Consider the following 72089-nt stretch of genomic DNA (forward strand, 5'->3'; position numbering starts at 1 on the left):
CAAAGAAGAAAACCTTTGGAATTTCAAAGTCGCACAGCAGGTACCATGATCTGAGCTGCTGACACCTGTTATTTTATATCAGACAAACAAGAATTTAAATCACAAGGTGGTATTTGGAGTATGTCAGGTGTCATAAATGTATAAAGTGCCTAAGAGAAAAACGAGGGGCTTTAACATGTGTTAGAATGTGCAGAGGCTCCACACCAACCGCCAGGCTATGAAATTTGGGGATGTGTGTTACATCCAGACAAACAGAAGCCGCATTCTCCCATTAGGGAGGCTCTGACGTCCGCTTCCTACGTTGAACCACGTCAGGGGGCACTGGCTGGTACAGCACAGTGGAGTTCTTCCAGAACTTCAGCAACAGGTTTTATCCACTAGTTTGGGTGTCCTTTGGGTTTCTCTAGTGTTTTGGAGATAAAGATTCTGCCTGCAATGCAGGAGACTTGGGTTCAATTCCTGGATCAGGAAGATCCCTGGAGAAGGAAATGGCAACTCACACCAGTATTCTAGCCTGCAGAATCCCATGAACAGAGGAGCTTGGCGGGCTATAGTCTATGGGGTCCCAAAGAGTCGGATACAACAGAGTGACAAACACTTTTGGGTTCCCAAATATCATATCTACATGTCCCCCAAATTCTGTTCATGTAATAGTAGCTGGTGCCTCAAAGATGAATCATGTCCAGAAGTGAAACTCACGTTGGCCTCCTGATCTGACTCAGGTTCTGTGTTGAAATCTCATTAAAAAAAATGTCAGGGCTATTAGCACTTTGGAGCTAAATATTATACAACTCATAGAATAGACCCATAAGACGTATTTCCTTATTATTCTTTAAAAAGAAAAACAAACAACTGGGTGAGATCTTGCCAAACTAGAATAATGCGTGATGCTGAGAGACACATATATTCCAAGGTAGAGCTGACGGATGGTTCTCAGGTCAGAGGCGGGGGGGCAAGGGGGACAGTTGGAGCCTGAAAATTTTAAGGGATGCACACTGTCATTTCTCCTTCACTTTTCTGGGAAATTCAAGAACATCTGGTTTCTTCTTTGCCTGAATTATCTCTGTGATGGGAGATTTGTAGAAATAACCTGTATAACCTTTTAAAGCCACTCTGTTTGAACCCAAGAAGGGAAGCAGATGTTTATCACTTTCGGTGTCATGTAGCCGCCTTTGAGATGAAGCTACTTCTAGTTGTTTCCTGTGTACTTTCTCTTTCATGCTACTTAGATAGGTTTGCTCTATGGTTAAAAAAAAATTCAGTAGTCCCTTGGAGGTAGCATCACATCCTAGAAAGAGGAAAGACTTTGAGATTTGGGTTTGTGTCTCTGTTTCATCATTTACCAGCTGAAAGACTTCAAGGAAGTAGCTTTACTTCTCCAAGCCTCCACTCCCTCATCTGTAAAATGGGGTTAGTAATGCCTCACCTGGAAAGTTTGTGGTGAGAATTAAATGAGATAATATATGAAAGTGCCTGTAACTGTGCCTAGCACAGGGAGGAGTAATTGGATAAGATGAAGCTAACTTTTTAAAAATGTTGTTTAGTACTTTATTATGAAGTTAAACCTACACCACTGTATGATCTAGTAACTCCACTCTAGGCATTTACCCAAAAGAAATAAAAATTCAAGTTCATACAGAGACTTTTATATATATGCTCATAGAAGATTTTACTAAATAGTAAATAGTAATAATAATAATACAACCCAAATGTCCATCAACAGGAGAATATTTTCACATAGGTGGATAAATCTCTAAAACATTATGCTGAATTAATGAGCCAGACACAAAAGAGTACAAACCAAAGGATTCCATTTATATAAAGCCCCAGAACAAACAAAACTAATTTGTGGTGGAAAAAAGAATCAGAAAGTAGCCACCTTTGTGACTGGGACTGAATGGGAAGGCACACAAGGAGACTTTCAGTGAAATTCCATTGATCTGATTATATTTCAGTTTTCACAAAGTTTAAATGCTGTGATATAAAACCCAAAATTAACTTGTATAACAATGAAAATACGAGGTAGCTGATTTTAAATACTCCTTCAGACCTCTGAAGTCTCAAAATCTCAAATAATACCGAATACCCTACGCAAAGTGAAGCAGACTCTAGCTGAAATATTCAAAGAGCCCTCAAGATTCTCATGAAGTGAAGTCACTCAGTCATGTCCAACTCTTTGCGACCCCATGGACTGTAGCCTACCAGGCTCCTCAGTCCATGGAATTTTCCAGGCAAGAGTACTGGAGTGGGTTGCCATTTCTTTCTCCAAGGGATCTTCCCAACCCAGGGATAGAACCCTGGTCTCCCACACTGCAGGCAGACGTTTTACCATCTGAGCCACCAGGGAAGCCTTGAGATTCTCATGGGTTCTATAAATACTGAGCCCCAAACTCATTTGTAAAGTGAAAGAAATTCTGCCACAGAAGCTATGCAGATCAGACCATTTCTATAAGGATATTCTCTAGAAATATATCTGAATATCTCAATCAAAAGTGCTAATGATGGTTATAAATACTCCAAGTATTTGTTTTTCAGTAATTCCATTAGGGCAGGCACATACCCAACCTTGGCACTGTTGACCATTTGGGCTGGGTAATTCTTTTCTGTGGGAAACTGTGTGTGTACTATATGTTGCTTAGCAGCATTCCTGGCCTCTACCCACTAGATAACAGCAACTTCCCCCCAAATTGTGACAACTCACAGTGCTTTCAGACACGGACAGACATCTCCTGGAGGCAATACCACCTCAGTTGATCAGCACGGCTCTAGGAGAACGATTGTGTGTGTGGTAGAAGTGTGTGGTCAAGAACAACCGAACTGCACAGAGGTGAGGGGCTGGCTGGCGAGGCTGTCCCACTAACTGAAAGGCAGAAAGGTGACTAACATACAATGTGGGCCTCTAGGATTCTTGACATGAGTGCCAATGGCCTCTTGTACTTTGCAGCAAGGAAAGAAAATGAGAAGCATTGCACATAAGCTAGTGAAACCCAGGGCTCACAAACCTGGTTGAATGTGGACATCCCATAGGCTTCTCAGGACCATTTAGATAGGAATGTTGTTGTTGTTTAGTTGCTAAGTTGTATCCAACTCTTTGAGATCCCATGGAATGTAGTCTGCCAGGCTCCTCTGTCCACGGGATTTTCCAGGCAAGAATACTGGAGTAGGTAGCCATTTCCTTCTCCAGAGAATCCTCCCAACCCAGGGATTGAACCTGCGTCTCCTGCATTGGCAGGCAGATTCTTTTACCTCTGAGCCACATGGGAAATCCTCAGATGAGAATAGTTCTTACCAAGTGGACAGGATTACAGGCAAAGCAATACCACTTTGATACATTAAAGAGAGAACCAGACAGACAATCACTGATCTTAGCAGCTCATTAAAGATACACATACACACACACACACACACACACACACACACACACACACTGCACACTTTAAATACTTTTCTAGCAGTTTTTAGTGTCAGTTAAAACTAACCTCTGCTAGTAATATCTAACTGTGGGGATAGCGAGACTGCATAAGAGAATTTTTCTAAACCTTTAGCTAAGACTTGAAAGCCTAATTTATCCAAAATAGTGACTGTGGCACATTCATAGCAATTAGCTTAGGCAAAACACTACCCAGTATGAGTTGCCCATTCAGAATAGCCTGTCCATTGTACAGGTGGGTAATAGCAGGTATGCTCATGCCACTTACTGCCTGTATCCATCAGTCAGGACTTTCCCATTAGCCTTTCTGTAGACAGTCATTACAATAGTACTGTTTATCACTATCTGATGACGTGGTAGTTGAATTAGACTGTTCCAAACTAGTACAACCACTGCAATACTTGATTATGGTTAATGCATAAATGGGCAGTTTTCTTTGTGTTAACAAACCTCACAGGAATGCTTTTTAAAAGCATATTTACATTCAAACATGCTTTCTAGATCAGAGATTTGGGGGAACCTAGATCACTACAAGTTAGTTGCAAACTGCAGTTTCAATAACTCGCCTATGTAAGACTCTCTGAAATGTTCATCAAAATACTTCATAGAATGTGAGTCTAAAGTCTCATGTCTGGGATTTGCATTCAGTTTCTAAACATTCCAAAGCATTTGTTTGATCATTTAAGTCCATCGTCCATTTTCTTAGAATTTCATCAAGTAAGTGCAGGTGTTGTCTGACCTTCTTTGGTGTGTCTTGATACTTCAGATGTACCATTCTGAACTGATTCTCTACAATGTTCTATCCTAGTCTCAAGCTGACAATGTGCTCAAGGATGTACCAAATTCCATGTAATGGAACTATTTAGATACTTCTGATGTGTCAATAAAAGATAAATTGCAATCCTTCAGTAGCGTTTCTCATTTTTCTTAGTGAGATCTCAATCATAAGTATTACCTTTTCTCTAAGATGGGCTTGACATGACTGCCTGGTAACACTGAACTGAGCAAACACTGTTTTATATACGCATGATTTAAAAATTTAATTTTTAAAGATTTTTTTTATGTGGACCATTTTCAAAGTCTTTATTGAATGTGTTACAATGCTGCTTCTGCTGTTTATGTTCTGGTGTTTGGCAGGCATGTGGGATCTTAGCTCCCTGACCAGGGATTGAACCAGACACCCCTGCATTGGAAGATGAAGTCCTAACCACTGAACCTCTGGGAAAGTCCCCACAAATTAATTTTTAATTACATAAGGATTCTATATTCTATTCTGGTTACAAAAAAAGGCTAAGAATGAGAAGCCATGGCCTCAAGGGGAGTGAATTCCTTTACGATGCCTCTGCTGCTTGGTTCCCCCCCTGGGATGCACCTGCCATCTGCTACTGGCAGGGACTTAAAGGTTCCTGGACAGCCCTCCTTGGGCCGGATTTCTAATCCTGATGATCATTAACAGAAGCTGATTTCTCCTAGCTCTTACTAGGGTAGTAAGGTAGGTAGGTAGTAGGTTCAGTTCAGTCTCTCAGTCGTGTCCGACTCTTTGCGACCCCATGAATCGCAGCACGCCAGGCCTCCCTGTCCATCTCCAACTCCTGGAGTTCACTCAGACCCACGTCCATTGAGTCAGTGATGCCATCCAGCCATCTCATCCTCTGTCGTCCCCTTCTCCACCTGCCCCCAATCCCTCCCAGCATCAGAGTCTTTTCCAATGAGTCAACTCTTCGAATGAGGTGGCCAAAGTACTGGAGTTTCAGCTTCAGCATCATTCCTTCCAAAGAAATCCCAGGGCTGATCTCCTTCAGAATGGACTGGTTGGATCTCCTTGCAGTCCAAGGGACTCTCAAGAGTCTTCTCCAACACCACAGTTCAAAAGCATCAATTCTTTGGTGCTCAGCCTTCTTCACAGTCCAACTCTCACATCCATACATGACCACTGGAAAAACCATAGCCTTGACTAGACGGACCTTTGTTGGCAAAGTAATGTCTCTGCTTTTGAATATACTATCTAGGTTGGTCATAACTTTTCTTCCAAGGAGTAAGCGTCTTTTAATTTCATGGCTGCAGTCACCATCTGCAGTGATTTTGGAGCCCCCAAAATAAAGTCTGACACTGTTTCCACTGTTTCCCCATCTATTTCCCATGAAGTGATGGGACCGGATGCCATGATCTTCATTTTCTGAATGTTGAGCTTTAAGCCAACTTTTTCACTCTCCTCTTTCACTTTCATCAAGAGGCTCTTTAGTTCCTCTTCACTTTCTGCCATAAGGGTGGTGTCATCTGCATATCTGAGGTTATTGATATTTCTCCCGACACTCTTGATTCCAGCTGGTGTTTCACCCAGGTAAGATGGTAGGTGTTGCAAGAGGGCATCAGAGAGCAGACACACTGAAACCATACTCACAGAAAACTAATCAATCTAATCACACTAGGACCACAGCCTTGTCTAACTCAATGAAACCAAGCCATGCCCACGGGGCAACCCAAGATGGGCGGGTCACGGTGGAAAGAGCTGACAGAATGTGGTCCACTGGAGAAGGGAATGGCAAACCACTTCAGTATTCTTGCCTTGAGAACCCCATGAACCATATGAAAAGGCAAAATGATAGGATAATGAAATAGGAATTCCCCAGGTCAGTAGGTGCCCAACACCCCACTGGAGATCAGTGGAGAAATAACTCCAGAAAGAATGAAGGGATACAGCCAAAGCAAAAATAATACCCAGCTGTGGATGTGACTGGTGATAGAAGCAAGGTCCGATGCTGTAAAGTGCAATATTACATAGGAACCTGGAATGTCAGGTCCATGAATCCAGGCAAATTGGAAGTGGTCAAACAGCAGATGGCAAGAGTGAATGTCGACATTCTAGGAATCAGTGAACTAAAATGGACTGGAATGGGTGAATTTAACTCAGATGACCATTATATCAACCACTGCAGGCAGGAATCCCTTAGAAGAAATGGAGTAGCCATCATGGTCAACAAAAGAGTCCAAAATGCAGTACTTGGATGCAATCTCAAAAACGACAGAATGATCTCTGTTTGTCTCCAAGGCAAACCATTCAATATCACAGTTATCCAAGTTCATGCCCCAACCAGTAACACTGAAGAAGCTGAAGTTGAACGGTTTTATGAAGACCTACAAGACCTTTTAGAACTAATACCCAAAAAAGATGTCCTTTTCATTATAGGGGACTGGAATACAAAAGTAGGAAGTCAAGAAACCTGGAGTAACAGGCAAATTTGGCCTTGGAATGCGGAATGAAGCAGGGCAAAGACTAATCGAGTTTTGCCAAGAAAATGCACTGGTCATAGCAAACACCCTCTTCCAACAACACAAGAGAAGACTCTACACATGGACATAACCAGATGGTCAACACCAAAATCAGATTGATTATATTCTTTGCAGCCAAAGATGGAGAAGCTCCATACAGTCAACAAAAACAAGACCAGGAGATGACTATGGCTCAGATCATGAACTCCTTATTACCAAATTCAGACTCAAATTGAAGAAAGTAGGGAAAACCGCTAGACCATTCAGGTATGACCTAAATCAAATCCCTTATGATTATACAGTGGAAGTGAGAAATAGATTTAAGGGCCTAGATCTGATAGATAGAGTGCCTGATGAACTATGGAATGAGGTTCGTGACATTGTACGGGAGACAGGGATCAAGACCATCCCCATGGCAAAGAAATGCAAAAAAGCAAAATGGCTGTCTGGAGAGGTCTTACAAATAGCTGTGAAAAGAAGAGAAGCAAAACGCAAAGGAGAAAAGGAAAGATATAAGCATCTGAATGCAGAGTTCCAGAATATAGCAAGAAGCGCTAAGAAAGCCTTCATCAGCGATCAATGCAAAGAAATAGAGGAAAAGAACAGAATGGGAAAGACTAGAGGTCTCTTCAAGAAAATTAGAGATACCAAGGGAACATTTCATGCAAAGATGGGCTCGATAAAGGACAGAAATGGTCTGGACCTAACAGAAGCAGAAAATATTAAGAAGAGGTGGCAAGAATACACAGAAGAACTATACAAAAAAGATCTTCACGACCCAGATAATCATGATGGTGTGATCACTCATCTAGAGCCAGACATCCTGGAATGTGAAGTCAAGTGGGCCTTGGAAAGCATCGCTAGGAACAAAGCTAGTGGAGGTGATGGAATTCCAGTTGAGCTGTTTCGAATCCTGAAAGATGATGCTGTGAAAGTGCTGCACTCAATGTGCCAGCAAATTTGGAAAACTCAGCAGTGGCCACAGGACTGAAAAAGGTCAGTTTTCATTCCAATCCCAAAGAAAGGTAATGCCAAAGAAGGCTCAAACTACCGCACAATTGCACTCATCTCACATGCTAGTAAAGTAATACTCAAAATTCTCCAAGCCAGCCTTCAGCAATACGTGAACCGTGAACTTCCTGATGTTCAAGCTGGTTTTAGAAAAGGCAGAGGAACCAGAGATCAAAATGCCAACATCTGCTGGATCATGGAAAAAGCGAGAGAGTTCCAGAAAAACATCTATTTCTGCTTTCTTGACTATGCCAAAGCCTTTGACTGTGTGGATCACAATAAACTGTGGAAAATTCTAAAAGAGATGGGAATACCAGACCACCTGACCTGCCTCTTGAGAAATCTGTATGCAGGTCAGGAAGCAACAGTTAGACCTGGACGTGGAACAACAGACTGGTTCCAAACAGGAAAAGGAGTACGTCAAGGCTGTATATTGCCACCCTGCTTATTTAACTTATATGCAGAGGTAGTTGTAGTTAGTATCAAATGAATCAGCTGGACAGTCTCTCTTATCTTCTATACTCCAGCATTCTGTGATTCAGATTTCATCCAGACTTCCTGATTCCCTGGAGAGTTCCAAACCTTATCCCGAGGTTCTTCCCTAGGTGGTTGAAATAAATTCTATTGTTTTATGCTCACCTCAGCTTCAACCAATGTTATGACAAGACCAGCCCTTGTGGTTCTCATTGTGGCTGCAAGAAGCCATCCACAATAATCATTAGGAAACTTTGGGGAAAAAGAAGTTTGCTGATTTTTTTTTAAAAGGTTCTGAAGATTACATGGCATACCTGGAGTCATACAGTGAGGTTGTGGGTAGTCAGAGGGCCCAGGCCTTGAGGTCTGCTTTTACTGGGGTCCAAGCTGAGGACCTAAGGTTTCGTGGGCTCGCTCTTTATTTTATTTTTTTTTTCTTGTGCTTCTCTTAGATTCCTTTTTTTTTTAATTTAAATTTTTATTTTTACTTTATTTTACCTTACAATACTGTATTGGTTTTGCCATACATTGACATGAATCCGCCACGGGTGTAGATGAGTTCCCAATCCTGAACCCCCCCTCCCACCTCCCACCCCATATCATCCCTCTGGATCATCCCCGTGCACCAGCCTCAAGCATCCTGTATCCTGCATCGAACATAGACTGGTGATTCATTTCTTACATGATAGTATACATTTTTCAATGCCATTCTCCCAAATCATCCCACATTCTCCCTCTCCCTCAGAGTCCAAAAGTCTGCTCTACACATCTGTGTCTCTTCTGCTGTCTCGCATACAGGGTCATCATCACCGTCTTTCTAAATTCCATATATATGTGTTAGTATACTGTACTGGTGTTTTTCTTTCTGGCTTACTTCACTCTGTATAATCGGCTCCAGTTTCATCCATCTCATTAGAACTGATTCAAATGTATTCTTTTTAATGGCTGAGTAATACTCCATTGTGTATATGTACCACAGCTTTCTTATCCATTCATCTGCTGATGGACATCCAGGTTGTTTCCACGTCTTGGCTATTATAAACAGTGCTGCGATGAACATTGGGTATATGTGTCTCTTTCAGTTCTGGTTTCCTCGGTGTGTATGCCCAGCAGTGGGATTGCTGGGCCATAAGGCAGTTCTATTTGCAATTTTTTAAGGAATCTCCACACTGTTCTCCATAGTGGCTGTACTAGTTTGCATTCCCACCAACAGTGTAAGAGGACTCCCTTTTCTCCACACCCTCTCCAGCATTTATTGCTTGCAGACTTTTGGATCGCAGCCATTCTGACTGGTGTGAAGTGGTACCTCATTGTGGTCTTGATTTGCATTTCTCTGATAATGAGTGATGTTGAGCATCTTTTCATGTGTTTGTTAGCCATCCATATGTCTTCTTTGGAGAAATGTGTATTTAGTTCTTTGGCCCATTTTTTGATTGGGTCATTTATTTTTCTGGAATTGAGCTGCATAAGTTGCTTGTATATTTTTGAGATTAGTTGTTTGTCAGTTGCTTCATTTGCTATTATTTTCTCCCATTCAGAAGGCTGTCTTTTCACCTGGCTTATAGTTTCTTTTGTTGTGCAGAAGCTTTTAATTTTAATTAGATCCCATTTGTTTATTTTTGCTTTTATTTCCAGTATTCTGGGAGGTGGATCATAGAGGATCCTGCTGTGATTTATGTCGGGGGCTCGCTCTCTATTAGTGAATTTGAAACGTAAAAGTGAGGGACTCCCGTGGCTGTCCAGTGGTTAAGACTCTGAGCTTCCACTGCAGGGGGCACAGGTTCAATCCCTGGTTGAGAAACTAAGATCCCACATGCTGAAAAGCACGGCCAAAAAACCTGAAAAGCAATGCCCCCCAATAATCCTTCTGCACTTACCCCGAAAAACAACAAAAGACTTGTAACAGCGGGAATTTAAAGTGTGAAAAGAGAGAAAAAAAAGGGAGGCCCAGTCAGTCAACAAAGATCTCTAAAACAAAGTTGGGGGGAGCATGACCAGGTTCTTTATTCAGTTCTGTGTGGCTGGTAATGTATCTAGGGAGAAAGCCATCTTTGAGATGGAGGCCCTCAACCATCAAAAACAAAGTCAGGCACTTGCATTCCAGAAGAAAAGCCAGCTGTCAGGCTTACACTACAGTTAACAAAAAAGGGGGGCTTCCCATGGGGGTCAAGTGGTTAAGACTCTGCCTTCTAATGCAGGGGGTGTGGGGGTGATCCTTGGTCAGGAAGGTAAGATCCCACATGCTTTGCAGCCAAAAAACCAAAACATAAAAAATACTGTAACAAATTCAATAGACTTTAAAAATGGTCCTCATGTTTAAATCTCTTGAAGAAAAGGACTCTTTTCAGCATGTCTTTGTCCCTCTTCTATCTACAGGAAAGGGAAGCCAATATTGTTCCAGCTCCTTCAAGAAGAGATTAGGAAGGATCTCCATGGTGGAGAAAAAAAAGAAGTGGTTAGGGAGGGGGGCGTGATGAGGGAAAAGGCCTGCCTTGAGGGAGGGAGTGCATTCCCAGGATTGATAGGGGGCTCAGGAGGTTGGAGTCCCTCGAGTGGAACTTGCATGAGCTTAGTTTCCAGCACATTGGCTCTCTAGTTGTGGAGTGTGGGCTTAGCTGCCCCTCAGCATGTGGGCTCTTAGTTCTCCAACCAGGGATCGAACCTGTGTCCCCTGCAGGTGGATTCTTAACCATTGGCTCACCAGGGATGTCCCTGTTTCTTCCGTTTTACAAAGTTTTATACCTTTTTGTTTTAAATTTAGGCATACGATTCAATTATTTTGGTATTTGGTATGAAATATGGATCCAAGTTCTTTAAAACAAGTATTTTTTTGCATATGAATATCCAATTTTTCCAGCATCATTTGTTGGAAAAGCTGTCAGTTCTCCACTACATTGCCTTTGTACCTTTGTAAAATATCAGCTGCCCATGTATATGGTTAAAGCTAACTTCTTCAGACATTTTTACAGAAATTAAAAAATTGATTCTAATATTCACCTGGAGGGACTTACCTAGCAATCCAGCAGTTAAGATTCTGAGCTTCCACTGTGGTGGCCCAGGTTTACTGTGGAGGCCCAGGTTTGATCCCTGCTGAGGGAACTAAGATCTCGCACGCTGCTCAGGCAAAAAAAAAAAAAAAAAAAAGGTCAGTTGATAAGTACCTATAATTCCATTGGCAACTTTAATGATTTTTTGCATTGTAACAAAATACAAAAAATAAAACTAAATTCACCTGGAAATGCAAAGGACCTCCAAGAGCCAATACAACTTTGAAAAAGAACAACAGAGTTGGAGAGAACCAATTAGAGAGATCAGAAATAAACCCATGGATATGTGGACTCGAATACTGCTCAGTAATCAAGAGGAATGAACTACTGACATACATTGCTTCCCTGGAAGCTCAGTGGTAAAGAATCCGCCTGCCAATTCAGGAGACACTGGAGAATCCCTGGGTCGGGAAGATCCCCTGGAGAAGGCAATGGCAACCCACTCCAGTATTCTTGCCTGAAAAATCCCATGAACAGAGGAGCCTGGTGGGCTATATAGGAGTTCATGGGGTCACAAGAGAGTTGACACGACTTATCAACTAAACAACTGACATACACAACAGCATGAATGCATCCTAAAATAACTGTGCTGAGTTTAAGAAGCTCTACTAAATGCAGTGCTTTTATATGATTTCAGCTGTAGAAAATTCTAGAATATGCTAATGAATGTAGAGACAGAAAGCAAATCAGTGGTTATGGGAATGAATCGGAAGGTTGGGGAGGCAGAGAGGGAGAGATCACAAAGGGAAGGAAGAAACTATGGGGGAGGTGGATTCACTGTCGTGATTATGTCGATTTCACAGGCATGTACATGTGAAAACTCATCAAAACTAAAGCAATCTGATGGAAAATGCCTCTCGTGTAGGGGAAGGTCAGCCATTTGGTCTATTCAGGCCTTTGACTGACTCAACTACGTCAACTCGCATTTTGGAGGGCAACTGGCTCTATTCAAACTGCAGCGACCTCAGCGTTAATTTCATCCAAACGCCTGTTACAGAAATACCTGGAATGAACAGAAATACCTGGAATGACGTCTGACCATATAGCTGGGCGCCTTGTGGCTCAGCCACATGGATTCATCATAAGATGATAGATGTTTTGTGGATGGTGTGAGCAGTAGGGTCCCTAAACGGAGCTGGCAGAGCCTCCCAGGCATATGAACAACACAAGTGAAGTCTGAATGGGAAATGACTGTCAGAGCATGTTGGCTCAAAATGGAGACTAGAACAGAGGTGATGCTCAGGACCCACTGGGATAATCAGGATCAAGAGAAACTGTGATATTTCTGTGAAGCCAACTGCATGTGGTTGGTGTGGGTAATATGCTGCAGTTTCTGAGCTAGAAAGTGACATCATGTGCCCCCACATCCTCCTTCAGGCTCTGTTTTCTGTCCACTCTCCCTGTGTGACTGTAAACATTCAAATTACACATTTTCAGAACTGGCAAAAGCCCTCATGGGAAAAGCAGCATTTGGGACCGCTTCCCTCTCCAATGGGTTGTTGTCCCTTGATGATTCTTTCCAATTTTATCAGTTCTTTGATGCTTTCTAGAAAACATTTAAAGTTGTTTTCTTCAGGGGGAACTTAAGTTCAAATGATCTAACCCGCCTTAACTAGAAACTGTAAGTCTTTGTTGTGTTTTTATTATTATTATTGGCTGTAATGCAACAGCTATGAATAGTATTCACCTGTATTCAGTCCTCCTCTCCTTCTGGACACATGGGGGACATATCTTCCCATTCACCTTGTCATTGGGTAGGGCCATGATATTAACTGAGGAAAATGAGCTGGGAGTGGGGTCAGTGTTTGTGTCTCTTCTGTACTGTAAACACAAAGAAATTTTCTGTACTATAAACACAAAAGCTATTTCAAAGCATTCTCCTGATTCTATGTTTCCACAGCACATAATTTCAGAGCGGTCTATTGATAATCATACAGAGACTATTTTATTCTAAGCGTTGCCTTCATGAGTACTTTGTAGAATTTCCCTTTCCCATTCCTCTTTTTTATAAAAAGATTATTTATTTTCGACTGCGCTAGTCTTTTTTGTTACTTGCTGGCTTTCTCTAGCTGTGGCAAGAGTGTGGGCTTCTCGTTGCAGCGGCTTTTATTGTTGTGCACCTAAACTAAACTGCTGTGCAACTAAACCAAACTTCATTTAATTGCAGCATGTGGGCTCAGCAGTTGCGGCTCCCTGGTTCTAGAGCACAGGCTCAGTAGTTGTGGTGAATGGGCTTAGTTACCCCTCAGCATGTGGCATCTTCACTAACCAGGGATCGAACCCGTGTCCCCTGAATTGGCAGGTGGATTCTTAACCACAGGACCCTCAGGAAAGTCCCATTCCTATTCTATCTTGACCTTTTAGTTGAATCCTATAGGGGGAGCCTGGTGGGCAGCCATCTGTGGGGTCGCACAGTCGGACATGACTGAAGCGACTTAGCAGCAGCAGCATAGCTTTCTAGCTGCCCAAAGGTAATGAAAAATCCAGTCCCATTCCACTTCAGTTTAAAAATCTCAAACTCTATAGAAACAATGAGAGGAATGGAAATTGACTCACAAAAGGGGTTAAGACTTAAGAAAGGTTAAGTGGCCAAATGCACCGCCAAAATCATGCCATGGTAAGCTTCCTCTCAGGGTGAACTTCTGCTCCTGGGCACTTGTTCTCACTCCCCAGGAGCCTCCATCCTACCACTGCCATCAATAACCTTTGACATCCTCATGCCTTTAGACACCCCCTCAAGATCGGATGCAAGACTGTCTGGTTGGCAGAGCCTGGGTCACATGCCCACATGTCTTGGGACCTACAGCAGAAAGAGGGGGAATACCTGGCCCTCTGGCTGCTATGATGGGAGGCAGGCTGGCCTCTCACGGAGGGCAGTGTGTGTCACTTTCCCTGGTCTGTCTGGGGAAAGCCTGGTATGGTCACTGCTCCATGGCAGTGCATGCGGTTTGCAAACTTTCTATTTGCCTCAGTCAGTCCATAGCAACTACATTGCTTTCTTTCCTCACCATCAATTACATGTATGAGGCATGGATAAAAACTGATTTTCTTTCAAAATCCTAAGAGCAAGTTGTGGAGTGTGCTCCTGTGGCATGGAACAAATAAAAATCCTGCTTCATACAGGGAACAGACCTGTGGACACAGCGGGGAAGGAGAAGGTGGGATGAATTGAGAGTAGCATTGAAATATATAAATCACCACATGTAAAACAGATAACTAGCGAGAAGTTGCTGCATAAAACAGGGAGCCTAACCTGATGCTCTGTGACAGTCTGGAGGGGTGGAACGGGACGGAGGGTGGGAGGAAGGTTCAAGAGGGAGGGCACATATATATACTTATGGCTGATTGACTTTAACGTACAGCAGAAAGCAACACAACATTGTAAAGCAACTATCCTCCAAATAAAAATAAAATAAAAAATCTGCTTCAGAGCACAGACGGATTCACTTTATAAAGCCTATATCTTTATAGGACACTTTTAAAACCTTTTAAATTGTGAAATAAAATACACATACAGAACACAAGTGTGCAATTCAACAAAGAGTCACAATGGTAACATTCCCGAGTTCCCCTCGGGTGCCCCTCATATTATGACTTTCATATTTCCTATTCTGATCCTTTTGTTTCCTTATCTTGCCTTATTTTACCGTCAAGAATTTCTGGAACAATATTGAATAGCAGTGGTGATAGTTTATGTTTTATTGCCAGTTTCAAAGGGAAAGATTCTTATGTCTACTTGTTAACCATGAGGTGGGCTCTCATTTTTTAATAGACATTTTATGACATTAAGGAATTATCAATTATTTTTGATCTGCTGTGCTCTCCTTAGTCACTCAGTTGTGCCTGACTCTTTGTGATCCCATGGACTATAGCCCCCCCAGGTTCCTCTGTCCATGGGGATTCTCCAAGCAAGAATACTGGAGTGGGTTGCCATGCCCTCCTCCAGGGGATCTTCCCAACCCAGGAATTGAACCCAGGTCTCCCACATTGCAGGCAGATTCTTCACCATCTGAGCCACCAGGGAAGCCCAAGAATACTGGAGTGGGTAGACTATCCCTTCTCTAGGGGAACTTCCTTCCCAACCCAGGAATCGAATCAGGGTCTCCTGCCTTGCAGGTGGATTCTTTACCAGCTGAGCTACCAGGGCTCTTTTTTTTTTTTTTTTATCATGAATGGATGCTGCACTTTATCATGCTTTTTCTGAATCTATTAAGATACTCATTTTTAACTTACTGTTTTAAGAGACCTTTAGAGAAGTCAGCTGTGAAAGTGGACATGTAATAGTTCTGGTTTTGTTTTCCAAGTTATCCTATTTTGGAAACTTCTACCACACATCATGGAACACAAACACTGAAAGAGGCTTGGAGGTCCTCAGCCATTACACTCCATCACTCAGTTCATGAATCTTCTCTACAACATCCCAGACTATTTATAGTCTCTGCTTGAATATTTTAAGCAGTGAAAAAAATCCATTATCTCTACTCATCAATTTATGGAAAGCTCTAGTTGTCAGGAAGTCATTTCTTATGTTGAGTTGAAATATACCTCAATGTCAGATTCATGGTTTGCCCAAGTTATTTATGGCAGATGCAACATGCAGGACAGATCTACCCCAAGGAATGGGTAGAGCTGTGTGTGTGTGTGTCGCGAAAAGCATGTGGCCTTTAGAATCAGGCAGGCCTAGTTTCAATTGCTGGCTTAGCCATTAACAAGTTGAGTGAATTCGAGCACTACGGTAGATTGTGTCATGACCACAGATTCCTGCCAACCTAGTATGCTCCTCCTTTGAATGTGACTCTGCAGCTCCTCCAATCCAGAGATGGAAGGAGTTGAGAAATGGAACATTTCCTGCTGTATCAGTAAACAAGGATGTCATAGTCACCAGCCAATGCAGCCACCACCAATGGTGAGCTGATCAGCCCTGAGGGGACTCAAGAAGGAGAGAATACCTGCCATATAGCAGCCATCAGACTGCAGCCATGCCCCATGATGAGCCTGAGGAAGCTCAAGATGAGAAAACACAGGACTCTGACTCTACATCTAAGGTACACACAAAGGAATGATTTCAGGGAGCCCAGATTCCTACATCTTCCCATACACAGAAACGCACTAAACTCCTTACCTTGGAATATCTCATCTTTCTTTCCTTTGATGTTCTGATTACTTGCCCTTTGTTGCAAATCTTCTATATAACCTGGCTCCCCACCTGGTCTCCTTGGAGCTGTTCTCTCAGAATTTCTTACAATGTTGCCTCCAGGCTTGAATTCCTAAAAATTCCCACCAAATAAAACACAGCTCAAATATTCTTTTGAAGTCTACAGAGTCCATTTCTTCACCTTGAATCTGCGCTGGCCCTGGGACTTGCTTTGATCAACGGAATGTGTTAAAAGTGATACTGGGCAAATTCTGAATGTAGTGGGGGTGGGTGAGGATGGCAGAGGGAGAAGGGCCAAGTTATCTCTGACTTGGCTCTCTTGGGAGGCTGCCCTGAGCCTGCCATATCATCTAGGAAATCATCAAGCCTACAGGGGGCTTCTTCCGTGCCTCAGTGGTAAAGAACCCACCTGCCAATGCAGGAGATGTGGGTTCGATCCCTGGATTGGGAAGATCCCCTGGAGGAGGAAATGGCAACCCACTCCAGTACTCTTGCTAGAGGAGCCTGGTGGGCTACAATCCATGGGATCAAAAAAGAGTTGGACGCAACTTAGTGACCAAACAAACAACACAGTATATGGGCTCTTAGTTCCCTGACCGTGGGATTGAACCCATGCCCCCTGCAGAGTGGAATCTTAACCACTGGAGCACTATTATGCAAACTTTTAAAGCTAATACTCTCTTCTTTCTTACTTTCTACTCTTCCAGGTTAAATCCTGTTTCCTTTGATTTTACCTCATTTGAGAAGCCTTCCCAGCAATTTATTATACTGCTTCCCTCCTAATTACTTCCTATAATCCCTGTTTTATTAATGTCCCTCTTAGAACAATAGCTATGATCTGATCATTGCCTGTTACAGCGCAGGCAATTCCTTTCAGTAATAGCAACTTCCACACAATAGGTGCTAAAACAATGCTGTTTTTTATTCACCCAGCCCAAGTCAGGGATTCTTTTTTAGTTCCTCTGTTTCCATTGTCTTATATTCAGCTAACAGTTGATTATCTGTCTTCACATACCCTGACTTGAGCTACTACCAAGCCAAGTTTCTTGCCCCTGAGACTATGCAGGTGTTTTCTTGGAATTAATTTAGGGTTTAACATTTAACCTGGTGAGATTTCTTTTTGTTAGTCTTGGCTGAATACTCTGAGCTGGCCGAGGTAATCTTGGTCTTATATTTGTCATATGTTTCTCCACTTGGTGCCTCTAAATTTGATGATTACTACGTCCACGTTTTCTACCAGTTACTAAAAAATCATGTTTAACAGGACAGGGTCATGGAAGGAGCCTCAAAGCACACAATATACCTTGCCAAGTCCAGGACAGAGCCAGTAAATATTAACAATTACATCATGCATGCATGCACATTATTTCAGTCAACAAACTGCTTTCGCATATTGATATGTTAGCATCCTAAAAAGTAGTCACTTAATCATGTCTGACTCTTTGCTACCTCATGCACTATAACCTGGCAGGCTCCTCTTTCCATGGGAATTTCCCAGGTAAGAATACTGGAGTGGGTAGCCATTTCCTTCTCCAGGGGATCTTCCCAAACCAGGGATCAAACCCATGTCTCCATCACTGCAGGCAGATTCTTTACTGTCTCAGCCACCAGGGAAGTCCAAATATGTCCAGTGACAGGACAGCTGGTCTTATCTACGTGGAGACCTATATGGGCAGTAAAAGTCTTTGCTAAAATCAAGATACAGGTCAACCAACAATCTTCTGAAAAAAAGAAAAACAAACACCTCTTTACTGAGGTGCGTGCTCAGTTGCTTTTAGTCTTATCCAAGTCTTTAGTCGTATGGACTGTAGCCTGCCAGGCCCTTCTGTCCATGGGATTCTCTAGGCAAGAAAGCTGGAATGGGTTGATATGACTTCCTCCGGAGAATCTTCCTGACCCAGGGATCAAACTCGAGTCTTCTGCATTACAGGTGGATTCTTTACCACGGAGCCACCTGGGAAGCCCCTTTTACTGAGTAGTGAAACTAAAATCAGTGGGTTTTCTCTTCATCTTACCTGATTATACTGAGTATACTATAAAACGCTATAGTGATGATTATACAAAATAGCTTCTCAGGTCAGCGGTAATAGATAAGGCAGTGAAAGTGAAGTCACTCAGTCGTGTCCGGCTCTTTGTGACTCCATGGACTGTAGCCCATCAGGCTTCTCCATCCATGGGGTTTTCCGGGCAAGAATACTGGAGTGGGTTGCCATTTCCTTCTCCAGGGGATCTTCCCCACCCGGGGATCAAACCTAGGTCTCCTGCATTGAAGGCAGTCACTTAACCCTCTGAGCCACCAGGGAAGTCCTCAGTAAATTAATTTAATTTCCAGCGCTTTTGAGAAGTCAAAAGGAAAGAAAACAATGATTGCTTTGTCCCAGAAGAACCTTCCACTTATCCTGACAACCAAAGCGAACCTGAAACCCCTGAGCGAGAGACTTGTATTCCCATCTTCACGAAGCTTCGTGAAGCTTTGAGTATGAGCACGCCTGTCGGTTTTTCCCGGAGTAGATGTAATTGTGGGGTTTCTACTTACTCTCACCATCCATCTCCTGACCCATGGCATACATTTTCACCTTGGGAAGAGGGTGGGAATGAAAAAGAGGGGTGTTAATTGGATTCTCAGAGTTTCCATCTCTTCTTTCATCTAGCCTTCCTAACTACTGTGTTACAGCAAGTTTGGGCACACCCATTGGTAGACCAGGGGACTTTCTCCAGAGCCAGTCAAAAACAGAGTGTACCCTGTAAAACCTCACGGGCTTCGTGCTCCTGCAGCCAGACAGTATGGACTGCGTGGACCTGGGCCGACTCCGGGAAACACTCAACCCTGCGGGACCCAGAGGGTGCAGAAACATCCCTGTTGGGGATGCAAGTACAGTGCGCTTTGGGGAGATGCGCGCTGGCGGCGAGGGCCTCGCCTCCCCTTCGCTGACACGCTCCAGCAGGAAAGCGGGGCGGGGCAGCGAAGGGGGAGTGTCCCCTTCCCCAGCCCAGCCAGCGCGCAGGCGCAGCGATGCTCCCTGGCCCGCGTCCCGGGCCCACCCCCGAGCGCGAGTCTGCGCTCTGAGCGGCGGGCCCGGAAGCGCGGCGCCGGCTCGCGCCACGTCTGAGCTGCACCTGGTCCGGGTCCCGCAGCTGCCGCCCCGCCCGTGCGGAGCGCACGCCCGAGCCGCGGCCTGCCGGACTGGACCGGGGGCATCATGGGTGGCGTGGTCCCGCGCTCCGCCTCCGCGCTGCCGCTGCTGCTACTGCTGCTACTGCTGCTGCTCCAGGCGGAGCGGCCGCGGGGCGCCGAGCTCACCTTCGAGCTGCCGGACAACGCCAAGCAGTGCTTCCACGAGGAGGTGGAGCAGGGCGTGAAGTTCTCCCTAGACTACCAGGTGAGACCGGCGCCTCCTCTCTCTCCCGCTTCCAGGGCTTCAGGGGTCACTCGTGCGCCCCCGGCTGTAGTAGCTGGAATTAGCCAAAGAGGCTGCAGAGGGAGGCGGGAATGACCAGAGACAAGGAAGTCAGAGCCCACCCGAGACGGGCCGACTAGCCAGGGAGGTAGCACCGCAGGTACATGCCCAGGAGAGGGATGCCCGGGCGGCTCCGGCTTCCCGGGGAGTTGATCTGAATGACCTGAGAGCGCGTTGACTCTACAGAACGCCATCTATGGCACCAGCCTCTCTGTCCCAACGTTTTTTGGACAACTTTGTCCCCGCCTGTACTGGAAAATGGCAGCGAGAGGAAATGGGTTCGTGGTTTTATTTTCCCCCCTTCTCTCTAGCGTTTGAAGTCATAGTTAGGGGGAGGGAGGGTGCTTTGGAAAGGAGTCCACGCAGGCTTTGAGCCTGGCAGTGTTTACAAGGAGTGGTGTTGTGGCTACTGCCATATGGCTCAGAAAAGCTCCAAGCTCCTGCACTCTTGGCTGGTGTGAGAGTTCTCATGGCTCGCTGCTGGGGTGTAGTGGGGGAGGGGGAGGCGGTAGGGAGCAGGTAGGTCTTGAGTGAGAGAGCTGCAGATCTGAGTTTAGGCAATCCTGCCCAGATATCCAGACAGGCGTCTGATCGTGGACACATACTGGCAGGCATTACAGAAGGGAAGTGGCACGGGCAGCGAAAGGGAGGGTAGGCAGTTTGATGGGCCCTCTCTGACCAAAACCACTAAAAGAGGCTGTGCATGGGGACAGCATCATGTGTCCTGGCCTCTGAGTCATTCATCTGGTTACTTTCACATTTGTGGACAGTGTGCAAACTGCAGCTGGGTAAACAGGGGTCACCCAGACATAGTCGTCAAAAAAAATGATCCTTGTGGGACTTCCCTGGCGGTCCAGTGGTTAAGAATCTGCCTTGCAGTGTAGGGGACATGGATTCAATCCCTGGTCAGGAAAGTAAGATCCTACATGCTGCAGAACAACTAATCCTATGTGCCACAACGAAAGATCCTGTGGGATGCAATGAAGACACAATGCAGTGCAATAAATAACTACATGAATAAGTATTTGAAAACAGATTGTTGTGAGGCTGGAGGGGCCTGAGAGGTCATCAGGTCCATGCTAGGTCAGAAACCGCTGTTATGGGCTCAGCATAAGTCTGTACATGTCCAGCATTAGGAATCTCACTGATCACAAAGCAATTTCTTCCATCTGTACAAAAGGAAATATTAACGCCTGGAAGCAGATGGAGGCCTTTGACTGTGTTCTTTGATGGACCTTAGTTCTAGTCAGTGGCCATCCCTGTGATTCTGCCCTTAGCAGATCTTATCTTTCCTGTGGTGCAGTTTAAACTAATGACTCCCCTGGTAGTCACTGATTCTGTGAAGGCTTCAATCTGTATTTGCCTTCCTCTTGCATTTCATCTGCAATAATATAAACGTCCAGAGCCTCAGTTTCCTCCTGTGTAAAGTGGGGAGAATTAAGCTCTTTGCACCCTTTTTTTCAAGATTTTTTTTTTTTTTTGATGTGGACCATTTTAAAAGTCTGTTGAATTTGTTACAATGTTGCTTCTGTTTTGTGTTTTGGTTGTTTGGCTGTTAGGCATGTGGTATCTTAGCTCCCTCACCATGGATGGAACCTGCACTCCCTGCATTGGAAAGCAAAGTCTTTTTAAAAAAAACTTTTAATTTTGTATTAGAGTATAGCCTGTTAACAATGTTGTGGAGGTTTCAGGTGAACAGTGAAGGGAATCCAGGAAGGCAAAATCTTAACCACTGGACCACCAGGGAAATCCCATGGCTCTTTGCACTCTTGCAGAGCAAAACCTTTGGAGTGAGTCTGACATGGTTCCAAGTCTTAGCCTTGTTACTTTCACGCTGTGTGATGTGAACAGTTCAATTCTCTCAGCCTCAGACTCCTCCTCTGTGAATTGGGGAGTGTCATGGCACCTGCTTTAGAAGGTTGTAAAGACTAAAGGAAAACACTGTTCGTGCCATCTAATCACAGTGGCCGGTTAGCTTTTGGTAAGTGGTGGTTGCCCCCTGGTGAAAAATGGCCTGTGGATCTCTTTTATGGTTGTCAGGTCATCACTGGAGGCCACTACGATGTCGACTGCTTTGTGAAAGACCCCCTGGGGAACACCATCTACAGTGAAACCAAGAAACAGTATGACAGCTTCACGCACAAGGCCGAGGTCAAGGGCGTGTATCAGTTTTGCTTCAGTAATGAGTTTTCCACCTTCTCTCATAAAACTGTCTACTTTGATTTTCAAGTGGGCGATGAGCCCCCCATTCTCCCAGACATGGGGAACAGAGTCACAGCTCTCACCCAGGTGAGTGGACGTCAGCACCAACAGTCTGAGGTGAACTCCGCTCCCCCCCCACCCCCGCCACCCCCGCTCCCAGCCTATTCCTCCTTGTCTGTCCTGGTCTTGGCTGATGAACAGTCACCAGCCACCCACCTCCCAGTCTGAAGTTGCAGTATTTGCTCTGCCTGTGTTCATATCTAGTCCTAGAAGACCTTATGTTTCTTCTTTCTGGTTCCCCTTCTGGTCTTCCTCTCCATTCTTTAACTGTGTCCCTGCAGTACTTTCTTCTGATATTCCCACGTTCCCATTTAGTCTGACACAGCACCGCTCTCAAAGCACACACAATACGTGCCTCTCTGCTCCTTCAGTGCATCTGCATCAGAAAGACAAAATCCTGCTTTTATGGTGTATCAGTTAAGGTAACACAAGCTGCTATCACAAGTCAACCTCAAATATCAATAGCTTAATACAATGGGAATTTTGATTCTCACTCAGTAATCTGGAGAGTGGGGATGGGGGTGGAGGACTCTCCTCCATGGAGTGACTTGGGAAAACAGGCTCCTTTTTGGTCATCTTTCCACTGTCCCTTAGGGCTTCAGAGTCCTCTGTTTCTTGCCACCAAAAATTGAAGAGAATGAGAAAGCCCTGCCTGCTTCTTAAAAACCCTGGCTCAGAAGTGACACCATTAGCCCTGCTCATATCTCATTGTTGAGAAATAGTTGTGTGGACAGTCTGGGTGGATGGAAGGAGGGCTGGCACATACATTCCTGTTAGGCAGTTGATCCCTAGTGACAGCTCCACATCCTGACAGAGAAATGGTGACACTTTTGGAGGACAGATAGTCATCTGTGTCACCCGGGGCTCACGGTTAACTATAATTCAACCTCAGCCTCCTCCATCAGTCTCTCCTCCTGCTGTTCAAGCTCCTCCCTCCCAGACACAGACTCAGGCTGGAACTGTTGTGTTATTTACCCATGGGCCCTCAGCGCCCTGGTGCATGGAGTGTGGCACAGAATAGGAGCTCACCAAATATTTGTCAAGCGACTGAGTGGCAGGACCCAGGAAAGCCCCCAAGATGGGAATGACCATATGTGGCCGCACCTGTCCCAGAACCAAAGTCAGAGCATCTGAGTCTCTGGTGAGACCAGGTCACCTTCTGGGCTGCCCTCCAAAGTGACCACAGGCTCCATTCCTCTGTGGCTTTGATGATGGGTTTATTCTCTGAGCAGCTGGAGGTTAGTACTGCACTGTGCAGTCAGTAAACACTACCTACTTAGGGCTACTGACATATTAATGTTAAAATTCGCTTCCTTGTTTGCTCTGTAACAACACATCTGTCTAGTGCTCAATAGTCCCAAGTGGCTGGTGCCCATGCGTGGAGAGTTCTGCTGGGCATCATTGTATTTGAACTTGGCAACATGAGTGCTGATAGACAGTCCAGCCCAGGATGTGTCTTTATGTGTAAGAGCTTTCACAACCTGTCCTCTCAAGAGTTCTGTTGGTCGTTGATGAAATAGCTTCTGTGCTGAAGATTTTGTAAGTTTCCAGGAGCTGTGGGTGTGCTCAGTTGCTCAGTCGTGTCCGACTCTTTGCCACCACATGGACTGTAGCCCACTAGGCTCTGTCCATGGGATTCTCCAGGGAAGAATACTGGAGCAGGTTGCCAATTCTTCCTCCAGGGAATCTTTCCAACCCAGGATCAAACCCACGGCTCCTCCTTTGACTGCATTGGCAGGTAGATTCTTTATCACTGTTGCCACATGAGCTGAGAGATTTGCCCCTTGACATAGTGGAAAAGAAACCAGTAGAGAAAAGGCTTTGTGGGTTAGTGCAGTTGTTGTTCAGTTGCTCAGTCGTGTCTGACTCTTTGCAACCCCATAGACTGCATATGCCAGGCTTCCCTGTCCTTCACCGTCTCCCGGAGTCTGCTCAAACTCACGTCCATTGAGTCAGTGGTGCATCCAACCATCTCATCTCATCATCTGTCGCCCCCTTCTCCTGCCCTCAGTCTTTCCCAGCATCAGGGTCTTTTTGTGAGTTGGCTCTTTGCATCAGGTGGCCAAAGGATTGGAGCTTCAGCTTTAGCGTCAGTCCTTCCAGTGAATATTCAGGGTTGATTTCCTTTAGGATTGACTGAGCACAGGCTGTCTAAGGGATTCTCAGGCGTCTTCTCCAGCATCACAGTTCGAAAGCATCAGTTCTTCAGCGCTCAGCCTTCTTTATGATCCAACTCTCACATCCATACATCACTATTGGAAGAACCATAGCTTTGACTGTATGGCCCTTTAGTCAGTAGAGAAATAGGCTTTGTGGGTTAGGGCAGTAGAGACATTCTTTCCTGGAGCCTCAGAGTTGCGTTTTGTTGCAGGAGAGATTGTACTTGCTGCTTCTGCATCTGGGGACCTCATCCTTACTTCTGCCCAGATGCAGAAGAGACATTTCCTTCTGCTTCTGAACCTCTGTCCCCCCTCCCTGATTGAGTGGGGTTCTATCTGTGTCTGCCTCTGACAAAGCTCACTTGCTAATGCTGGGCATGTGCTCCGTCTGCACTTGTGCCCGGAGGATGCTGTGATCAGAGCTGTGTCTTTTCTTTTTAATAATTCTGTTTATTTATTTATTTTTGGTTGTGCTGCGTCTTACTTGCTGCTCAGTCTTTTCTCTAGTTGCGGCAAGCAGGAGGTTACTCTCTAGGTGCGCTACACAAGCTTCTCAGTGCAATGGCTTCTCTTGTTGCAGAACATGGGCTCTAGGGCAAGTGGGCTTCAGTAGTTGCGGCTCCCGGGCTCTAGAGCACAAGCTTAATAGTTGTGGTGCACAGGCTTAGTTTGCCCCGTGGCATGTGGGATCTTCCCAGACTAGGGATTGAACCCACATCTCCTGCATTGGCAGGCGGCCTCTTTACCACTAAGCCACAAGGGAAGTCCCAGAGCTGTGATTTAAGGGTGAGGGTTCTCAGGGAAGGGACCAATTGACTCTTCCAGGAGGTTTGGGAAAGTCTTCGCAGGGAGAGTCTTAGCTGACAAGCGACGGTGTGAGTGCTTGTCCAGGAGCATGTCTGGCATGGGAGGACGGAGGGCCTCCCAGGTGGCGAGAACAGCAGATGCAGGTATTCAGGGCATCACTTTCCTCCTGGGCCCTGATCTTAACTTTGCTCTTACTTTGCTTGGCACAGATCCCATCTCTGCCTGCAGCTGTCATGTCTCTTCCCATGAGGCTTTGTCTAGGTCAGCACTGCGCCAGAGGCCATGTGCCGTGGCACTAGTATCAGCCTCGGGGAAAGAACAGGATCCAGAGTGACCGAGTCCCAGGCAGGAGGGACTGTCTTCACCCTGAGTTCCAGAACGACCGGGCTTCTAGCAGAGGACACGGGCCAGGGTTTCTGCTGAGGGAGGCCAAGCTTGAAGCACTTCCAGCATCCCGAGAGTCTGGGCAGGTCCTAGGGGAGGCTGGAGGCTTCTGACAGAGGTTCAAGGTCCGGGGCTGCCTCAGTGTTGGTCAAGGGAAGACTAAAGTTTCCCTGACTCTACTCTGAGGCCAGCTCACACGACACTGCCTCTGAGTTCTTCAAGAATTTAAAGAACCAAGTACAGTAAGTCTCCTATGTACGAACAAGTTTTCTTCCGAGAATGCATTCATAAGTCCAATTTGTTCCTAAGTCCAACAAAGTATCCAACTAACACAATCATCTATATAGGTTTATAATACTCTTCACACAAATAACACATAAAAACAAACAAAAAATAAAGGAAACATTTTTAATCTTATAGTACAGTACCTTGGAAAGTACAGGAGCACAGGACAACAGGTGGCACACGGGCTGGCATCGAGTCAACAGGCAGGAAGAGTCACTGACTGGAGGAGGGAGTGGAGGTGGGAGATGGTAGCGATGCAGGGTTGTCAGCAGTAGGAGGTGGAGGGCAAGCTGCACTGTCACGCCTGACCGTGATGGCATGCACATTTGCACCTTTGAAAGTTTGCAGCTTGAAGGATTGTACGTAGGGAACTTGCTTTTATCAGTGGAGGCCCTGAAGAGGTGAGGCTGAGTGAATTTCCAGACAGTTGCAGAGTGAAGACCTGGGCCCCAGCAGGTGGTGGAGATAAGATGGGAGTGGGCATGGGATGCAGGAGAGGGATAGTCCCAGGGGCAGAAGGATTGGTCAGTGTCTCCAGAGACCACCTGTCAGGATGGAGTAGTGCCCACCATCCCCGTGAGGCTCCAGGACACTGGGAACTAGCAGGGTTGGAGGTCTCAGCAGGGTGAAAGTCACGCTCTGGGAGAGCTGGGGACCCCTGGCCCTGGGCAAACAGAGCTGTTTGCAAAAAAAGGGCCTCTGCTGGCTTCCTGCTGGGCAGGAAGCAGGCTGGCCAGGCTGCCTAACTGAAACTTTGTGGAAACAAGCGGAATTGGTGTCTTAGGCAAACGGCAACGGCAGGTCCCTGAGAAGGGAGGAATGATGTTTCTCCGGTAAGGGCTGCTCCCAGTGTCTGTGGATCTTGGTGTCATGTTGCTCTTGGTCTCTGGGGGCCCATGCCAAGTTTCAAAGGGGTCTGCTGGTTCAGACGCCAGGAAGACTGGAGAACACCACCTCTTGCTCTCTTAACTTTGAGGACCGACCTTCCCATCACTGATCGGGTCTGAGGTTGTTCCTGTGAAGGTCTCGGGCCCTCTTCAGACACTCACGGTGCTGGTCTCTGGCCGGTGACATGCAAGCCAAGCCTCTGAAGTGATGTCTTCCTCGGCAATGTGGCATGTCCCCTGCCCGGGGTGTCTGCACCTGTGATTTCTGTGTCCTCCTCAGTCTCTCTTCCTCCCTGCCAACCCTGACCTCACTCCTTCCCCAGTGACTCTGGACTCTGGGAGGAGGGTGGAGGTATCAACCTGTACTGCTGAATGCTCAGGCCAGGCCCAGGGGTCCCAGGAGCACCCAGTTCAAGTGAATGAAATGTATACCTTGAGTTTCTGAATGAGTGTGCGATGGAGGTAAACACAGGATGGAATTCCAGCCTGGAGAGCCAAGGAGCCCTTCCCTTGTATTTAAAAAGCAAAGTATGGATTTATACATATTGAACGTGTGTGTGCATATATGTACACATGCATATGCATGCATATACACACAGCCATTCAGATGCAGGTATACATATATATATGTATATCTCTGTCCATCCCGCTGATTTCATCCCACTGATTTTTAGAGACCTGTTACAAAGTCTCTAAATGGCTCCCAGATCCACTCGTCTTAAAAAAAAATTATTTCTTCGACTGCGCTGGTTCTTAGTTACAGCAGATATGATCTTTAGTTTCAGCCTGTGGGATCTAGTTCCCTGACCAGGGATAGAATCCAGGCCCCCTGCCTTGTAAGCGCAAAGTCTTAACCACTGGACCACCAGGAAAGCCCTAGTTTCTAGCTTCTTATATTGAACTTCATGAACAGTTCACCTTTCCAGTATGGGAAGCAGTTGTCTGTCGGGTGCTTATGAAATTCTGTAGCACAGGAACCCATTGTCCATAGAGTTTTCTAGGTTTTGAATGTTTTAGAGGTTGCCAGTGAGTAAGGACATGTTCTTTCAAAGGCATACTGTCTTAGTTTTCCATTGCTGAGTCAGTATTTACTACAGATGGTTGAAATTAATAACCGTTTATTATCTCACAGTTCTAGAGGCTTTGCTCAAGTTCTCGGGGCTGAAATCAAGATCCTGGTGGGGTCAGGCTGTCCTCTGGAGGCTCTGGGGCGTCTCACACTCACTCAGGTGCTTGGCGGAATTGAGTTCCTTGTAGTTGGCGGTCATGCTCTCTGCTCTTAGGGTTCTTTCTCTGCTCCTTGCATGTGACCTTCTCCATCTTCAGAGCCAGCAGCAGTGTGCTGAATCCTCCTGTGTCCATCTCTCTTAAATTCTCCTTCAGCTGTCAGCTTGAGAAAGTTCCCTGTTTTGAGGGGCTCTCAGGCTCCCTGGACAGTCTCAGGTATGACATATAGTTGTCATAGTCACAGCTCATTGTATTCACAGCTTCCTGGGGTTAGAGCAGGGACCTTGGTAGTGGTGGTGGGGACATAGTCAAAGTTCTGCCTGCTATACATGGTAGTTTAGCAAGTAAAGGAAGTTGTGAAGTAGCACGTGTTACATGTGAGTATACGCATGTGTATGTGCTGACAGGCACACGTGTCTGTGTCTTTGCCCTTGTTTGTATGTGGGTATGGGTCTATGTACATGAGAAGTGTATGTTTTCATATATTTGTATGTATGCCTAGAAGTGTAGGCAGCAGTTTTGTAATAGAATGAGCAGTAGATTCAGAAATAAAGTGAAGGTGTCAGTCTCTCAATCACGTCCGACTATTTTGCGACTCCATGCCTGTAGCCTGCCAGGCTCCTCTGTCCAAAGCAAGAATACTGGAGTGGGTAGCCGTTCCCTTCTTCAGGGGATCTTCCTGACCCAGGAACTGAACCTTAGTCTTCTGCACTGCAGGCAGATTCTTTACCATCTGAGCCGCCAGGGTAGATTCAGAGTCTAGTGCAGTTGGAATTTACATCATGCCCTGCCATTAATTTGCTGTGTGACCTTGGGCAAGTCATGTAGCCTCTCTAAGACTCAATTTCCTCTTTAGTATATGCAGTAAGCAATCAGTCAGCCCTCCGTAGCACTGGGGGTAATGATCCTTGCCTGTCAGGGATATGGTAAGTGTTAAATAAGAGCTCAGGAAAAAAAAGGAACACAGGACAGTGTTTGAAAGCATAGTCTCAGGACTCGAACAGTTGAGTTTTTATTTATTTGCCTGCACCAGATCTTAGCTGTGGCATGTGGGACCTAGTTCCCCAACCAGGGATTCAGCCCAGGTCCTCTGCATTGGGAGCAGCCCTGACAGTTGAGTTCATATCTGGCTTCCCTGGTGGTTCAGGTGATAAAGAATCTGCCTACAATGCGAAAGACCCAGGTTCGATCCTTGGGTTGCGAAGATCACCAGGAGAAGAAAATGGCAACCCACTCCAGTATTCTTGCCTGGAGAATCCCATGGAGAGAGAACCCTGGAGGGCTTCAGACCATGGGTCGCAAAGAGTCGGACATGACGGAGATGTGACTGACACTTTCACACTTCTGCCATCTCCTAGCTCTGTGACTCTGGACGAGCTACCTGACCTTTCTGAACCTCAGTTAGGCTTATTATGAATAAAACTGTGTCAGACCCTTAGTGCAGACACATCGTTAGCACTCAGTAGTACCTAGGATGTTGATGACGGAGTTTGCTTTGTGTGTGCCAGTTTCCATTCTTCGTTTCTGAGGGTCAGCAGCGACCTCTTTGCTCTTCCTGCCCAGATGGAGTCCGCCTGTGTGACCATCCATGAGGCTCTGAAGACGGTGATCGACTCCCAGAAGCATTACCGACTCCGGGAGGCACAGGACCGGGCCCGCGCAGAAGACCTCAACAGCCGAGTCTCTTACTGGTCCATCGGTGAGACCATCGCCCTGTTTGTGGTTAGCTTCAGCCAGGTGCTACTGCTAAAAAGCTTCTTCACAGAGAAACGGCCCATCGGCAGGACGGTCCACTCCTAGTTGGGGTGCTCTGCTCGCAAGCCCTTGGCACCCCGGGACAGAGCAGCCCCCTTGGGCCTCAGGCTCCTGCGGGCTGGTGGGTGTACCCCAGGGTGGATGCCCTGTCACCTCACCTTCTAATCAGATGCTTGGTCCTTGTCCTCCAGCAGCTGGAGCTCATAGAGCCCAGTTAGGAGGCATTGAGCTGCCTTATATGTGCAACAGTGAACGCAGAAAGGGTCTGACCAGGCAGGGACTGGCTACTGTTGGGGGCAGGCAGGCCGCCATCCAGTGGCCTGGCCAGCAGAAGGAATCCCAAGTGCCCCGGCCTCCAGGGCACAGCTCAGGGTTCTCTCTTCTTGCTCTGTGATGCACAACCCATTTGGCTTCTGTGTCCTCTCCCCTGTGGAGAAGACTGGACCCTGAGTCTGGGCTTCCCTCCCTTGAGCTCTCTGTACCTGTGGAAACCAGGCCCTGAAGCAGCTTTGCAGAAACCCCACCCCCGGGGAGCCCTGGAATCGGCCCTGGAAGCAAGAACAGGATGGTAGCTGGGTGCCTTGGCTGGTTGTGTATCTCCTCGGAGGTGGGACTCCGGCTAATAAAATCTGAGTGTGAGCACCATAGAGACTTGCGTCTTTCTTTCTTTTTTTTTAAATTAATTTTTTTAGGTGGTGGTGTTCAGTTATTAAGTCATCTCTGACTCTTTATGACCTCATGAACTGTAGCCTGCCAGGCTCCTCTGTCCCCCACTATCTCCTGGAGTTTGCTCAAACTCATATCCATTGAGTCAGTGATGCCATCCAAACATCTCATCCTCTGCCTCACCCTTCTCCTTTTGCCCTCAGTCTTTGCCACCAGTGCCTTTGCCCAGCATCAGGGTCTTTTTTTAGGTGTAATACTTTATTATTTTTAATTGGAGGATAATTGTTTTACAATGTTGTATTGGTTTCTGCTGTACAACGATGTGAATCAGCTGTAAAGTGTACATATATCCCGACCTTCTTGGACCTCCCTTCCCCCTCACACCACCCCTCTGGGTGATCACAGAGCCCCGAACTGAGCTCCTTGTCTGCACAGCAGCTTCCCATCAGCTGTCTGTTTAACCCATGGCAGCGTATGTGCATCAGTGCTACTCTCCCAGTCTGTCCCATCCTCTCCTTTCCCTGCTGTGTCCACAAGTCTCTAAGTCTGCTTCTCTGTTCCTGCCCTGCAAACAGGTTCACCTGTACCATTTTTTCTAGATTCCATATGTGTTAATATATAATACTTGCTTTTCTCTTTCTGACTTCACTCTACGTAACAGGCTTTAAGGTCATTTTTTTTAATTCGTTTTTTATTGGTGTATAATTGCTTTACAACATTGTGTTAGTTCCTCCTGTGCAGCGAAGTGAATCAGTTGTACATATACATATGGCTACTCTTTGTGTCCCTAAAGGAGCTCACAGCTTAGTGGGGATCACTGGCAGGCATAGAAATAATCGGAGTGTGACAGAGCAAGTTATGCTTCAGAGATGGGTCTGTGTAGACGTTTGTGGAGGGGGCAGTAAGTTACTCTCCTCTCAGCTGAATGAAAACAGTGAAGTAGGGAGCTGGTGACTTTGTGGTCTCAGACTAGTGGTTACTCTGAATGACTGAGTCATCATTCCGTTTAAATATAGGGGCTTAGAACAGAAAATGCCAAGACTGAGCAGTACTGAGTGGCTGTCTCAAGGTCATGGCCACAGCAGCCACAGTGGCCTGCTTAAAATGTAAGTCGGATCCTTCACTTCTGGTCAGAACCTTCCCCATGTCGTGCATGTCGTGCATGTTGCTCTCAGTTCACGGCTAAGTCCCCACCGTGGTGGTGAAGTCCTGAAGCACCTGGTGCCTCAGCCTCTGGCCCTGGAAGCCCCTACCCTATGCCATCCACTGTCTGCTTTCAAGTCCTGGCTTGCTATTCCCATCACACCAGGCCATGCCCCTACCCCAGGACCTTTGCACAGGCTGTTGCCTATACAAGAACACCCTCTCCCTGCTACCTGCATGAGCTCCTCCTGACCAGTGTCATGTTAGCTGTGAGGTCTCCCCTAATGACTTTATCTAGCATGGCATCATCTCGCCTCGCCCTGGCCGTTCACGCCTGTCTTGGCTTTCCTTCTCTGTATGTCATGTATCGCCACCCACAGATATGTTTACTTGTCTGCTATTGTCGTGCTTACCTCATAAAGATGGAGACTCCAAGAAGGCAGGGCCTTTGTTTACTGCTGTATTCCTAGTGTGTAGAATAATGCCTGATAGATGCTAAGCTCTTAATGTGTGTTAGTTGTTAGATGAACAGCCTTTCCCATTCAGCTCAGTCAGTTCAATTCAGTTCAGCTGCTCAGTCGTGTCCGACTCTTTGCGACCCCATGAATGGCAGCACGCCAGGCCTCCCTGTCCGTCAACTCCCGGAGTTCACTCAGACTAATGTCCATTGAGTCAGTGATGCCATCCAGCCATCTCATCCTCTGTCGTCCCCTTCTCCTGCCCCCAATCCCTCCCAGCATCAGAGTCTTTTTCCAATGAGTCAACTTTTCGCATGAGGTGGTCAAAGTTCTGGAGTTTCAGCTTTAGCATCATTCCTTCCAAAGAAATCCCAGGACTAATCTCCTTTAGGATGGACTGGTTGGATCTCCTTGCAGTCCAAGGGACTCTCAAGAGTCTTCTCCAACACCACAGTTCAAAACCATCAATTCTTCGGCGCTCAGCTTTCTTCACAGCCCAACTCTCACATCCATACATGACTACTGGAAAAACCATAGCCTTGACTAGATGGACCTTTATTGGCAAAGTAATGTCTCTGCTTTTTAATATGCTATCTAGGTTGGTCATAACTTCCCTTCCAAGGAGTAAGCATCTTTTCATTTCATGGCTTCAGTCACCCTCTGTGGTGATTTTGGAGCCCCAAAAAATAAAGTCTGACACTGTTTCCCCATCTATTTCCCATGAAGTGATGGGACCAGATGCCATGATCTTCGTTTTCTGAATGTTGAGCTTTAAGCCAACTTTTTCACTCTCCTCTTTCACATTCCTCAAGAGGCTTTTTAGTTCCTCTCCACTTTCTGCCATAAGGGTGGTGTCATCTGCATATCTGAGGTTGTTGATAGTTCTCTGGCAATCTTGATTCTAGTTTGTGCTTCTTCCAGCCCAGCGTTTCTCATGTTGTATTCTACATAGAAGTTAAATAAGCAGGGTGACAATATACAGCCTTGACGTACTCCTTTTCCTATTTGGAACCAGTCTGTTGTTCCATATCCAGTTCTAACTGTTGCTTCCTGACCTGCATATAGGTTTCTCAAGAGGCAGGTCAAGTGGTCTGGTATTCCTATCTCTTTCAGAATTTTCCACAGTTTATTGTGATCCACACAGTCAAAGGCTTTGGCATAGTCAATAAAGCAGAAATAAATGTTTAAATGCATACTGATCAAATGTCTAAATAGTAGGTCTTGAGGGCAGATACCATGTCTTTCATTAAAAAAAAAAACAACCCACAAATCTGAAATCCTAAGCTGTTTTAAGTGTTAATAGGGCCTGGAAAATCACATGGATGGAGGAGCCCGGTAAGCTGCAGTCCATGGGGTCCTGAAGACTCAGACACGACTGAGCGACTTCACTTTCACTTTTCACTTTCATGCATTGGAAAAGGAAATGGCAACCCACTCCAGTATTCTTGCCTGGTGAATCCCAGGGACGGGGGGAGCCTGGTGGCTGCCATCTATGGGGTTGCACAGAGTTGGACATGACTGAAGTGACTTAGCAGTAGCAGTGCCCTGTAGGGAACAAAATAAACACTCTGCCTAGAAAGAAGCTCTGTAAGCCTTACTTAGCTTGATTGAAAGATAAATCCTACTTAAACCTGTTCATAGAGTTTTGATGGTATTTCTTCTGTCTTATAGTTAAGTACCAAGTAAACATAAGAGATTTTTTATGAACTATGTTTGGAGTATTGTTGGGTAGTTGCTCAGTCATGTCTAATTCTCTGTGACCCCATGGACTGTAGGCTGCCAGGCTCCTCTGTCCGTGGGATTCTCTAGGCAAGAATACTTGAGTGGGTTGCCATTTCCTCCTCCAGGAGATCTTCCTGACCCAGGGATCAAACCTGTGTCTCCTGCACTGACAGGTGGATTCTTTACCACTGAACCGCCAGGGACTTTCCCCATGTTTGGAGTATAGTGATAAACAGTGTAACACATGTTCCACTACCTGGATTAACCAATATAATGTGACCGGTTCCTCTTAGAAGCTCCCTGGTGCTCTGTGCCCACCTCTCCTGCATTTTGCCTTGAGGATCCCATGCTCCCCACCCGCCCTTTAACATGATTTCAGTGGCAGCAGCCAGGCCACGGGTGCTTTGTGTAGGGCACGATCAGGGCAGATCGGAGGCCCTGCCTCAGGATGCGGAGTGGTGGTTGACCAGCTGCCCTAGGGCATCTCCTCTTCCCTGTCCTCCCCTCCTGAGACCTCTGGGTGATGGATTAGAAACTAAGGCCGCCCTCATCCCCAGACTGTTCTTTCTGAGAGTTTAAAGTGAACATTGAGGGCTTCTCTGCAGGTCCAGCGGTTAAGAATCTGCCTGCCAATGCAGAGGACACAGGTTCCGTCTCTGGTCCAGGAAGATCCCTGTGCTGTGGGACAACTAAGCCCATGCTCCACAACAGGAGAAGCTACCACAATGAAACGCCCATGCACTGCAACTAGAGAGTAGCTGCCCCCATTTGCCGTAACGCTGAAAGCTCGCATTCAGCAACAAAGACCCAGTGCGGTCAAAAATAAATTTAAAATAAATCAATAAAATAAATGGAACAGTAGATAAGCTGCCAAGTATTGGGTTGGCCAAAAATTCGTTTGGGTTTTTCCATAAGGTGTTTTGAAAACTCAAAAAAGCTTTTTGGCCAACCCGGTATCAGATAATGAGGGTTACTCATTGTGACACTCCATCCTGGGGAATATCCTTCCCCCAATACCTCCTTAACTTCTCTAGGGAGACACCAACCAGAGCCTGGTCTTTAGCGCTTGCTCATAAAACATCCCAGACCCCAGCAGAACATGCGTACCCAGGCGGAAACGACCATACTCCCAAGATGAACAAAGAAGAAACACAACCCCCTGAGCACCATCCAAACTATTGTTTGAAATTGTTGGAACATGTGGAGCCAAATTTTTTTTACACATTTTTTTCTGATTATACTTTTTTCTGTTTTATTTTTAATTAGAGGATAATTACAGTATTGTGATGGTTTCTGCCATACATCAACATGAATCAGCCATAAGTATACATATGTCCCCTCCCTCTTGAACCTCCCTCCTCCCTCCTACCCCATCCCACCCCTCTAGGTTGTCACAGAGCTCCATTTTAAGTAACATAGTAAATATACTCTAAAAGAGAAAGTGTTAGTCACCCAGTCTTATCCAACTCTTTGCGACCCCATGGACTATAGCCTGTTGGGCTCCTCAGTCCATAGGATTCTCCAGGCAAGAATTCTGGAGTGGGTTGCCATTTCCTCCTCCCAGAGATCTTCCCAATGAAGAGGAAAAGTTAAAATTTTACATAACCTGCTTCTCCTTCTACCTCTGTAACTCAGCTTGCCCCTTGCAAAGTCTAGATCACGTAGGTCACGTAGTCTCAAAAGGTGGGGATTTGCAATACTAGGAACTAAATTTTATCTCACTCACCCTTGTCCTGCTTTTTGCAATTGCCAAGCCCCTGCAAACCTGCTTAATCATGCCTGCCCAGGTCAGGCATCCCCCTCCCCATTTTGACGACTGTTCCTGCGAGCATGAAACCCCTTAGTTTAAACCAGCCTGTTAACAGATAGTGTTGCCCACTTACAGTCTGTCTATAAAAATTCTGTAATCCCTTTGTTCGGGGCTCAGAGCTTGGACTGTTAACTCCTCTGGGCCCGCTGGTGTAATAAACCTGAGTTCTCCAACTCTCTAAGTGTGTGCTTGTTTTCTCGAGTACTGGTTTCTGCAATGCTAACCCAGGAATCAAACCCAGGTCTCCTGTACTGCAGGCAGACTCTTTACTGTCTGATCCACCAAGGAAGCAACCTAAAAGAGAAAATGTTGGTAATGTTCAGCTGCAACATGAAGTTGTAATAAAGAACAAATGGAAATGTTACAGATGAGAAATAAAAAAGTAGAAATGAAGGCCACCCTCAGAGAGGACAAAAGCATGGAATAGAGCTGATGTGTATGAAAACCTTCCTAGAAGGCAAAAAGAAGGGGGGAAAAGAGCTAAGAGATACGAAAAGTAAAAATGGTAGGAGATGGATAAGAGGTGAACCTGAAGCAGAAAATATATACTAGAAGAAATAATAAAAATATGTTTATTAGAATTAAAGAAAGATGAAAGATCTCAGAGCAAAAGGCTCATGGAGTGACATGACAAACAGGGTTGAGGACCGAGAAGGTGAACCCCCACATGGACATGGACATGTAAGAATTGCAAAGGCAAAGAGGAGATTCTAAATGCCTCCAGAGAGAAAGAACAGCTCCTCCATCAATCAGAGTGAAATTAGATTTCACAATAGCAACACTGCATACAAGAAGAAGATAAGGTCCTATTTTTAAAATAGAAAAAGCAAGAACAAAATAACCCCTGAATTCAGACACTGATGTCTAACCAAATTGTAAACATGAAATTCCACTGAAGATCTCAGGCACGTGGGCTGCAGCAGAGAAGAGAACTAAACCTCAGAGACAGCTGTAACATGTGTGAGAACTGATGTTAATTCTTGTTTAAAAATCTAGGGCAAGGATTCCCTGGTGGTCCAGTGGTTAAGGCTCCGCACTTTCACTGCCAAAAGCCAATCTATAGCCAGAGAAAAGAGGAAAGAAAATACACACATGCCAACCAAGTACTGCCAGAGTCCAGCTCCAGCAGCCAGGGGATCAGCCTGAAGGGGTGAGCGGTGTTGGTGGGGGATGATGCAGCCTCTGACTCAAAGTACAGGACTACATGTTTATTTCAAGGTTTAGGTTCTCTTTTATACTTTGACAAAAGCATCAGGTCAGAGGTTTGACATTTTCAGTACCCCCCCAACCCAGATTTATTGTCTCCAGAAATCATTGTTGCCCTACAAACAGAGTTCCTGCTTCAGCGATTCTCTCAGAATCGGGTTTACTATCTATTATCTACTTCTTCTTATGTGTCCTGGTGATCACATTGTAACTGATGCTTATGTCTGGGCTGCACACCACATTCCTCAGTTTATTTCTTATCTTTCTAAATCCTGTTTGCCCCTAGCATCCTAAGCTCACTATCTCCTAAAAAGGCTTTTAGCTATTCTTAATTATTCCTAAACCCTAAGTTCAGCAAGAGTAAGTGAAAGCACAGGCAGCTGTGACCGGCGCACTAAGTGCGGCCGAAAGGAGCTACCCCACGTCTGAAGTCAGGGGCAGCGGCCGAGAGTGTCAGGCTGTGATGGTGCAGAAACGGCCAAGGGGAGCTACCCTGCATCTGAGGCCGGGGCAGCGGCCCTAAGGAGCAACCCCACATCCAAGGAGTGGTCGCTGCGTGGGCAGGAGGGCCTAGAGGAGCTATCCCACGTTGAAGGTCAGGAATGGTGGCAGTAAAGAGATACCCCTCATCCAAGGTAAGGAGCAGCTGCTGTGCTTTGCTGGAGTAGCCGTGAAGAGATACCCCATGCCCAAGGTAAGAGAAACCCAAGTAAGATGGTAGGTGTTGTAAGAGGGCATCAGAGGGCAGATACACTGAAACCATACTCACAGAAAACTAGTCAATCTAATCACACTAGGACCACAGCCTTTTCTAACTCAATGAAACTAAGCCATGCCCACAGGGCAACCCAAGACGGGCGGGTCATGGTGGAGAGGTCTGACAGAATGTGGTCCACTGGAGAAGGGAATGGCAAACCACTTCAGTATTTTTGCCTTGAGAACCTCATGAACAGTATGAAAAGGCAAAATGATAGGATATTGAAAGAGGAACTCCCCAGGTCAGTAGGTGCCCAATGTGCTACTGGAGATCAGTGGAAAAATAACTCCAGAAAGAATGAAGGGATGGAGCCAAAGAAAAAACAATACCCAGCTGTGGATGTGACTGGTGATAGAAGCAAGGTCTGATGCTGTAAAGAGCAATATTGCATAGGAACCTGGAATGTCAGGTCCATGAATCAAGGCAAATTAGAAGTGGTCAAACAAGAGATGGCAAGAGTGAATGTCAACATTCTAGGAATCAGTGAACTAAAATGGACTGGAATGGGTGAATTTAACTCAGATGACTATTATATCTACTACTGTGGGCAGGAATCCCTCAGGAGAAATGGAGTAGCCATCATGGTCAACAAAAGAGTCCGAAATGCAGTACTTGGATGCAACCTCAAAAATGACCGAATGATCTCTGTTCGTCTCCAAGGCAAACCATTCAATATCACAGTTATCCAAGTCTATGCCCCAACCAGCAACGCTGAAGAAGCTGAAGTTGAACGCTTTTATGAAGACCTACAAGACCTTTTAGAACTAACACCCAAAAAAGATGTCCTTTTCATTATAGGGGACTGGAATGCAAAAGTAGGAAGTCAAGAAACACCTGGAGTAACAGGCAAATTTGGCCTTGGAATGTGGAATGAAGCAGGGCAAAGACTAATCGAGTTTTGCCAAGAAAATGCACTGGTCATAGCAAACACCCTCTTCCAACAACACAAGAGAAGACTCTACACATGGACATCACCAGATGGTCAACACCGAAATCAGATTGATTATATTCTTTGCAGCCAAAGATGGAGAAGCTCTATACAGTCAACAAAAACAAGACCAAGAGCTGACTGTGGCTCAGATCATGAACTCCTTATTACCAAATTCAGACTCAAATTGAAGAAAGTAGGGAAAACCGCTAGACCATTCAGGTATGACCTAAATCAAATCCCTTATGACTACACCTTGGAAGTGAGAAATAGATTTAAGGGCCTAGATCTGATAGATAGAGTGCCTGATGAACTATGGAATGAGGTTCATGACATTGTACAGGAGACAGGGATCAAGACCATCCCCATGGAAAAGAAATGCAAGAAAGCAAAATGGCTGTCTGGAGAGGCCTTACAAATAGCTGTGAAAAGAAGAGAAGCAAAAAGCAAAGGAGAAAAGGAAAGATATAAGCATCTGAACACAGAGTTCCAGAGTATAGCAAGAAGAGCTAAGAAAGCCTTCATCAGCGATCAATGCAAAGAAATAGAGGAAAAGAACAGAATGGGAAAGACTAGAGATCTCTTCAAGAAAATTAGAGATACCAAGGGAACATTTCATGCAAAGATGGGCTCAATAAAGGACAGAAATGGTCTGGACCTAACAGAAGTAGAAGATATTAAGAAGAGGTGGCAAGAATACACAGAAGAACTGTACAAAAAAGATCTTCACGACCCGGATAATCATGATGGTGTGATCACTCATCTAGAGCCAGACATCCTGGAATGTGAAGTCAAGTGGGCCTTGGAAAGCATCACTACAAACAAAGCTAATGGAGGTGATAGAATTCCAGTTGAGCTATTTCAAATCCTGAAAGATGATGCTGTGAAAGTGCTGCACTCAATGTGCCAGCAAATTTGGAAAACTCAGCAGTGGCCACAGGACTGGAAAAGGTCAGTTTTCATTCCAATCCCAAAGAAAGGCAATGCCAAAGAATGCTCAAACTACCGCACAATGCACTCATCTCACACACTAGTAGAGCAATGCTCAAAATTCTCCAAGCCAGGCTTCAGCAATATGTGAACCGTGAACTTCCTGATGTTCAAGCTGGTTTTAGAAAAGGCAGAGGAACCAGAGATCAAATTGCCAACATCCGCTGGATCATGGAAAAAGCAAGAGAGTTCCAGAAAAACATCTATTTCTGCTTTATTGACTATGCCAAAACCTTTGACTGTGTGGATCACAATAAACTGTGGAAAACTCTGAGAGAGATGGGAATACCAGACCACCTGACCTGCCTCTTGAGAAATCTGTATGTAGGTCAGGAAGCAACAGTTAGAACTGGACATGGAACAACAGACTGGTTCCAAATAGGAAAAGGAGTACGTCAAGGCTGTCTATTGTCACCCTGCTTATTTAACTTCTATGCAGAGTACATCATGAGAAACGCTGGGCTGGATGAAGAACAAGCTGGAATCAAGATTGCTGGGAGAAATATGAATAACCTCAGATATGCAGATGACACCACCCTTATGGTAGAAAGTGAAGAAGAACTAAAAAGCCTCTTGGTGAAAGTGAAAGAGGAGAGTGAAAAAGTTGGCTTAAAGCTCAACATTCAGAAAATGAAGATCATGGCATCTAGTCCCATCACTTCATGGGAAATAGATGGGGAAACAGTGTCAGACTTTATTTTTGGGGGCTCCAAAATCACCACAGATGGTGACTGCAGCCATGAAATTAAAAGACGCTTACTCCTTGGAAGAAAAGTTATGACCAACCTAGATAGCATATTCAAAAGCAGAGACATTACTTTGCCGACTAAGGTCCGTCTAGTCAAGGCTATGGTTTTTCCAGTAGTCATGTATGGATGTGAGAGTTGGACTGTGAAGAAGGCTGAGCGCTGAAGAATTGATGCTTTTGAACTGTGGTGTTGGAGAAGACTCTTGAGAGTCCCTTGGACTGCAAGGAGATCCAACCAGTCCATTCTGAAGGAGATCAGCCCTGGGCGTTTTTTGGAAGGAATGATGCTAAAGCTGAAACTTCAGTACTTCGGCCAACTCATGCGACGGGTTGACTCATTGGAAAAGACTCTGACGCTGGGAGGGATTGGGGGCAGGAGGAGAAGGGGACGACAGAGGATGAGATGGCTGGATGGCATCACTGACTCAATGGGCATTAGTCTGAGTGAACTCCAGGAGTTGATGATGGACAGGGAGGCTTGGCGTGCTGGGATTCATTGGGTCGCAAAGAGTCAGACACGACTGAGCGACTCAACTGAACTGAACTGAAGCTCAGCAAACTTCTTTTGCCATAAACATTCCCCTCACAAACAGGTCTCAGATAACAATCCTTCCCATGGCCTCAAGCTGTGGTCTACATGCTCATCCTGGAACATTCTTTGTAAAAATCCTTGAACAAATGTCAGTGGTTAACTTTATGGATTATTTTCTGGGTACAACTGCAGAAGGCTTTGTGCTTTCTCATGCTCCTCTCAAGAACAATAAGCACCTTAACATTCTTTCCAGCCAACTCAACTGAAGAAAGGAAGAAACAAGTCAGAATCACAAAAGCTAACCCTTTCATCCCGGGACCGTGCCTGCGAGATGAGGACAGGGGGTTGGGGCCGTGCCTCCATTCTGTCAGTAATGCCTAATGCGGCTCCCGACAAAGTACTACCATTTTGAACAAGGTGGGAAAAGTTTAAAATGCAGGCAGAGAGACAGAAGAACATGAGGATGGTAAGTTTAAGAAATCAATAGACAAGTAGATAAGAGTTTGGACCTTAAGTTAAAAGCAAGCAGCCACCATAAAAACAAAATTGGAAAAAATAATTTTGGAATCAGTGAAAGAAAATTTGATCTATCTGAGGAAAAATGGAAAGGAGGCAGAAAAAAAATAGCATAGTAAGTGAAAATTGGAAAAAAGAAAGAAGTACCTTTGTATATTTCTAATGAAAGAATGATTATAATAAATGTAGTTAATTAAATGGGAAACTGTGATTAGATATAAAATATAAGATCCAATAATATGTTTTGAGACATGCATTAAAAGACACAGGAATGTTAAAAATAAAACAGTGAAGACTTGCCAGGAAAACAACTAAATAAATCGAGGTAATTATCTCAGTATCTAACGGAACAGAATTGAAGCCCAATTATTGTAAGAATGATTTTTATTGTAAGAATGCAGGTAGAACCTGCCTGACCAAACTCACAACCGAGTGCAGCCTAACACAGCTGAATGATAGTTCCTGGAACAAAGTTTGGGGAGAAGCTGTTTTTCCAGCTCTTGCGGCAGGAGCAGGCTGTAGTTAGAACCTCCTGGACGTGTGTGCTCAGTCGCTAAGTTGTGTCCAACTCGGCGACCCCATGGACAGTAGCCCACCAGGCTCCTCTGTCCATGGGATCATCTAGGCAAGCATATTGGAGTGGGTTGCCATTCCCTTCTCCAAGGATCTTCCTAACCCAGGCATTGAAACTGTCCCCATGTTTGGGCTTTTCTTAAAGAAGGAATATTATATTGGATGGTCCAGCAGCACAGCTCAGAATGGTGGCCCCTCAGAGCCATGTGGAGTGGCAGGGGTGACTCCTACTCTCTTGCCCATCTCAGTGTGGTCAGGGAGGGGGTTGGAGGGGAAGCTTGTCAGACAGATGGACAGGAGATATGACAAGTGGATGAGGGGTATGGGAGACAGTCAGCTTTGTGATCCTGATGACACCAGATCTTACCCACAACAGGCCTGTGGCTGGCGGGGTATTGCTAAAAACTGCTGTCTGCTTGATCACCTTGAAGGCTGCTGAGCAGAAGCCTGTTCCCAGCATGTGCCCAAGAAAACCGATGGAAAAGCTTTCGGAGATGCCTTGCTCCAAGCTCCCCACTGTCCCGAATCTTGCAAATCAGTGACGTGGATGACAAAAGGAGGGGCAACAAACAGGACCAGAAATAACAGCACAGTAACAATTAGAAGGAAATGGCAACCCACTCCAGTGTTCTTGCCTGGAGAATCCCAGGGACAGGGGAGCCTGGTGGGCTGCCGTCTCTGGGGTCACACAGAGTCGGACGCGACTGAAGCGACTTAGCAGCAGCAGCAACAATTAGAAGAGTGCATTTCAGGAGAATTACTCCAGGAAGCAGAACAATGCGAACATAGTTTCCCCCAATTCTTTATTTTTTTGTTGTTAGTAATTTTTAAATTAATTTTTATTGGAGTATAGTTCCTTTTCAATGTTGTGCTATTTTCTGCTGTACAGTAAAATGAATCCACCGTATATACACATATGTCTCCTCCCTTTGGACTTTCTTCCCATTCAGGTCACCACAGAGCCTGAAGTAGAGTTCCTTGTGGTATACAACAGGTTCTCATTAGTTACCTATTTTATACGTAGTATCAATAGTGTATATTACAAATCTGTGCATTTGTTCTCTACATCTGCCTCTCTATTTCTGTTTTGCAAATAAGATAATCTGTATCATTTTTCTAGATTCCATACATATACTTTAATATTTTTCTCTTTCTGACTTACTTCCCTCATATTTTTTATAAAACGGCACTAAGACTTCAGAAAAAGATTACAAAGAATTATAGAAGAGGTCATGATGCAGCAGAAGAGATGAAAAAGAATTGTCAAATCTCAGGGAAGATGTGGAAGAAGAAAAAAAATGTTATGAAATGACTGTCAATTTGAAGATGCCAAAAAGAGAACAGATACAGCTGAAATCACAGGTAGGAACACCAAAGAAAGGCTTGGGAAAACTATCCAAATAAAATGGAAAAAGAACAAAGAACCCGAAGTTATCAGGGAAAAGCGGAGGGATTTTTACAACAAAGGATATCCGTTGTGCTGATAACTGGTGCTCCTGAAGAAGAAAACAGAACCCCTGCAACAAATCTAAAGGCATAAAAAAGAGAAACCTTTAATAAAAAATAAAAGAAGACCCAAATCCTCAGTTTTAAAGGGTACCTTGCAGTTCAGGAAAGATTGAAGCAGAATAGCCAACACAGACATATTCTAGTGAAGCTACTGAGTTTAAAAAAAAAAAGAAGAAGAAGGCATCAGCATCTATGTTACATTAAAAACAAAGACAAAAAAGCAAGTTATCTCCAAGAAGAAATCATGTGATCTCCAACTTTTCTATGACATATACTGTGAGAAAGACACAGCAAAGCAGTGTCTCTAAGGAACTTAGGTAAAGAGAGTGCAGACCAAAGAAGAGCTCGTCATTCAAATACAAAGGCAGGAGGTGACCACTCTAAAGCTGGAAGGAACTCAGGGGTCAGAGCACTCATGAACCATTACTGAACACAGTTAAGTCCCCTACATATAAATTCCAAGTTTCAAACTGCCGAAGATGTGAACAATTGAATCTAGCAAGGAACCAGAACCCATGCCATCAACCTCAGGCATGAGTGGCATCTCAGCTTGTCCTCCATCTCCTGTTGCTGACGACCCCTCAGCTCTACCGTCTCCCACCTCTTCTCCTTCCTCCAGTCAATAACTCTTCTTGCCTGTTCACTCGATGCCAGCCCGGTGTGCCTGCTGTTGTACTGTACTAGTGTATTTCTCAAGGTACTGTACTGTAAGATTAAAAATGTTTTATTTGTGTGTTTGTATTATTTGTGTGAAAAGTATTATAAATATAGCCGATTGTGTTAGTTGAGTACCTAGGATAACTTTGTTGGACTTAGGAACAAATTGGACTTACAGACATGCTCTCAGAATGGAACTCGTTCGTGTGTAGGGGGGTTACTCTAAGCTACCTCCTGAAAGACCTCTAGAGAGCAAGGAAAGAGAGAAGCCATCATATTAATTAAAAAGGCAGAAGTATTTCATCCACTAAGGTATACGCCTGAGATGAACCACTATGGAAAATCTAGCTAGAATAAATTTCATAAACTCTAATGATTTAAAAATAACAATACAATAAATGAGGAAGATAGAAGAAAGCGTAAGTTCTAATGTCTAATTGTCTTCTGGGCTCTTCTTAAAAGAAAAGTCTCCAGTATATATGACAAAACATTAGCATTTGTTAATTCTGGGTGGCACATATGCGGATGTGTGTTATATTACATTTTGCACTTTTTGGTATTAAAATTTTCAAGAGCAAAGTAAATACAAGGATGGCAATAGTACTTACTTCACTTCTTAAGACTGTTGTAAGGTTTCAATGAGTATTTGTGAACGTTCTTTGCAAAATGAAAAGCTCTGGACAAACATTAGGTTTTATAGCTAATCTGCTCCATTTGCTGTTGATTCTGTTAAATTCCATTTCAAAAGTCCACGTGATCTGACAGCTTCCGCCTTTGGGTGGTGTTGGCAGCGGTGGTGGTGGGCATAATGCAGGTAACAGAGATGGTGGTGATGGTGGTGGTGAGGGTGGTGTGTGTAAGGAGTGAAGTCAGACCTGTGATCCAGCTCTGTGACGGTACGTGCTGCTACAGAATACACTTCTGGGCTGTGTCTTACTTCTAAAGAAACAGTGAACTCCACAGAGAATGGCATGAAGGTGTATCTCCCACTGGGCTTTCCGGGTGGCGCTTGTGGTAAAGAACCCGCCTGCCAATGCAGGAGATGCAAGAGACATGGGTTGGGAAGATCCCCCTGGAGAAGGAAAAGGTAACCTACTCCAGTAGTCTTGCCTGGAGAATTCCCACGGACAGAGGAGCTTGGTGGGCTACAGGCTATAGGGTTATAGAGTCGGACACAACTAAAGTGACTTAGCACACATGCACATATCTCCCACTGTAGTGAAGTGAAGTGTTAGTTGCTCAGTCCTACCCGACTCTTTGCAACCCCATGGACTGCAGCCCATCAGGTTCCGCTGTTTTTCCCAGGCAAGAATAGTGGAGTCGGTTGCCATTTCCTTCTCCAGGGGATCTTCCCGACCCAGGGATCGAACCCGGGTCTCCTGCACTGCAAACAGATTCTTTACCGACTGAGCTACATAGTTGCTGCTGCTGCTGCTAAGTCACTTCAGTCGTGTCCGACTCTGTGCGACCCCATAGACGGCAGCCCATCAGGCTCCACCGTCCCTGGGATTCTCCAGGCAAGAACACTGGAGTGGGTTGCCATTTCCTTCTCCAATGCATGAAAGTGAAAAGTGAAAGTGAAGTCGCTCAGTCGTGTCCGACTTTTAGCGACCCGATGGACTACAGCCTACCAGGCTCCTCTGCCCATGGGATTTTCCAGGCAAGAGTACTGGAGTGCGGTGCCATTGGCTTCTCCGAGCTACCTAGAAAACCCCGCTTAAAGTAATTAACACCTTTTTCCCCCTATAAATACCCAATGAATTCCTTCTTACAACTGCAGCAATATGAGGAATGACCACAAGAGGGCAGTAGAGAAACATCAATAAAGCTTACTTTTTGCCTGGAGGGTTGGGCTAGTCATTGCTTGTGAGCAGAGAAAATCGTCCTGCAGAGGATCTCAGGCTGGGAATTAATTATTCAGGGCTATTGAACGCACCACAGAATGTCATGGAATTTAAAAATTGTTGAGAACCACCTAGTTCAACATTCTCAGCTCAGCTAACATCTTGCCTACGACTTGATCAGACTCATCCAAGGAGATGAGGAGCTGTAGGCAGCTAGATAATGTTTTAGAAGGGTTTTGCTTTAACGCTTTGCTGTGTTTGAGCTGTAACCAGATGGAGAAATGGGGTGGATTGTTTTTAAAGAGGGTGACTAGTGCAACACCATGGAAAAGCCCCAGTAGAGGGAGAAAAGGAGGAGATATTAAAGAGAGAGGGGGACTTCCCTGGTGGTCCAGTGGCTGAGACTTTGGCTTTCAACGCAGGGGATGTGGGTTCAATGCAGGGGGTGTGGGTTCGATCCCTGGTCTGGCAGTTAAGATCCCACCTGCCTCTTGGCCAAAAAACCGAAACACAAAATAGAAGCAATATTGTAATAGTTTCAATTAAGACTTCAAACTAGTCTACACCAAAAGAGGAAAAAGATAGAGCTACAAATCAAGAAGAAAACCACTACCAACTCCATAGGAAAAAATGGGTCAAGTGTCCAGAAAAAAAAATTAAATACTAGTGCTTCAAAATAGATTCCTTCTCCACTCTTTCTGAATAAAATACTTCATAAAATTAAATGGGGGAAATCAGGCTTTAAAAATCCTTTTTGACACACATTCATGTGACACAGACCTTTGGTTCCATTTCTGGACAGTTAATAGACGTTCCCTTGACCCAGTCTCACCCCACGGTCAGCTCTCCAGAAAGCACAGGTCAGCATTTCTATTAGCTCTGGTGCCTGGTGAACATTCAAGCTGCTGTGCTAACCTGCCGCAGACCAGGGTCATTTTTTGGAGACAAACTCTGCTCAGTCCCAGAATGTAAGGTATCCTGTGGTCAACCCCGAACAGGGCTGTTGATTCGATCTCATTTACAGCAAGACAGAGGAATGCTTATAATGTTTATTTATGTGTGTTCCTTTGAGAACTGAGTTTTCTTTATGTGCTTAGGCCTTGAAAATATAATAAAAGTCATAATTTACAAATAACCTTTATTTGTAGCCAAGATGATTCTAGCTGTAGGAATCCCAAGGTAATTAACTAAAAACTTGTTAGGACTAACAAGGGTATAGTAAGAAGGCTGGTTAAAAATATATACAAAATCAATATTTTCTTGCAAACCAAGAGCTGGTTAGAAAATTTAATGGAAAAAAAGATCCCATTTGCTGTAATAGCAAAATTATATATATTTTACTGCTAGTGGAAAGAGCTTTCTTAAATGTGCAGGAATTTTATTAAGAAAATAACTTCCTTGAGTTATAAAACATTATCTGTAGTATAGCCCCAGTGGGAGTTAAAATATGCAAACACACACACACAACACACACACACATTTTTGCTTTGATTAAAACCCCAGAAAGAATATTGTCAAAATTTCACCATGTATTTTTTTCTTAATGGCACATCAAGTGTGATATGTAGATTTTGGGTTTTTTTTAATACTTAAATTTTACCGAAATGTAGTTGATTTACAATATTGTATTAGTTTTAGGTGTACAACAAAGTAATTCAGTTATAGATATACATATATTCATGCTTTTTAAGATTCTTTTCTCATACAGTTTTTCACAGAATAGTGAGCAAAGTTCTCTGTGCTCTTCAGTTGGTCCTTGTTGATTATCTGTCTTATATATAGTGGAGTATGTATGTTAATCCCAAGTTCCTGATTTATCCCCCCTCCATGTTTCTCCTTTGAAAACAATAAGTTTGTTTTTGACATTTATACATCTGCTTTTGTTTTGTAAATAAACTCATTTGTATCTTTAGAAAAATAGATTCTGTATATAAGTGATATGATATTTGTCTTTCTCTGTCTGACTTACTTCACTTAGTATGATAATCTCTAGTTGCATCCTTGTTACTGCAGATGACATTATTCCATTCTTTTTTTTATAGCTGAGTAATATTCCATTGTATATATGGACCAAATCTTTATCCGTTCATCTGTCAGTGGATGTTTGGAATTGCTTCCTTACCTTGGCTGTTGTAAATAGTGCTGCAACGTGATATGTAGATTTTGTTTTGGTTTTTGCTTATCCCTGTTTTCTACTTAAAAAAAAAAAAAAAATATATATATATATATATATATATAATATTCTATAATAAAACATCTAAAAATGAAAGAAATAAGCTACACTACCTTCAGCAAAATGGTGCTATTCTTTCATTTTTACCTGTCCTCAAATACACACGTTGATCCTTCCCACTGCTGACCTCTTGTTGGGGAATGAGTGACCCCAGCTTTCCCATCAAGAGAGTCCTGGAAGTGGCTGGAGTTTCAAACCAGACCTCCAGCATAGCCAGTTATCTGACATGGCTGGACCACTCTCAGCATCCTTGCCTGGCTTGGGGCACACACTGTGCCTCTCCCCAAAGGGACAGCAGCAGATCAGACAGTGGAGGAGAACAGGCTTCAGTCTTGGCCCCTCGGTTCAGGCCTGGCTCAGTGTCTGGGGGACATGCTGGCAGATGTGAACCTCCAAGAAATCCAGCTTCAAGAAGTCAGCCTTGACCTTCCCTTGCCTGGCTGGTCCTCCTTCTCTGAGCCCAACCTCTTCCTTTGCCAGCTGTGATTTTCTGGGCATCATTGGCTGTCCACTTTTATAGCTTTTTTTTAAAATGGATTAACTGATGAAATGTTCAAGAAAATGCAGTTTACTTCTAAATTTTTAAGTGAGAGGATTTCATTTGAAATGTTTTGGCCCAAGCGAACATCCTTGTTTGAAATTAAATGTCAGAGACATCAGTAAAAGAACAGTCTTCTCATCCAGTGTTTTGTCATTATTGGGTGATCCAGCCCTATTGGAACACTCTGCTGATCAGTGTGCTAACCCGCCAGCATGTGTCTGGCAGGCAAGTACACGGGAAGAGACCACCTCTGGACCCAGAGTCAGTGTGGGTCTGTGTCATGCTTTCCTGCAGGGATGCAGCAATTCAACAGAGGAGAGGAAAAACAGCCTCCTTCGAAGACTTCACAGTGTTCTCCAGCTCCACAAACTCCCCAGCTAAAACAAGACCTGCATTTGTTGAATATAGGGTGGGATTTTTGTCCACTTTCTGTTTTTAAATTTAATTCACTTATTTAAAGTTATTTATTTATCTTGGTTGCACCGGGTCTTTGTTCCTTTTTGCGGGCTTTCTCTAGTTGCAGCGAGTGGGGGCTACTCTCTGGCTGTGGTGCTCAGGCGTCTCATTGCCGTGGCGTCCCATGCTGTGGAGCACAGGCTCTAGGACGCAAAGACTTCCGCAGCTGGGGCACATGGGCTTTATAGTTGTGCTTCCCAGGCTCTAGGGATCGGGTTCAGCAGTTGTGGTACACGGGCTTAGTTGCCCCATGGCATGTGGCATCTTCCCAGACCAGGGAAGACACAGGGACTGAGCCTGTGTTCCCTGCATTGACAGGTAGATTCTTAACCACTAGGCCACCAGGGAAGTCCGTGTCCACTTTCATTAGTGATGTATTCCCAGTGCTTAGAACAGTGTTGGCATGTAATAGGTGCTCAATACACATTTATGAAGGAATGAAGGGACAAATGAATAGAAGATTATCTAACACCTATTATGTGCTAGACGCTCTCGAGGATCTGAGAGCACCACTGAACAACCGCAGCTGTGGACAGACAGGCAAAGCCCCTCTGGTCATGAGTTTCCAAAAGGGAAGATGAAAGATAAACAAATATACACCATCTCAGACAGTGACGAGTGCTGTGGAGAACAAAAAAGCAAAGTGAAGGTGTTCTAGCCAAATGCTCTGGGAAACAAACTCATTCAGAAGGACAGCGCGGATAGTGGAGTGTAGTTTATTACACTGGCGTGTCCGAAGCCGAGTATCCTCTTTAGCCTGGAACCCCAACTGACTTTTGTGAAAGCCTTATAAACCTTAACTGTACATGCTCAAGCCCACACCTCCAAATTCCTTAAACCTAGCCTGGAAAATGTTAAAGGGAGATACAATCAGGTTACAGCCATGATTCATAATCAGAAGGGTCAGCTGGCTATGCACTGAAACCTATACCAATGAGCGCCATAAAGATTACAAAGGTGATTAACTACATAGGGGATTATTACATTCTTTCTGGTGAAGGGAAATCCTGGTATGGAATCTGGTGTGATCAGTCCGGGAGGCCTGTTTGGCGGTAGGTATGCGATCTCCCAGGCTACCAGGCACATAGTTCAAAATTCACTGGGAATGTAAAATTGAGTTTCCTTTTTTTTCAAGATGGAGTCAGCTCGGCCTGTCCCTTTCCTCCTTCAAAGGAATGGAGAAGGTCAACAGATGGTGACAGGGTGGAAAGGAAATCAGCAGAGGCTACTCTAAAACACACAGCCTACGTGCTCATCCCCCATCTCCTGCATTTCTGCTTTTAGGAATTTATCTCACAGCTTCTCAGCAGTGCACAAAGATCTGTAAGGAGATTCTGACTGCAGCAATTATTTATAACTTCCTTAAACTAGGAACAATGCGAAAATCCATCAGTAAGTTAAATAAGTTACAGATAGCCACACTATGAGTTACTGCTAGGCAGACATTCAAAAAGAGGGGCATTTGCATGTCTTGACATAGACAAAATGTACTGAATATATTATGTGAAATGGAACCGAAAATATCAGAACAGAATGCATAATATGAGCTTTCTTTTATGAAAAAAAAATGTATTGTTGACTTAAAAGTACAACATAACAGTTGCGAGTTAAGTTTTATTTGGGGAAAAATGAGGACTATCACCCAGGAGACAGCAACTCAGAGAGTTTTGAGAAACAGATTCAAAGAGATGTGGGGAGGGGGAAGGTCAATTTAGATGTGATTTTGGTGAAGGGGGAATACATGCTCAGTTCAGTTCAGTTCAGTTCAGTCGCTCAGTCGTGTCTGACTCTTTGCGACCCCATGAATCCCAGCACGCTAGGCCTCCCTGTCCATCACCATCTCCCAGAGTTCACTCAGATTAACGTCCATTGAGTCCGTGATGCCATCCAGCCATCTCATCCTCTGTTGTCCCCTTCTCTTCCTGCCCACAATCCCTCCCAACATCAGAGTCTTTTCCAATGAGTCAAATCTTCGCATGAGGTGGCCAAAGTACTGGTATTTCAGCTTTAGCATCATTCCTTCCAAAGAAATCCCAGGGCTGATCTCCTTCAGAATGGACTGGTTGGATCTCCTTGCAGTCCAATGGACTCTCAAGAGTCTTCTCCAACACCACAGTTCAAAAGCATCAATTCTTCAGTGCTCAGCCTTCTTCACAGTCCAACTCTCACATCCATACATGACCACAGGAAAAACCATAGCCTTGACTAGATGGACCTTAGTCGGCAAAGTAATGTCTCTGCTTTTGAATATGCTATCTAGGTTGGTCATAACTTTTCTTCCAAGGAGTAAGCGTCTTTTAATTTCATGGCTGCAGTCACCATCTGCAGTGATTTTGGAGCCCCAAAAAGTAAAGTCTGCCACTGTTTCCACTCTTTCCCCATCTATTTCCCATGAAGTGATGGGACCAGATGCCATGATCTTCGTTTTCTGAATGTTGAGCTTTAAGCCAACCTTTTCGCTCTCCTCTTTCACTTTCATCAAGAGGCTTTTTAGCTCCTCTTCACTTTCTGCCATAAGGGTGGTGTCATCTGCATATCTGAGGTTATTCATATTTCTCCCAGCAATCTTGATTCCAGCTTGTGTTTCTTCCAGTCCAGCGTTTCTCATGATATACTCTGCATAGAAGTTAAATAAGCAGGGTGACAATAGACAGCCTTGACGCACTTCTTTTCCTATTTGGAACCAGTCTGTTGTTCCATGTCCAGTTCTAACTGTTGCTTCCTGACCTGCATACAGATTTCTCAACAGGCAGGTCAGGTGTTCTGGTATTTCCATCTCTCTCAGAATTTTCCACAGTTTATTGTGATCCATACAGTCAAAGGTTTTGGCATAGTCAATAAAGCAGAAATAGATGTTTTTCTGGAACTCTCTTGCTTTTTCCATGATCCAGCAGATGTTGCCAATTTGATCTCTGGTTCCTCTGCCTTTTTCTAAAACCAGCTTGAACGTCAGGAAGTTCATGGTTCACGTATTGCTGAAGCCTTGCTTGGAGAATTTAGAGCATTACTTTACTAGCATGTGAGATGAGTGCAATCGTGCGGTAGTTTGAGCATTCTTTTGCATTGCCTTTCTTTGGGATTGGAATGAAAACTGACCTTTTTCAGTCCTGTGGCCACTGCTGAGTTTTCCAAATTTGCTGGCATATTGAGTGCAGCACTTTCACAGCATCATCTTTCAGGATTTGAAATAGCTCAACTGGAATTCCATCACCTCCACTAGCTTTGCTCGTAGTGATGCTTTCCAAGGCCCACTTGACTTCACATTCCAGGATGTCTGGCTCTAGATGAGTGATCACACCATCATGATTATCTGGGTCCTGAAGATCTTTTTTGTACAGTTCTTCCGTGTATTCTTGCCACCTCTTCTTAATATCTTCTGCTTCTGTTAGGTCCAGACCATTTCTGTCCTTTATTGAGCCCATCTTTGCATGAAATGTTCCCTTGGTATCTCTAATTTTCTTGAAGAGATCTCTAGTCTTTCCCATTCTGTTGTTTTAACCCAAGTAAGATTGTAGGTGTTGCAAGAGGGCATCAGAGGGCAGATACACTGAAACCATACTCACAGAAAACTAGTCAATCTAATCACACTAGGACCACAGCCTTTTCTAACTCAATGAAACCAAGCCATGCCTGCAAGGCAACCCAAGATGGGCGGGTCATGGTGGAGAGGTCTGACAGAGCGTAGTCCACTGGAGAAGGGAATGGCAAGCCACTTCAGTGTTCTTGCCTTGAGAACCCCATGAACAATATGAAAAGGCAAAATGATAGGATATTGAAAGAGGAACTCCCCAGGTCAGTAGGTGCCCAATGTGCTACTGGAGATCAGTGGAAAAATAACTCCAGAAAGAATGAAGGGATGGAGCCAAAGCAAAAACAATACCCAGCTGTGGATGTGACTGGTGATAGAAGCAAGATCTGATGCTGTAAAGAGCAATATTGCATAGGAACCTGGAATGTCAGGTCCATGAATCAAGGCAAATTGGAAGTGGTCAAACAGCAGATGCCAAGAGTGAACATCGACATTCTAGGAATCAGTGAACTAAAATGGACTGGAATGGGTGAATTTAACTCAGATGACTATAATAGTCATCTACTACTGTGGGCAGGAATCCCTCAGAAGAAATGGAGTAGCCATCATGGTCAACAAAAGAGTCTGAAATGCAGTACTTGGATGCAATCTCAAAAATGACCAAATGATCTCTGTTCGTCTCCAAGGCAAACCATTCAATATCACAGTTATCCACGTCTATGCTCCAACCAGCAATGCTGAAGAAGCTGAAGTTGAACGCTTTTATGAAGACCTACAAGACCTTTTAGAACTAACACCCAAAAAAGATGTCCTTTTCATTATAGGGGACTGGAATGCAAAAGTAGGAAGTCAAGAAACACCTGGAGTTACAGGCAAATTTGTCCTTGGAATGTGGAATGAAGCAGGGCAAAGACTAATCGAGTTTTGCCAAGAAAATGCACTGGTCATAGCAAACACCCTCTTCCAACAACACAAGAGAAGACTCTATACATGGACATCACCAGATGGTCAACACCAAAATCAGATTGATTATATTCTTTGCAGCCAAAGATGGAGAAGCTCTATACAGTCAACAAAAACAAGACCAAGAGCTGACTGTGGCTCAGATCATGAACTCCTTAATATCAAATTCAGACTCAAATTGAAGAAAGTAGGGAAAACCGCTAGACCATTCAGGTATGACCTAAATCAAATCCCTTATGACTACACCTTGGAAGTGAGAAATAGATTTAAGGGCCTAGATCTGATAGATAGAGTGCCTGATGAACTATGGAATGAGGTTCTTAACACTGTACAGGAGACAGGGATCAAGACCATCCCCATGGCAAAGAAATGCAAAAAAGCAAAATGGCTGTCTGGAGAGGCCTTACAAATAGCTGTGAAAAGAAGAGAGGTGACAAACAAAGGAGAAAAGGAAAGATATAAGCATCTGAATGCAGAGTTCCAGAGTATAGCAAGAAGAGCTAAGAAAGCCTTCATCAGTGATCAATGGAAAGAAATAGAGGAATACATGCTATCAAGTGCATATTCTTCCAGAAGGTTTCTGCTAGTCGCAAGAAACAGTCGTCATGAAGGGTTTTAGTGCTTTTCTAGATATGAGGAGATACAAGAAGTGGGCTCAAAAAAATCAGCTCCTGAAAATATCCAAAAAAAAAAAGCATTCATTAATTTTAGAATTTAAAGTTTTTTTAAAAAAACAGACCAAAAAAAAAAAAAAAAAGAAAAAACCATCTTCTTGAACTGATGTTTTACCTACTTCTGCTTAGGCTCTGGCTGTCTGTGGGTGTATTTACAGTTCTCATCCCCCAGCTCCGGGGCATTCAGAACCCCCTCTGATTTCAGTTGATGTCTGAGGCAGGAAGGGGAGACCAGGTAGATGAGGAGGCTTATGCAGCCAGAAGGGGAAGAAAAAGCAATTGAAAACAAAGGTAGACTGTATTTGCATCTGCGTTCTTAGAAGTGGCATAATTTATGTAAAGGAGATGGATCCTTCCCCAGAAAAATCACCTAATGGACCTCTGAGTTGAAAGAGGAGGTTTCCCCCTGGGCACAAGGGCATAAAAAGGAATAAACAGCTCCCCTAGCAAATGATACAGAGTTTGGAGATGTTTCCTGGCAGCTGGAGAGATTGACAGACTTCCCTGGAGGAGGGAATGGGAACCCGCTCCAGTATGCTTGCCTGGGAAATCCTATGGACCTGTCCATAGGACAAAGGAGCCTAGTGGGCTACAGTCCATGGGGTTGCAAATAGTTGGACATCACTGAGCAACTAAACAGCAACAATAAAGCTCACAAAAGGGAGAGGATGGGAGAGGAGAAGAGATGTGTATCAAAAAGGTGACAATCAGATGATCATACCCAGCAAGAGAATACCTGAGTACATATGTGTAAAAACCTTATTATAATACACAGATTGCCAGGATCCCTCAGGAGTGGCTGTTACGCCCGTTAGGTCCACAAAGAGCAGGTCTCTTCCTTATGATTCAGGCACGACCATCAGAGGAATATTTCCTGCATTTTTAGGACGTTAAAGTCTAGCATTAAATTTAACCTGATGTCTGGACTTTACTGTGCTGTAATCTCCTTCCACTACTCCAAATCTTTAGCAAAATCTTGTCAAGGCAACCAGTGATGGTTGGTGAGAATGGAGTTAAGAGCCAGGATCAATGTAGGGGGCAGCAATGGAGGAGAGAGGAAGGCAGCCCCTAAGAACAACTGGAACATTGCAAATGTGTGGAACTGTTGGGGTTCAAATGCATGGACCTTAGGAAGCATCACTACGAACAAAGCTAGGTGATGGAATTCAGGTTGAGCTATTTCAAAACCTAAAAGATGATGCTGTTAAAGTGCTGCACTCAATATGCCAGCAAATTTGGAAAGCTCAGCAGTGGCCACAGGACTGGAAAAGGTCAGTTTTCATTCCAATCCCAAAGAAAGGCAATGCTAAAGAATGTTCAAACTACTGCACAATTGCACTCATCTCACATGCTAGCAAAGTAATGCTCAAAATTCTTCAAGCCAGGCTTCAACAGTATGTGAACCATGAACTTCTAGATGTTCAAGCTGTATTTAGAAAAGGCAGAGGAACAAGAGGAGATCAAATTACCAACATCTGTTGGATTATTGTAAAAGCAAGAAAGTTCTAGAAAAACATCTGTTTCTGCTTTATTGACTATGCCAAAACCTTTGACTGTGTGGATCACAACAAACTGAAAAATTCTTCAAGAGATGAGAATACCAGACCACCTTATTTGTCTCCTGAGAAATCTGTGTGCAGGTCAAGAAGCAGACATGGAAGCAGACATGGAACCAGACATGGAACAACAGACTGGTTCCAAATTGGGAAAGAGTACGTCAAGGCTGTATATTGTCACCCTGCTTATTTAACTTATATGCAGAGTACATCATGTGAAATGCCAGGCTGGATGAAGCACAAGCTAGAATCAAGATGGCCAGGAGACAGAATATTGGAAATAAAAGCAAAAATAAACAAATGGGACCTGATTAAAATTAAAAGATTTTGCACAACAAAGGAAACTATAAGCAAGGTGAAAAGATGGCCTCCAGAATGGGAGAAAATAATAGCAAACAAAGCAACTGACAAAGAATTAATCTCAAAAATATACAAGCAACTCCTACAGCTCAATTCCAGAAAAATAAATGACCAAATCAGAAAATGGGCCAAAGAACTAAACAGACATTTCTCCAAAGAAGACATACGGATGGCTAACAAATACATGAAAAGATGCTCAACATCACTCATTATTAGAGAAATGCAAATCAAAACCATAATGAGGTACCATTTCACGCCAGTCAGAATGGCTGCTATCCAAAAGTCTACAAGCAATACATGCTGGAGAGGGTGTGGAGAAAAGGGAACCCTCTTACACTGTTGGTGGGAATGCAAACTAGTACAGCCACTATGGAGAACAGTATGGAGATTCCTTAAAAAACTGGAAATAGAACTGCCATATAACCCAGCAATCCCACTGCTGGGCATACATACCAAGGAAACCAGACTTGAAAGAGACACGTGTATCCCAATGTTCATTGCAGCACTATTTATAATAGCCAGGACTTGGAAGCAACCTAGATGTCCATCAGCAGATGAATGGATAAGAAAGCTGTGGTACATATACACAATGGAATATTACTCCACCATTAAAAAGAATACATTTGAATCAGTTCTAATGAGGTGGATGAAACTGGAGCCTATTATACAGAGTGAAGTAAGTCAGAATGAAAAACACTAATACAGTATACTAACGCATATATATGGAATTTAGAAAGATGGTAATGATAACCCTGTATGCGAGACAGCAAAAGAGACACAGATGTATAGAACAGTCTTTTGGACTCTGTGGGAGAGGGAGAGGGTGGGATGGTTTGGGAGAATGGCATTGAAACATGTATACTATCATATGTGAAACGGATCACCAGTCCAGGTTCGATGCATGATACAGAGTACTTGAGGCTGGTGCATTGGAATGACCCAGAGGGATGGGATGGGGAGGGAGGTGGAAGGGGGGTTCAGGATCGGGAACACATGTACACCCGTGGCAGATTCATGTCAATGTATGACAAAACCAATACAATATTGTATAGTAATTAGCCTCCAAAAAATAAATAAAGTGAAAAAAAAAAGATTGCTGGGAGAAGTATCAATAACCTTAGATACACAGATGACACCACCTTTACGGCAGAAAGCAAAGAAGAACTAAAGAACCTCTTGATGAAAGTGAAAAAGTAGAGTGAAAAATTTGGCTTAAAACTCAATATTCAGAAAACTAAGATCATGGCATCCAACCCCATCACTTCATGGCAAATAGATGAAAAACAAGGGAAACAGTGAGAGACTTTATTCTGGAGGACTCCAAAATCACTGCAGATGATGACTGCAGCCATAAAATTAAAAGATGCTTGCTCCTTGGAAGAAAAGCTATGACCAAACTAGACAGCACATTAAAAATCAGAGACTTCACTTTGCCAACTAAGGTCCGTCTAGTCAAAGCTATGGCTTTCCCAGTAGTCACGTATGGATGTGAGAGTTGGACTATAAAGAAAGTTGAGCGTCGAAGAATTGATGCTTTTGAACTGTGATGTTGGAGAAGACTCTTGAGAGTCCCTTGGACTACAAGGAGATCAAACCAATCAGTCCTAAATGAAATCAGTTCTGAGCAGAGTATTCATTGGAAGGACTGATGCTGAAGCTGAAGCTCCAACACTTTGGCCACTGACTCGAAGAACTGACTCATTAGAAAAGACCCTGATGCTCAAAAGATTGAAGGCAAGAAGAGAAGGGGACAACAGAGGATGAAATGGTTGGATGGCATCACCCACTCAGTGGACCTGAGTTTAAGCAAGCTCCAGAAGTTGGTGATGGACAAGGAAGCCTGGCATGCTGCAGTCCATGGGGTTGCAAAGAGTTGGACACGACGGAGCAACTGAACTGAACTGAACCGAACCGAACCGTTGGGGTGGGATCCACACATAACATGTGATGGAATTTGAGGCATCTTATACAGATACTGAATTTGAGGGTCCAATATTTAAAGTACTGTTTTTATTGTTGTTCTTGAATCGCTCAGTTGAGTCTGACTCTTTGCAATCCTATGGACCATAGCCCACCAGGCTCCTCTGTCCATGGGATTCTCCAGGCAAGAATTTTGGGGTGAGTTGCCATTTTCTCCTCCAGGGCATCTTTTTTAAAGTATAACTGTTTTTATCTTTAGTGATTTTACTTTTAAAATTTTATGTCATCTTTTTTGTTGGAATATAATTGCTTTACAATGTTGTGCTGGTTTCTACTGTGTAACAGTGTGAGTCAGCTATGTGTTTACATGTATCCTTTCTCTCTTGATTCTTCCTCCCACCCACCCCATCGCACCACTCTAGGTCATCACAGGGCACCGAGATGAGCTCTCAGGGCTATAGTGCTTCCTACTTGTTATCTGTTTTACATGTGGCAATGTATATATGTTAATCTTACTCTCTCAACATGTCCCGACTCTTCACAACCCTAAGGACTGTAGCACATACATTTTCTACCTATAAGTTAGGAAGAGATTCTTTTGTATTTCCACTAAAAGCTTTGTAAATTTGCATTTTATAGTTAAGTCTATAACCTAACTTTGTTGTTTTTTATCTATTTTATAAGGGTCCAATATTATTTGATTTCTCCCTACTTGTCCTGGTTCCATTCATTGAAAAGACCACCCTTATCCTGGGTTCTGCTGTACCATCTTTGTAATCAATCAAACCTCCATATGTGTGTGGATCTGTTTCCCCTGGCTCTGGTTGTGTCTCTGGCTAGGAAGGCCCAGAGCTGGATTCGCCTTATATTGGCAACTGGAGATTTCCTAGAAAAATACTCAGGGGGAGGGAAGGTTGCAAACAGATTTTGCTTCATGAAGCCTGGCTGTGATGGCGCAGCAGCTCTTAGATGCACAGGCTGGCACTCAAGCCTGACTTCTGCTTCTCATTGTGAGATGCCTGTGGAAGAGCTTCTCCACCATTCACAGTACTTTTGGGGACCAGCCTCCCTTGGACACGAAGGTGGGGCTACACATGGAGGAGGGCTTCTTGTACTGCTTGTCCCACTAGATTTATTTGGTGACTCAGTGGTAAAGAATCCACCTGCCAAGCAGGAGACGTGGGTTCCATCCTTGGGCCAGGAAGATCCCCTGGTGGAGGAAATGGCAACCCACTCCAATATTCTTGCCTGGGAAAGCCTATAGACAGAGGAGCTCAGTGGGCTACAGTCCATGGGGTTGCAAAGAGTCAGACATGACTGAGCGACTAAACAACAACAATATTTCAAGCACACAGCAAAGCACAGAGAATGATAAGACGTGTGTACTTCTTACCACAGTTCCATCCAATTTTAACACAGTGCCCATTTCATTGAACTTTTTTAAATTTTATTTTTATTTTTTCCTCTTTATTACGTCAAAGCAGATATTTTAATTTTAAGTCAAACTCTTCTATGTCTACAAAGAAATAAATGACACATATGATTTCAGATAACTTTCTATATATAATAAATCTATGATCAATGTTCCAGGATTGGCTGGTATAAGATCTTAATGCAAACCAGCCAAGAATGATATTTTCCTTCTTAGTGGTTCTGGAGTATGCACAACCTGTGTCACCTATCACATAAAGCTTGCAGTCATTCTTTATATGGTTATCTATTTTTAAGTTAATTTTTATTGGGGTATAGTTGCTTTACAATGTTGTGTTACTTTCTGCTTACAGCGAAGTGAATCAGGTATATGTATATATACATCCCTTCTTCTTTGGATTTCCTTCCCATTCAGGTCACCACAATTCATTAAGTAGTCACTGAGCTTTGTTGAAAGAAATAAAATTGTCCAGAGAAATCGAGGGGCCCTGCTTACAAGTACCAAAGGCCAGTACTCTCTTCTTCCCCAGAAGTAAACACTGGGATGAATCTGAGTATCATTCTTGTGCATGGGCTTGTGCACTTTCACTACAAATTTGTGCTCTCATAAATATTATAAAGCACTTATTAGAGGCTTGCTGGGTATATAAACGGAATAATGTTACTGATACAATTGCATTTATTAATTTTTAAAAATTTTTATCAGAGTATGCTGCTGCTGCTGCTAAGTCACTTCAGTCGTGTCTGACTCTGTGCGACCCCATAGACGGCAGCCCACCAGGCTTCCCCATCCCTGAGATTCTCCAGGCAAGAACACTGGAGCGGGTTGCCATTTCCTTCTCCAATGCATGAAAGTGAAAAGTGAAAGTGAAGTCGCTGAGTCGTGTCCAACTCCTAGTGACCCCACAAACTGCAGCCTACCAGGCTCCTCTATCCATGGGATTCTCTGGCAAGAGTACCGGAGTGGGGTGCCATTATCGGGGTATAGTTGCTTTACAATGTTGTGTTAGTTTCTACTGTATAGCAAAGTGAATCTGGAGAAGGCAATGGCACCTCACTCCAGTATGCTTGCCTGGAAAATCCCACGGATGGAGGAGCCTGGTAGGCTGCAGTCCATGGGGTCGCGAAGAGTCAGACACAACCGAGCGACTTCACTTTCACTTTTCACTTTCATGCCTTGGAGAAGGAAATGGCAACCCACTCCAGTATTCTTGCCTGGAGAATCCCAGGGATGGGGGACCCTGGTGGGCTGCCGTCTGTGGGGTCGCACAGAGTCGGACACGACTGAAGTGACTTAGCAGCAGTAGCAGTAGCAGCAGCAAAGTGAATCAGCTATACGTATACATATATCCCCTCTCTTTTGGATTTCCTTCCCATTTAGGTCACTACAGTAGAGATCCCTGTGCTATATAGTAGGTTCTCATTAGTTATCTGTGTTATGCGCAGTGCTGTGCTTAGTTGCTCAGGAGTGTCCAACTCTTTGCGACCCTTTGGACTGTAGCCCACTAGACTCCTTTGTCCATGGCATTTCCCAGGCCAGAATACTGAAGTGGGTTTCCATTCCTTCTTCAGGGGACCTTCCTGATCCAGGGATCAAACTGATGTCTTCTGTGTCTCCTGCATTGCAGGTAGATTCTTTACCACTGAGCCATCGGGGAAGCCCATTGCATGAGTCCAAAAAGGCAAGGAAGAGGAGGAGGGAATAGCAGAGAAGTGGAGACGTGGAGCCTACATAACGTATTCAGGAGACCAGACGTTCAAGATTTGGGAGAGCAGTGGTGTGGCAGATTTGGGAGTGGTGGCAGGTAAGAGCAGGAATGGATGCAGGGCCACATCTCAAAGGGCCTTGTATTTCATGCCAGGCAATGTGTCCTTTACTCAGTATGTAATGAAGGGTTTTAAGCCAGGCAGAGATATAACCTGATTTGCATTTTAGAAAGGTCTCCGACCTGCCTTCCTATATTGGGCAGAGCACTCCTGGTATTCATTACTCAAATGCCAACCTAAATGGGCTCTGGAAAGGCTAAATAAAAATTGCATCTGTGGGAATTGTCAGACATAATCCCTCTCTTATCTGCAGTGACAGCTGAGATCGGGGAGTGTGGATTCACGCCAGCTGAGCTGGTACATACTTCAGGATGCTTCTGGATGCTTCAGTCCCTGTGGGACAGGGCCTCCTCCACCCCTTGAGCTCTTGTTACAGCCAGTGACCCCCTCTCTGCCTAGGGCCTCAGGTGATTTATGAGGTACACCAGATTAGGAACCTGCTTCCCCTCCCCTGCCCCACACCAATGCCTTTCCATTTTCCACTGCAGCCAGGATCAAATCGGAATACCTAACCCCATGTCAAAGCCTGGCAGGGCTCCTGCCTTTCTCTCTAGCCCATCTCACTGAACTCCAGTCACAGGAGCCTCAATTCTCCATCAAACATGCCATCCTCCAGCCTCAGGACCTCTGCACCTGCTCTTTCTGTTGCGGGAGCATTTTGCTCTGACTCCTCACGGCACTAGTTCCTTCTAACTCTTCAGGTCTCAGCTTGGACATCACTCCCACAAAGAGACCATTCTTTACCACCTCGTCCAAGTAAGTCACTCTGTGATTCTTTTTTTAAAATTCATTCTTTTTAACAAATTATTTTTATTTATTTATTTTTTTGGCCACTCTGCATGGCATTCAAGATCTTAGTTCCCTGACCAGGGATCGAACCCTTGTCCCCTGTAGTGGAAGCATGGAGTACCAACCACTGGACCGCCAGGGAAGCACAGTCACTCTGCCATTCTTTTTCATAGCATCTGCGTTTTCTCCCCCAGCTTCTTTGACAATCTGTGGTCATCTCTCCTATTACCATATTTTGTTATTTCTTGTCCATCTCTCCTACTAAATTAAAGGTACCACCAAGGCAGGGATATGAACTATCTTGTTCACCACCAAGTTTCCAACACTTAGAACATTTCCTGACACATAAAGGCATTTGGTAACTATATGGTGATTAAATAAGGTATGCACATATCATGTCCAGGGTCTAGAACTGATGCGAACTACATAATTATCATTACTGCTAGAATGTCCATCACTAGGCGTAATCAAGGCTGGTGCTTGCCACATCTACCTTTTGACCAATTACCCCTGTGTGAAAAAGCACCCAGACCATCCCAAAGAGCCCCCAGAGATTCCTTAAAGATGCCTTTCAGACCCTATTGTGCAGCAGCAACCCTAGTTCCTAGTGTTAATCAGAGACTATGATCCTACCCATGTGGTAGCTCTTTTCCTTGTCTGGGGGCTTACTGGCCGAAGAAGCCCCACGTGACCTGCTGGTAGTCACAGCTTCCAGGACATAGAACTTTATTGTTTTCCTGGTGGAAGTCCTCCCTTGCTGGGAATCACAGCCCACGATCCAGCAGAATTTAGTGTTATGGGGACAGAAGCATAGGTTTTATAAGAACGTCACTGGGAAGGATGTTAAGAGAAGCCCCTAGTATTTCTGCCTCTTGGTTGGTTCCTGAACATACTCATTCCATCTACTGGGGACACAGCACCAGAATGGCCCTGGCTTCATTGCATATATTCCCCTCTGGGGGGAAGAGCACTAATTCTGCAGATGTTGCCCTCAGTTTGGCATTTACTCTAAGCCTTTAATAGGAATTTCATTGTTCTCTTCAGCAGGCATTTCCAGGTGACGCAGTATGTGTTATACACATGTCCATGCACTTCCTTTGTTATGAAATGTGCCTCTTGGTTTAAAGCAATATGGTTCAACCATTTGCAAAGCTAAAATAGAGACACAGACATAAAGAACAAATGTATGGACACCAAGGGGTGGAAAGGGTGAGGGTGGGATAAACTGAGAGATTGGGATTGACATATATACACTGCTATGTATAAAAGAGATAACTAATGAGGACCTGCTGTAGAGCACCGGGGTAGGGGGCACAGAAGGTACAATCTGTTTGCAGGATATATATTAAGTTAACCTTAAAAATGCACTTCAATGCACATTGAAAGTGAAAGTGAAGTCGCTCAGTTGTGTCCAACTCTTTGCGACCCCATGGACTGTAGCCCACAAGGCTCCTCTGGCATGGGAGTCTCCAGGCAAGAATACTGGAGTGGGTTGGCATTTCCTTCTCCAGGAGAATCTTCCCAACCCAGGGATCAAACCCAGGTCTCCTGCATTGCAGGCAGACGCTTTAACCTCTGAGCCAGCAGGGAAGCCCCTGGTGCTTCCCTGCACATTAGGTGCAGACAAATAGTGTTGGATTCTACCCATATGGAGTACCTAGGATAGTCAAATTCATAGAGTCAGAAAGTACATTGATGGATACCAGGGGTTGAGGGGAAGGGGAAAGGGGAGTTCGTGTTTAATGGGGACAGAGTTTCAGTTCAGGAAGGTGGAAAATTCGGGAGATGGATGCTGATGAGAGTTGTACAAGTAAATGTATTTAGCACTGCTGAGTTCTACAGTTAAATATGGTTACAATAGTGTGTTTTATATTATGTGACTTTTACCATAAACGAAGCAAAAATAAAGCAATATGGTTCAAGATTCTATGCCAGTCAGAGTGGCATTCTGGCATTCTGGCAGTCCTTGTACGGAGGAGGTAGGAGAGGCACATTGGAGGGTAAGTCAGAGTCCCAGACAGATGAGGTGGTGATTCTAGTCAGGTGAGTCAGCTCACCCTGCAAGGGCTCCGTGGCTGGCAGATCTCTGTGGGCTCTACTGCGACAGGCAGGAAGGTCATCACAGCCTTTGAGCGAGGTGTTGAGTGTGTCTTCTCATCCTTTCTATGTAAAGGTGAGCTAGTTTTTATCCCCTTTACTGATAGGGTTTGAACAGAACATATCTGCCGGATCAATAACCACATTCCCAGTGCCCAAGGCCATTCCGGTAAAAATAGCACAGTCAGCACTGAGGCTGCAATTGGGGTGATCATTTGACTTGGTTTATAGTCGTCCACCAGCACCTCATAAATTCTTCTAGTTTTTGCAGAAGACATGCTAATGAATTGAATAACAGAGACAAGATGACAGCCACCACCCTTGCATCCTTAAAATCGGTGAAGATGGTTCTAGCATTGGCTGATTCGTCCATGAGGTGGTATGGCTTCTAGTTCACTATCTTGGTTGGAGTGAAGGCCTGTTGCAGGGCCTTCTGCTTGCTCTTCCTATTTTCTCTCTTCCTCCACAGGTCAGAGGGTGAATGAGAATCCTGCCAACCATGCAGCATAATTACACACTTGCAACCAGGAAAGTAAACAAGGCTGAGCCTGAAGAATTGATTTTACATTCTGATGCTGGAGAAGACTCTTGAGAGTCCCTTGGACAGCAAGAAGATCAAATCAATCAATCCTAAAGGATATCAACCCTGAATATTCATTGGAAGGACTGATGCTGAAGCTGAAGCTCCAATACTTTGGTCACCTGATGGGAAGAGCTGACTCATTGGATAAGACTGTGATGCTGGGAAAGATTGAAGACAGGAGGAGAAGGGGATGACAGAATGAGATGGTTGGATGGCATCACTGACTCTATGGATATGAGTTTGAGCCAGCTCCAGGCGTTGATGATGGACAGGGGAGCCTGGTGTGCTGCAGTTCATAGGATCACAAAGATTCGGACATGAATTAATGACTGAACAACAACAATAATCAGGAAAATAACTGGAGGGTAGACCTCTGGATACAAGGGATCCGCCTTGAGAGGACTTGGGCTCCAACAAATCTATGTCCCTCACTGGGAAGGTAGGGACCCTTGATACATTTTGAGTTCCTTGGCATCTTTGTTAGCCCAGATGTCATTGAAGAGTGAGTACACTGAGTTACTCTGGTAAACAAGCACAGGTTCCTTGGAGAAAGACAAGGGAGACACTCATCTCACCCCTGACCACATGATCCTTGCTATGTCGCAGTTTTGTCACCTCCATTTACTGTGACCATCACTGGGCTTCCCAGGCAGCTCAGTGGTAAAGAATCCACCTGCTAATGCAGGAGACACAGGTTTGATCCCTAGACTGGGAAGATCCCCTGGAGGAGGGCATGGTAACCCACTCCAGTATTCTTGCCTGGAGAACTCCATGGACAGAGTTACCTGGTGGGCTATCATCCAGGGGGTTGCAAAAAGATGGACATGACTGAGTGACTAAACAGCAGCAATGATGCCCATAGCCTTTGTTGTCTAGTTCTAAGGCAGAATTAAAAAAAAAATTTTTTTGGCCACACCTAGTGGCATGTGGGATCTTAGTTCCCTGACCAGGGATTGAACCCTCACCCTCTGCACTGGAAGCTAAAAGTCTTATGGACCACCAGGGAAGTCCCTATGGCAGAAATTTATACCATCAGTCCAGGCCAACAGATCACAGTGACCGCTGATCATCTCAAAGATGCTTCTGCTGTCAGTGGATTTTTGTTGCCTTCTGCACCTTTTGGGGCTTTCCTGGTGGCTCAAGTGGGAAAGAATCTGCCTGCCAATGCATAAGATGCAGGTTCGATCCCTGGGTTTTGCTGCCCGAGGAGAGGTGTGTCCAGGTGCAAGTATTGCAGCAAAGGGTCCTGGCTGCAGCCTCTGTCAAAGTGTTGATCTCAGCACCATCACCTCCCTTTCCGCCCCCCTGCCACCTTGTTCAGGTATGGAAAGTGAAAGTGAAGGTCAGAGGCCTTAATCGCAGGGCTGGAGACTTAGGTCTTCCGCCATACTGAGTCTCACCTTCTGCAGGCTCTCACCTGAATGTGAACCCCAGAATTTTCACATAAACCCACAGAATCTATGATAGGGGTGCAGAGGAGGGGTTTGAGCTTCAGATACTGACCTGGGGTGGTGGTAGTGATACGGCCTTTGCAAAGAGGTGCTGTTGGAAATTGTAAAAGGAAAATTGGAAATTGTAAACAAAAACATAGCGAGGAGAGGAAAGAGAAGTGAGCCTAGGAGAAAAACTTCAAGGATGCTTAAATTTCAGTGAGCATAAGGAAGAAAAGATTGAACCAAGGAGCTAGAGAAGGAGTGAAAAGGGGAATTGAAGGAAGGAGTGAAAAGGGGAATTGAAGGTGGAGGTGGTGTTCAGAAAGAATGGCACCTGAAAGCCAGAAACTCTGCTTCATCCTGGGATTGTCATTTCTTTGCTGTGTTACTTTGGCTAAGTCACTCGACCTCTCTGGGCTTTGGTTTTTCCCAGCTTTAAAACTGGAAGTTGTGCCAATTCCTGCCTCTCAGGTTTGTTGTGAGATTCAAAGAAAAAAGGATTGTAGAGGACCTTTTTTTTTTTTTAAAAAAAAAAAAAGCACCTAGGAGCATTTTTAAACACTTAGTGTCTTCCCCAGGGCAGGGGAGGAGGGTCTGGCTTCACTGTATTTATGTTTTCATCTTGCTCTCAATCTCTCTTCAGATCTTTATAATTACACTGTCTTAATACAATCTAAATTAAAAAGATAAGAGAAAACTTCTCTCTCCCAAGCTTGATTCTGTGATTGTTTTTTTTTTTCCCTCTGAAGCCTATAACTTACATTACCAAGAAGGCAACAAGCTGTCATGAATGCTTAGCAATCCATTTGTGACCACATGGTGCATCTTATAATAAGACTGGGTCAAGGAGTTCCAGTCTGCGGGTGCAGAAAAGGTTTTTCTGAAGGAGCAAAGGTTTATTTGTTCACAATTGGGAGGCAGGGTGTTGGAACTGTTCAAGGTTTTCAGCTATTCAATGCCAAGTCTTCTGGCCAAAAGATGTCCTCACAAGTTTCTATAGCTAAAACCATTATAGGAAATCAATGTGCTCCTGGATTTACCAATAGAACTCAGACATAATGCCACTGAAACAGCCAGGGGGACCCAGAGCTAATGATTTGGGGCTGGGATGAAGGGAACTCAGGCTGCATTTGCAAAATCAAGAGCACTACTCAAAGTTGATGAAAATAGGCCCATTCAACATTTATTTGATGGAAAATCATTTCCCTTTCTGAGCCTCAGTTTCTTCCTCTGGCAACTGAAGCCACTAGAATAGAGACATAGGTGTAGAGAACACACATGAGAACACGGGGCAGGAGTGGGGAAGGGGCAGGTGGGATGAACTGGGAGAATGGAACTGACATATATACACTGCATGTGCAAAACAGATGGCTAGTGGGAAGCTGCTGTATAGCCCAGGGAGCTCAGCTTGGAGCTCCGTGGTGACCTAGAGGGGTGGGATGAGGGGTGGGAGGGAAGTCCAAGACGGAGGGGAGATATATATATCCGCATGTCCATATGGCTGACACTGTTGTACAGCAGAACCTAACACATCATTGTAGAGCGACTATGAAAAGTGACAGTGTCGGTCACTCAGTTGTGTCCGACTCTTTGAGACCCCATGAACTGCAGCCTGCCAGGTTCCTCTGTCCATGGGATTGTCCATATAAGAATACTGGAGTGGGTATGCATTCCCTTCTCCAGGGGATCTTCCCAACCCAGGGATTGAATCCAAGTCTCCTGCATTGCAGGCAGATTCTTTAACATCTGAGCCACCAGGGACGCCCCGTAAAGCAATTAAAAAAAATATTATTCCAATTAAAAAATAATATTCCAATTAAAAAAAAAAGAATAGACTTCCTACACTTCTCTTTCAGAATGAATATCTTGAGCCTTTATTGAACGTTCAGCCAAATAAAAGCACTTTGAATGATATTAGAAGGTTCTGGTTTGCTTGTTAAGAAAAGAATGGGCACTTCCCTGGTGTGCCAGTGATTAAGGATCCACCTTCCCATTCAAGGAACACAGGTTCAACCTCTGATCTGGGAAGATCCCACGTGCCACGGAACAACCAAACCTGTGCACCATAACTATGGAAGCCGAAGCCCTAGAGCCCATGCTCTGCAACAAGAGAAGCCCCTGCGATGAGAAACCTGCTCACCACAGCTAGAGGGCAGCCCCAGACCCCACTCGCTGCAACCGAGACCCAGCAGAACCAGAACTACACAAGTAAATAAATAACATTTTTAAAAAAGAAAGGGATGTCCCGGTTTGCCTCGGGCTTGCTGACAGCTACATATGCTGTCACATGTGCTCTAGAGGAGAAAGGCCAGTTCAGGCTGCAGCAAGTAACACCCTGCGTGACTTTAGATGGAGCATTTTCGCTGTTCTGAGCCTCGCTTTCCTCCACTGTAAAATAAGCCATAGAATATGCGGGAAATTGGGAACCTTAGCTGCCTCTAGAGAAGTTAACTGATGAGCTGGGGATTAGTTTTAGGAAACTGTGGGCTGAATTTGGAGAAGAGCCATATCCAAGGCAGTTGGATAGGAACTTATTACCGTACCCTGTGTACCTTTGGTCCCTACTAAATAGCACAGGGAACTCTTGCTCAATGTCATGTGGCAGCCTGTAATGGGAGGGGAGTTGTGGGGAGAGTGGATACACGTGTATGTATGGCTGAGTCCCTTGTTGTTCACCTGAAACTATTGCAACATTGTTAATCAGCTCTCAGTTCAGTTCAGTTCAGTCACTCAGTCGTGTCCGACTCTTGGCAACCCCATGAATCGTAGCATGCCAGGCCTCCCTGTCCATAACCAACTCCCGGAGTTCACTCAGACTCACGTCCGAGTCAGTGATGCCATCCAGCCATCTCATCCTCTGTCGTCCCCTTTTCCTCCTGCCACCAATCTCTCCCAGCATCAGAGTCTTTTCCAATGAGTCAACTCTTCGCATGAGGTGGCCAAAGTACTGGAGTTTCAGCTTCAGCATCATTCCTTCCAAAGAAATCCCAGAGCTGATCTCCTTCAGAATGCACTGGTTGCATCTCCTTGCAGTCTAAGGGACTCTCAAGAGTCTTCTCCAACACCACAGTTCAAAAGCATCAATGCTTCGGCCCTCAGCCTTCTTCACAGTCCAACTCTCACATCCATCTACCCTAATATAAAATAAAAAGTTTTAAAATAAATAGGTCCATAGACCTAGGGAGTTGGTGTATTTCCTCCTGGAAACAGAACATCCTATTGTATTTCTTGCCCTTGACGCTGTCTGCTGAGAATGGTATACAATGTTCTCTTCATTTATCACCTCATGATTTTATAAGCAAGACATTAAACATGATAGCTCTACAGCAAACCAAGTCAAATGACAAAGAACGCATCCTGTTCTAATTCAGGTTATTAATAAGTGTGAAAAAGCCTAGTTCTGTCTGTGAAAATAAGGTCTCTGTTCCCTTTGCTAATAGCAGAGACGAGGACAAAGCTGTCATTACATTGCATCTTTTGTTATTGTTTTGGCTGTTCCACATAGCATGCAGGATCTTAGTTTCCCCACCAGGGATCAAACCCCTGCCCCTGCAATGGAACTGCTGAATCTTTACCGCTGGACCACCAGCGAAGTCCTGAATTGCTTCTTCTTAATTGGCAGGAACCCTTGCAGGGGTGACGGTGATGTGGTCAGACAAGTCCTGCCACCACCCCCAAGACAGAATTTTCACTGTGATTGCAAGAAAACTGGTTTAGTTAACATAATAAATTTCATCACCACTTAATTTAACAGGAAATGCCTGCTGTTTGGGGCCCACAGAATAATGCCTGATCCCTCAGGTGTTGAAGCTTCAAATTAGGGGGAAAAATATAAGATAGATGTGTGACATATATATTCTTACAAATGTATATGTATGAATGAGTGAACCTGGGATAAAGAAGAAATACAATTATGAAAGTTGGCAGCAACATCTCGGAAGCAATGATTTGCAAGAGATTCAATCTAAATTATAATTTCCCAAGTCGATCACAATAAATTTCCAGAAACAAGTCTTGCCTTTCAAATGCAGAATGTGTTGACAGGAAGATCATGTCTTTACCATGATGTATTTCATGTAGGTCTTGTTGACCTGTGACCTTGAAGAATCCTCTGTGTATTTGTCTTTCGGATTTGAAACTCGAGTCCTGGAAACACGCTGGTTGTTCACACTTGGTAATAACAAAGGGATTTGCATGACTTCAGGCCGGAAAACTGTTTAATCACCTAATGTATGCAGGAAGAAACAGTCTCAGAGAGGTTGCGTAACTCACCTAAAGGTCACATAGCCAGCAAGGACAAAGCAGCCTGCAGCCTGTTCAAATACACTTGATGGTTCCCAAGAGCGACTGTGAGGGTGTGACCTTCCTGGGAAAGATCACTTGAGCCACCAAGAAAGTAAATTATTCCCCAAAGAGACTGGGTAACCAATACAGCCTACAATGACGTGCGTGCTCAATCTTGTCTGATTTTGTGACCCCATGGATTGTAGCCTGACAGACTCCTCTGTCCATGGGACTCAAGGCAAGACTACTGAAGAGGGTCGCCATTTCTTCCTCCAGGGGATCTTCCCGACCCAGGGATCTAACCTGCATCTTGGCAGGCGGGCCTTTACCACTGTACCACCTGGGAAGCCACAATATGCAAGTAGAAGGTTTTATCCTGGGCATTCATGGCTCTGAATTTGGTCATCTGAATCCTTTTATCCTTTTTAACAATCGTCAGATTCAGAGAAGGGCTGGTGTTGTAGACACAGCTTCCCCAATGCACTAGAATTTCAATCACTTTGCAGCTGCACTTAGAGCTCCATGATTCATCCCACTGTTGACCCATCAAGGAGCATGACACATGCCAGCTGCTTTGTGGAACCCAGCGGAGGAAACCACTCCTTCATGGAAACAACCAGGAAGTTTTGATTCATTCTTTCAATGAACTTCTTGTTGGGAGTAGTCTGCTCAAAATAGACAGAGGATGAGGTTGGAAGATGGGAAACTGCCATCCTGGTAAGCCATTCATTTTGTCCCAGTTCAGTTGTGCCAAAGGCATATTAATTGAGCACAGATTGTGTGCAGGATGCTGGAAGGACTCAGGAATGAACTTTATGCAGTTCCTGTTCTAGAGAAAGAGGGAGATGCCAGCTTTGGGCAGTGCCTGCCCCAGCCCCATGCAGGGGTAAGGATGCCTTGACATTTGACGTTTTCTTTTCTTTCTTTAGTTTGGAAGCATATTCCTTTAAGCAACCTGACAAAAATTAGCATGGTTGTATTAGCAGGGTTGTATTCCAGAGTAAGAGTTTGTTTTCTGTTCATCCCTCTCCTTCTATCCTCTCTGATGATTCCCCAGGGCTGGGGGAGAGACAGAAAGTGACTCAGAACCACGGATCTATGGGAGATGGTTAAGACGGATGCTTGCTTGAAAAGTCTGTATTTTTTGCCTATTTGGTTTTTTTTTTTTTTTTTGGTCTCACCATGGGGCTTCCTTGGTGGTTCAGTTGTAAAGAATCCACCTGCAGTGCTGGAGACTTGGGTTCGATACCTTGGTTAGGAAGATCCCCTGGATGAGGGCATGGCAACCCACCCTCCAGTATTCTTACCTGGAGAATCTCCATGGACAGAGGAGTCTGGTGGGCTACAGCCTATAGGGTCACAAAGAGCTGGACACGACTGAGCAACTAAGCACAGCACAAGGCATGTAGGATCTTAGCTCCCTGACCAGGAGAACTGATACCTTCTGTAGTGAAGGCAGAATCTTAACCACTGGATCGCCAGGGAATTCCCAACATTAGCCTCAGCATGACTGTCATAAATGGCCAAACTGTTCAGTACCCATGCCATCTTCTGTTGAAAACTCCAGCCAGCTTTTTACTTCTGTGCCACTGGATACTGTCCTGGAGGGTTATTTGCTTAGCGCTTACCCTTCCCTTGTTGAGAAAGAATTCTTGCAAAGCTATTTATACACTCCCTCCTTGAAGGTGAATTATAAGGGGAGAAACAACTGAAAAAGTGGGGGTTCCTTCATTGGTGATGCTG

At 44.6% G+C, this 72089-nt stretch overlaps 1 protein-coding gene across 1 annotated transcript; it reads left to right on the forward strand.

Annotated features, from left to right (window-relative positions):
- Positions 1 to 19471: 19471 nt before the first annotated feature.
- On the forward strand, positions 19472 to 30251 carry TMED3 (transmembrane p24 trafficking protein 3). The gene is made up of 3 exons (XM_052659743.1): positions 19472 to 19767; positions 21886 to 22134; positions 29420 to 30251. The coding sequence occupies exons 1-3, from the start codon at positions 19588 to 19590 to the stop codon at positions 29654 to 29656; spliced, it is 666 nt and encodes a 221-aa protein (XP_052515703.1). The 5' UTR covers positions 19472 to 19587; the 3' UTR covers positions 29657 to 30251.
- The last annotated feature ends 41838 nt before the right edge of the window (positions 30252 to 72089 follow it).

The sequence above is a fragment of the Budorcas taxicolor genome, chromosome 21, assembly GCF_023091745.1.
Source record: "Budorcas taxicolor isolate Tak-1 chromosome 21, Takin1.1, whole genome shotgun sequence".
NCBI classification, from domain to species: domain Eukaryota; kingdom Metazoa; phylum Chordata; class Mammalia; order Artiodactyla; family Bovidae; genus Budorcas; species Budorcas taxicolor.

Bases quoted from the DNA above. Each gene is read 5' to 3' on its own strand.
- TMED3 (XM_052659743.1), top strand. From the start codon at position 19,588: ATGGGTGGCGTGGTCCCGCGCTCCGCCTCCGCGCTGCCGCTGCTGCTA. The intron at 19,768-21,885 runs GTGAGACCGGCG...TATGGTTGTCAG, and splicing joins AGTTCTCCCTAGACTACCAG to GTCATCACTGGAGGCCACTA. The intron at 22,135-29,419 runs GTGAGTGGACGT...CTTCCTGCCCAG, and splicing joins GAGTCACAGCTCTCACCCAG to ATGGAGTCCGCCTGTGTGAC.